We start from the raw sequence: 72,089 nt of genomic DNA, 5'->3' as shown, positions 1-72,089 counted from the left end.
TTGGCACAGAAAGACAACTCCTTCATGATGTTTTTCATGTGAGGATTCCCAGCTTTTAAGTTTTATGTTTGTGTGGTTATGTGGGTGTGAGTGTAGGTGTGGACTACAGAAGTAGAAACAGGACCACGAGAGGGAAAAAGAGGTTTTAAGAAAGGGGTTGGGGTTATCAGAACATATGTGGCATAAAAGTAGAAATGGAGGTATTGTCAGGGACAAAGGAGAACAAACAGAAAGAGGAAATAGCTAGGGAGGAAGAAGATCACCAATGCAGTATATAAGTGTGGGAAGAAAGCCTGCTACTTTGTATCCTAACTAAAAAATAAAACTAAAAAAACCAACCAAAAGAAATGATAAATGAGTGGGTGAATCAATACCATATAGAAGGTGAATGAACACATTATACATGCAATTTCTTCAGTTGAATTTTAGCCACTCAGTGTTGAAAAAAAAATAAAGGCATGTTTTAGAATAATGTGTAGTGTGAGTCTATTAATAACAACTTCATTTTTATTTATACTCTTTCAAATATATAGGCTTTATATTTTAAAAGTTATTATTAATTAAAATTGTTCTCTGACAGTTTCATGTGTATGTGCGATGTATTCTAATTACACTCATCCCAGTTTCTCTTCTCAAACTTTCGCCCTGCCAAACCCCTTCCTTCCTAAAAATCTCTCTGCAGTCGTCTAGACTCAAATCAGCATCACAACCATAGCTGCTGTAATTTCGAATTGCACTTATTACCTAAGATATAAAAAATAAGAAATGTTAATAATCCTGGTAATTTATGCAGAGACGAGATTGATTGTAGAATCTAGAGTAGTTTGTCAAGTAGTTTAATTTAGTTCATAATTTCAAGGCTACTTTTAGAATAGGGTTTTTCAAAACAGCACCATGTTTTGGACATATAACTCTTCTTCTCATGAGGTGCTGTAAAATTCCTATGTGCAAAGGAATAGTAGATCTGGGTTTTTCTTTACAGTGTTTTATATTTTCATATATATGTTTTTAAAATTTATTATTAATTAATCATTTTATTTATTTACATCCTAAATGTTTCCCTCTTATTGGTCCCTCCTCACAGACTCCTCTGCATCACCCCTGAGACAGTGTCCCTCCAGGATATCCTCCCTTCCTGGAGCATCAAGGATTAGATGCATCCTCTCCCACTGAGTCTGGATAAGGTAGCCCTCTGCTACATATGTTCTGGGGGCCTTGGAATAGCCTGTGTATGCTCTTTGGTTGGTGGCTTGGTCTCTGAGAGCTCCTAGGGTCCAGGTTAGTTGAGACTGTTGGTCTTCCTATGGGATTGCCCCTTCAATCCTTTCCCTAACTCTTCCATAGGGGTCACACTCTCAGTCTAATACTTGGCTGTATCTGCATTTGTCTCAGTCAACTGTTGGTAGAGTGTCTCAGAGGACAACCATGCTAGGTTTCTGTCTGCAAGCACAACGTTGTTGTAAAAATATAAATAAAAGAAGTATCATTGTCTTTTACCCTGCTAGGCTAGCACCTCGGTGCCCCAAGATATCTGCTAGATATCTTGGCGGAAACACATCCCAGCCACACACTTTCCTACACTCAAACCCTCACATAAAAGAACACACAACACAATAATCCTAGATCCAATTGCTAAGATATAATTGCCCACTTAAACATACAAAGCCCGGTACCATCCATCCCTTGAGAACATTAATAACAACCTGTAAATACACAGAGCAGAATCTTAACATCACCTGCCATCTTGTCCTGCACGGCTTCTCTGCCCCTCTCTCCCTCCTCTCCTTTCTCTCTCGTCTCTTCCTCTTCCTTCAAACTTATCTCCCGCCCATCCTTCCTTCTCCTCCAATGACAGGCCTCCTTCTATCCTGTACCTGCCTCACCTGTATTTTACAAATTCAATGGGGAGAAGGTTCTGGTGAAGTCACCTGAGTTCTGAGTACATGAGTAGGCAGCTGTCCTTGGGGCAGTGGAATTAGCATCAAAATACAGATAACTCCAGGGCAAACCACAACACAACATAGCATCAGTAATGGTGTCAGGGTTTGATGCCCACCCACAGGTGGATCCCAAGTTGGGTCAGTCACTGGTCCACTATTCATTCAGTGTCTGCTCCATTTTTGTCCATTAAATTTTTTAGACAGAAACAATTTTGAGTCAAAAATTTTGAAGGTGGGTTGGTGTCCCCACTGGGGGTCCTACCTAGCTACTGGGAGTGTGTAGGTTGATGTCATATAGGTGAAGGCAGGTACAAGATACAAGGCCTGTCATTGGACGAGAAGGAAGGATGAGCAGGAGAAAAGTTTGAGGGAAGGGGAGGAGACTGGAATGGAGGAAATGGGAGAGAGGAAGCTGCCGAGAGAACATGGAGGCTGATGTTAAGATTCCACTCTGTACCATTACAGGTTGTTATGAATGTTCTTAAGGGATGGATGTGTATAGGGCTTTGTGTGACTAGGTGGGCAATTTATATCTTATCAACTGGATCAGAGGTTATTGTGTTATGTGTTCTTTTTTTTTTTCTTTTCTTTTTTTTTCGGAGCTGGGGACCGAACCCAGGGCCTTGCGCTTGGTAGGCAAACGCTCTACCACTGAGCTAAATCTCCAACCCTGTGTTGTGTGTTCTTTCATGTAGTGATTTGAGTTCAAGAGAGTAAGTGGTGACTGGTGACACTGGGCTGCCACAGAATTGGGATATATATTTCTGGCTCGGTGGCAACCTGTCTTGGGAACTGGATGGGTAGAGAGATTGTTGCCAGGCTCAGAGAGAGGCCATCAGCAGTGTGATATGGGATGGAGCAAAGCAGGTGAGAGGCTTTGCTGACAGAGATTAAGATATCTATCAGATATCTTGGGACACTACAGTGTTGGATCTAGTGTGGGGTAAAAGGCAGCATTTTATTTTATTTTATTTTTTTAATTTTATAGCAACAGAGGTAGTCTCTTCAAGATTTATCTCCCCACTGTTAGGTGTCCCCCATCCCAGGTCTCTGGGACTTTCTAGATTTCTCCCTATGCTACCCCCAGCAGCTGCATATATCCATTCATTCTCCTGGCCCTCTGGGACTCTTTGCTGTCCCCCCCTCCTATGCCAGATCCTGACCCCCTCTTCCCCTAGCCCTCCCCTCACCCACCCAGGTTACTCCCTCCCTCTGCCTCCCGTGATTATTTTGTTCCCCCTTCTAAGTGGGATTGAAGCATTCTCACCTGGGCCTTCCTCCTTGTTTAACTTCTTTGGGTCTGTAGGGTGTATCATGACTATTCTGTACTTTTTGGCTAATATCCACTAACGTACTCCTTTTGGATATGTATTACCTCAGTCAAGATGATATTTTCTAGCTCTATCTATTTTCCTGCAAAATTCATGATGTCTTCATTTTTAATAGCTGAATACTATTCCACTGTGTGAATGAACCACATTTTTTTTTTAATCCATTCTTTGGTTGAGGGACATCTGGGTTGTTTCCAGTTTCTGGCTACTACAAATAAGGCTGCTATGAACATAGAGGAGTACATGTCCTTGTGGTATGGTGGAGTATCTTTTGGGTATATGCTCAGGAGAAGTACAGCTGGGTCTTCAGGTAGAACTATTTTCAATTTTCTGAGAAAGTGCCAGATTGATTTCCAGAGTGGCTGTACAAGTTTACAATCCCACCAGTAATGGAGGAATATTCCCTTTTCTTCACATCCTTGCCAGCATGTGCTGTTGGCTTGAGTTTTTTTTATCTTAGCTGTTCTGATTGGTATAAGGTGGAATCTCAGGGTCATTTTGATTTGCATTTCCCTGATGATTCAATATATATAAATCCATCAATGTAATCCATTATATAAACAGACTCAAAGAAAAAAAAAGATCATCTAATTCTGAGAAAGCCTTTGATAAAATCCAACATCTTTTTTTTTTTTGTTAAAAGTCTTGGAGAGATCAGGGATTCATTGTATACACCTAAACATAATAAAAGCAATATACAGCAAACCAATAGCCAGCATCAAATTTAATGGAGAGAAACTTGAGCAATTCCATTACAGTCAGGGACAAGACAAGGCTGCCCACTCTCTCCCTATCTATTCAATATAGTACTTGAAGTTGTATCTAGAGCAATAAGACAACAAAAGGAGATTGGAAAGGAAGAAGTCAATGTATCACTATTCTCAGATGACATGATAGAATACATAAGTGGCCCCCAAAATTCGACCAGAAAATGTCAACAGATGATAAATAACTTCGGCAAAGTGTCTGGTTATAAAATTAGCCCAAATAAATCAGTAGCCTTCCTTTATACAAATGATAAACAGGCTGAGAAAGAAATCAGAAAAACAACACCCTTCACAATAGTCACAAATAATATAAAATATCTTGGTGAAACTCTAACTAAGCAAGTGAGAGATCTGTATGACAAGAGCTTCAAATCCTTGAAGAAAGAAATCTAAGAAGACCTCAGAAGATGGAAAGATCTTCCATGCTCATGGATCAGTAGGATTAACATAGTGAAAATGGCCATCTTACCAAAAGTAACCTAGAGGCTCAATGCAATTCCCCTCAAAATTCCAACACAATTCTTCACAGGCATGGAAGGAGCAATTCTCAATTTCATATGGGAAAACAAAAAACCCCAGGATAGCCAAAATAATTTTGAATAATAAAAGATCTTCTGGGGGAATCACCATCCCTGACCTCAAGCTGCACTACAGAGCAATAGTAATAGAAACCACATGGTACAGAAACAGACAGGATAATCAATGAAATAGAATCAAATACTCAGAAATAAGCCCACATACCTGTGGACACTTGATCTTTGACAAAGATGCCAAAACCGCACAGTGGAAAAATGAAAGCATCTTCAACAAATGGTGCTGGTCTAACAGGCAGTCTGCATGTAGAAGACTGCAAAGGCTCAAGTCCAAGTGGATCGAGAACCTCAACATAAAACCAGATACACTGAATCTAATAGAAGAGAAAGTGGGAAATAGCCTGGAACACATTGGCACAGAAGAACATTTTCTGAACAGAACACCAATGGCTCAGGCTCTACGATCAACAGTTGATAAATGGGACCTCTTGAAACTGAACAGCCTCAGTAAGGCAAAGGACACTGTCAATAGGACAAAATGCCAACCTACAGATTAGGAAAAGATCTTTACTAACCCTACATCTGATAGAGGGCTGATATCCAAAATACATAAAGGATTCAAGAAGTTAGACTCCAAAAAAACCAATAATCCAAATAAAAATGGGTATAGAACTAAACAGAGAATTTTCAACAGAGGAATCTCAAATGGCTGACAAGCATTTAAAGAAATCTTCAACATCAGGGAAATGCATCTCTATCTACCCATCCATCCATCCATCCATCCACTCACTCACCCACCACCCATCCATCCATCCATCCACCTACCCACCCACCGATCTATGTATGTATGTATGTATGTATGTATGTATGTATGTATGTATGTATGTACGTACGTACCTATCTATCTATCTATCTATCTATCTATCTATCTATCTATCTATCTATCTATCTATCTATCTCTATAATTTTTTTTGAGATAGAGTCTAGGTGTCTTTGACTATCTTGGAACTCTCTATGTAGACCCGGCTGGCCTTGAACTCACAGAGATTTGCTTCCTTTTGCCTTCTTAATTCTGTTCTTAAAGATGTGCAACATCAGGTTTAAGTAATAATCTCACACAATTTTATCAGATAGCATTTTTTTTGGTTGGCCCTTTTCTTGGCAGAACTTCAAATGTGCCATCCCTTACTCTTGGCCTATAAGTTTTCTGTTGAGAAATACCTACATATCCTTATCACAGTTCTCTTGCATGTAATAAGTTACTTCTTCTTGTTTTCAAGGTTCTTTCTTTTTTTGAGGATTTGAATGTCATGTCTTGGTGAGGATCTCCTTATATGTAATATTTGACATTCTCTCTCCATGAATTTCTATGTTTATTTCCCCCCTCATTAGTTGTCTAAATAACCTTTGTATTTTCTACTTCCTTTGGGTGTCGCGATATAATTTGTGGTTCACTTGATTGGCTTCCTGTAACATCTGCAAGTTCTTTTTAATTTGTTTTCATTTTTTCTATGTTGTTCTGAGCAATCTCAGAATAATCTGTCTTCAAAGCCATCTCTGTGCTCCATAGAATATGTTCCTGAAGCTAAATATGGAACTTTTAATTTGAGTTATTTTATTCTGTCTAGGATTTTAAATTTGGTTCTTTTTAGTGGTTTATATCCCTTTGTCGAGCTTCTCTTATATTCATGTGCTGTTCTCGGATTTCATTAGTTGTCTGTGGGTTCCAGTACTCCTTTGAGGTTTTTAAAAGACTGTTATTTTGTATTGATTGTAGGAAGCTCATAAATTTCTTTCTGGTGACAGTTACTAGTGTTTTGTGTTTACTTCTCCCATTCAATAATGATGTTTTCTTGACATGTGTGCACACATTCCAATGTGCCTGTGTGTGCATATGAATAAGCACATGTACGATCCTCATGGCTCTATGCTCTTCTTTGCATGGTTGAAGAAATATGAATGCTTTCTTTTTTTTTTTTTGGTTCTTTTTTTCGGAGCTGGGGACTGAACCCAGGGCCTTGCGCTTCCTAGGTAAGCGCTCTACCACTGAGCTAAATCCCCAGCCCCATGAATGCTTTCTTTATGTATAGATTGGAGGTCTATATATAGGGAAGGACCTTCAGTAGTAGAACCACATAGAGGCTATGGGCTGGCTGCTAGATGCACTCAGAGAGCTTATGTTGGGAGCCTTTCTGGGAGTTGTCTGGTGTATGAAGGACTAGATGGTAAACTTGGTTCTGGGTCTACAAGGGGATAACCAAATATTTGGATTCATCAGGGCAAGTCTGGAGCTTGTGTCTGTGGGGCTGGGCTTAGAGTCTAGGACTGCGGATGGGGGTGTGGTTGATACTGTGATCTAGGGGATTGATCTGGAGCCTAAGGCTGTACAGGCTCTGGCCTGAACATGGGCAGGTCTGGTGTTGAGGTTTATGACTGAGTACTTGCTTTGACCTCATCTTCATATGCAGGGTTATTTTCTCCTATTCTGTACTGCCCTGGCATAGAGTGGGCAGGGTGGGTACTGTGAAACTGTCCTTCCATCCTTTTCCGTCCATCTTTCCTTGTTTTTGTACTGCACCAGGTGCTCTATACTCTCGAGGTTCTATAGCTGTTTTTAATGCTTGGATGGTAATTTAGATGGGTGTTTCTGCAATGATACAGGAGTCAGAAGCTCCTATCATCCCGTGACTGCACCTCAGTTACAGTAAATTTATATACAATAAATATTTATATACAATAACACTTAGCAGTGCTATTGGTCACAGAGATGCATAGGAAAGGCACAGAAATATTCGTTTATAAACAGCCTCTACTTCTGAGTGGGAAAGTGGAGTAGGATTTGGTTTTTCAGACATGTTGTTTGTACAGTCTTGTTAAATTGTTTTTACTCATTTAGCCAGCATCAAGCAAGTTGATCATCATTACACTTGCAGAAGGAACCCATCAGATAAAATGTATTCATCAGGAAAAGAAAACACAGACATATACAAAGCAAGTAGGAGAATAGTAGTGGAGACAAGAGCAAAATCAGAGAAAGAATACCAGAAACTTGAGAGGCGGTAGAAGATTTGATTAGGTAAAAATAAAGCAAGGGAAAAGTTTTATTCCAGGAAGGGGATAACCACTAGCCAAGGGGGAAAATACTAAGCAAAACACAAGAACGAGCAGTGTTTATGCCTCTGGGAATGTGCACAGAATGTTACAGAAATAGACTCAGAGTCAAGTGGAGAAAGCTGAATAGAAACAACCATTAGAGATCAGAACACGTTGCAAAAGATCGACTTACCTTTTGTTTTTTTGTAGTTCCATTACATTTACAGGTTAATTTTTTCCAGTTTTAAGGAATATCTGACTCCATTTTTTTGTCTAATGTAATAAGGTGGAAATCTACCCTCGTTTTATTTTGATACCTCCCAGAACAGAGCCAAAACTTTACAGGCAGAAAATGAATAGAAACTTTATCATAACTACACTTTTTATGTTTATTTAGACATTATAAACAAATTATTGGCAATGCAATTGGAATTAAGGAATAAAGAACAAAGCAAATTATAACCAAGTAGGCCTTATTTCATGAATTTAATGAAGATTTAAAATTAGAAAATCTTTAGCTTAATCTAGTACATTGGCAAAGTAAATGGGAAAATTTTTGCAAAGATCTCAAAAGGCATAGAAAAAGCATTTAATAAAAACTCAGTAGCTACTGCTACAGAATTATAATGAATCCTCTGATTCCGGAGTCCAAAGTGATGGTATTTATTCGTGGAGCTTTGGGGAGGTAATTAGAGCTGGAAGAGATCATGAAAGTGGGTCCTTATATTAGGTTAGTGACTTTATGAGCCCCCCCTCATATAATGAATATGAAGAACTCACCACCTTGAACCAGGAGGAGAGCTATCAACAGGAATTAAATCATATGATGCCTTGATCTGGGGCTTCCAGATCCAAAACTTTGAGAAAATTAATTTTTATAATTTAAGATGTCTATTGTCTGGTCTTTTGTTGGTGGTGTTGTTATGGAAATCCAAACATGACAAATACACTCATTTACAATAAAAGTTGTAATGTAATTAAGCTACACGTGGTGTTTTATAGCAAAAATCCTTTTACTTCGTTGGAGTCTGAGGAAAAAGTATTACTATGAATTTGATGTCAGCCTGGACTACATAGTGAGTTCCAGGCCAGCCTGGGCAAAGTGAAGTCTATTCTCAGGAAAAAAAAATTAGTATTAAATCAGGAAGACAAAATGATAATATCTGCTAAGAGACTCCTGTAGCTAGAATTGACAGTAAAAGATTTAGAAATATTAGGTAGCAATACTCTCAGAACTCAGAAATTGCGTCATTTACTACCTGGAAAATCAACCACACCGAGATTAAAATTATTACGGTAATAGGTAAATTCTACAAATATTGGTAACTCTAAAACAAACATGCAAAAATTAATTATATTTCTTCTTTTTTTTTTTTCGGAGCTGGGGACCAAACCCAGGGCCTTGCGCTTGCTAGGCAAGCACTCTATCACTGAGCTAAATCCCCAACCCTCATTAATTATATTTCTAAGTACAGTTCTCTTTTTGTTCCTCATGTGGTGGTTTAAATATTCTTGGCCCGTATGGAGTGGCATGGTGGGGAGGTGTGGCCCTGTTGGAGGAAGTGTGTCACTGTGGGGCTGGGCTTTGGAGGTCTCCTATGCTTAGGCTCCATCCAGTGCAGAAGGGAGCTTCCTTCTGGCTGCCTGCAGAATCAGTCTCCTTCTGGATGCCTTTGGATCAAGATGTAGAAATATCGGCCCTTCCAGGACCATGTCTGCCTGGGTGCTGCCATACTTCTTGCCTTGATGATAATGGACTGAACCTCTGAAACTGTAAGCCAGCCCCAATCAAATGTTTACCTTTATAAGAGTTGCCTTGGTCAATATGTCTCTTCACAGCAATGAAACCCTAATACATTCATTATATTCGGTCTAGGCTGGCCTCAAACTCGTGACCACAGGCACTTCTTTGTGTGTACAAAACTTTGATAGCTGCATCTGGTTGTTCTTGAGTTCTGTGGATTGTATCCTGGGTATTCTTTATTTTTCGGGCTAATATCTGCTTATTAGTGAGCACATACCATGCATGTCCTTTTGGGTCTGAGTTACCTCACTTAGGATGATATTTCCTAGTTCCGTCCATTTGCCTGCAAAACTCATGATATCCTCATTTTTAACAGCTGAGTAGTATTCCATTGTGTAAATGAACCACATTTTCTGTATCCATTCTTTCATTGTGGGACATTTGGGTTGTTTCCAGCTTCTGGCTATCACAAATAACTATGAACATAGTGGAATATGTGCCCCTGTGGCATGATGGGGTATCTAGTGGGTATATACCCAAGAGTGGTACAGCAAGATCTTCAGGTAGATCTATTTCCAATTTTCTGAGGAACCACCAGATTAATTTCCAGAGTAGTTGTATCAGTTTGCAATCCCACCAGCAATGGAGGAGTGTTCCTCTTTCTCCACATCCTTGACAACATGTGCTGTCATCTGAGGTTTTGATCTTAGCTATTCTGATTGGTATAAGGTGGAATCTCAGGGTCGAATTACATTTCTCTGATGACTAAGGACTTTGAACATTTCTTTAAGTGCTTCTTGGCCATTGGAGATTGCTCTGTTGTGAATTCTCTGTTTAGTTCTAAACCTAATTTTTTTTGATTGGGTTGCTTGGTTTTTTGGAGGTTAGCTTCTTGAGTTCTTCATATATTTTGGATATTAGCCCTCTATCAGATGTGGGGCTAGTGAAGATTTTTTTCCCCAATCTGTAGGTTGGTGAACCAAATTACCAGTTGATAAATATTGGAGTGTCAGATGGATAGCTTAATTGTCAGCTAGATAGACTCTGAAATCACTGGTCTCAGTGAGGAATTGTCTAGGTAAGGTTAGCCTCGGGGTAGGTTTATGGGGGATCGTTTTGATTGTTAACAGAAGTGGCATGACCCACCCACTGTGGGTGGCATCATTCTCTAGGCAGGGAATTCTGAGCTGCTAAGAGGGAGAAAGAGCAGAACACAAACATTCACGCATTAATCTGGTCCTGCCTGCCTTTTGACTATGGATGCAAGTGACAACTTGTCTCGAACTCCTGCTGCTCACACTTCCCTGCAGTGATGGCCTATACCATGGAGCTATGAAGGAAAAGAATCTTTCTCCCCTAAGTTGATTTTTCCAGGCTATTCCATCACACTAACACCAACGAAACTAACGGTTTGTGGTTATTTAGAGTAGATGTGAAGGTATTTATATTAATTTGTTTGTATGGGGGCACACGCATATCTGGGATCATATGGTGTTATAATGTTTAGTTTCACAAGAAACCATCAGGCTACTTTCGAGAAAGATCCTACCGTCTCGCATCCCTACCGACGTTGTGTGGGAAATCTGGTTGCTTTTCATCCTTGCTGAGCCGTGCTGTCAAGTTAGTTTCAAATAATTTTAGAGCAGTTTTAGGTTCGCAGTCAAATTGAGAAGTGAACACAGAGATTCCCCAAATACATATGTGCTACCTTCTACATTGTACGTATCCCCCACCAGAGTGGTACATTTGCTACTGCTGGTAGGCATACATCAGCAGATTGTTACCATTCAAGAGTAAAGCCGTGTGTTAGAGATTTTCTTGGTGTGTACGTTCTATGGGTTTGAACACATTTCAAATGGAAGACCTGTGCCTGGAGAGTTCAGTAGAATTGGTGTCTAGCTAGCCTGTTTACACCCCACCCCTATCCCTGGCAACCTTTAATGTTTCATTGTTTCCAGTCTTGCCTTTCCAGGATGTCTGTGTGATTGTTAACTGAGAAGACCCTTGCAGTTACCAAGTCCATGTCCCCCATCAGCTTCTGTATCAGTCGGACCTTCCATCACTGTGCCAAGTACCTGACATGAACAAGTTAAGGTGGCAGATTTATTTGGGCTCAAGGTTTCAGAGCCCTCAGTCCTTAGTGTTTAGCTGTTAGTCTGAAACGGAATGTTATGGTGTCAGCAGCACATAACGCAGGCTAGCCACCTCACTGTAGACAAGGGAGAAAGGATATCCCAGAAGACCCTCCTGTAATAGTTTCTATTCTCTACCTCCTAAGGTTTTCCTCACCTACTCCAAATGCATTCATTACTTATGAGATTTCAACTCAGGAACATTCATATCAACACAACAGTTTATTTAATTCACCACTACACATCTGACGTTTTCCTGTGTCTTTCTTAGGCACTTATTATTTTCCTTTTTCCACATTGAATAATATTCCACCCTGAGATTTTAGTTTATTTACACCTTTACCTGTGACAATTTTGAATAGATCTGCTTAAAACATATTTTTTTTTTCGGTACAGGATTTGCTACAGATGATACAAATTTTCAACCTGTTTTGAAGAAAATCCAGGAGTGTGAGTGTGGATCATATGGAAGGAATGTCCAGGAGTGTGAGTGCTGGGTCATGTGGGAGGAGTGTGGAAGTTTAAAGGCAAACTTACCCCTCACAATTCTAGGCTAGTGAGTTCACAGTGAAGTCTTAAGCAGACTCAGTGAGCATGAGTCTCCCCTCCTGATTTAACTCTTTCCTTGTGCAGTGATAAATGTATAGTAGAATTGCTGAGAGGCCTCTTTTGGGCCTTTTAAAAATAAGGACACTAGGGCTGGAGAGATGGCTCAGCGGTTAAGAGCATTGACTGCTCTTCCAGAGGTCCTGAGTTCAATTCCCAGCAACCACATGGTGGCTCACAACCATCTATAATGAGATCTGATGCTCTCTTCTGGTGTGTCTGAAGACAGCTACAGTGTAATCATATATAATAAATAAATAAAATTAAAAAAAATAAGGACACTAATCCAGTTCACAAGAACTCCCTTCCCAAAGGCCACAACCTTCTCTAACATCGCCACGTTGTGGGTTAAGACTTCTTCCAATGTTTGAAGTTTGAGTGGGACATGACTGTTTACACCGAAGCTTTAGGACAGGAAGTGGCTGTGACCTTTAGCTTTCCAGTGAGTGAGCATCCACACCACCTCACGTCCTAACACTATTGTCGAGGTTATTTTATTTTGGGGACCTTCGCTCTTTGAATAGATGCGCAGTGGAAACTTGTCATTTTTCCTCCTCCTATTTGTGTGAGAAAGAGTCTTACTACGCGGTTAGCTAGCTAGGAGGCCTCTTCCAGCCTCCATGCTGGGGTTGCTCATAGGATTCCATGCCTGCCTAGTTGTTCTGGTTTCCATTTTTCGTCATGACCCCTGGTGTGAAGCATTTCAGAGGCGTAACCGACCTCTCCCTACACTCTTTGCTGATGGGTCTTTTCATGTTTCTGTTCTGTTTTCTTATAGCTGAATTTTAGAAGGTTTTTTTTTTCAAACAGATAGATCTCAGTTTAGGACAGTTGGACTAAAAAGGGTTTTTTTTTTAATTTTTTATTTCATACTGATGAGAAAACAATTTAGGATGAATGAAAACTGTACTGCTGGGCTTTGTTTCCCCTGAGCTCATGACGTATCATGCTACTCGGCAACAGTGACTGAAACTTGGTCAGTAACAATCACAGGGCTTAGTGGGCAGATGTGCTCTATGCCGTTGCTTTTTGTAAGGCTGGGTCTTGGTATGTAGCGCTGTCTTCAAACTGTTGTCCTACCCTGGCATTACACATGTGGGCCACACAGCCAGCAGAAATGCATTTTTTCTTTTTTCTTTTTTATTAACTTGAGTATTTCTTATTTACATTTCGAGTGTTATTCCCTTTCCCGGTTTCCGGGCAAACATCCCCCTAATCCCTCCCCTTCCCCTTCTTTATGGGTGTTCCCCTCCCCATCCTCCCCAGAAATGCATTTTTATTTACACTGTCTTCAACTTATAAGACTATAACCCTGTCACAAGTTAGGGGGCATTTATTCAGGGTGACAGTCTGATACCAAATGAGCCTTTTGCAAATGTTTCCTCCCAGTCTGGGTACAGACACAGCCTTTTGAAGAAATGTTTATTTTAACAATTCCCAGTTCATTAATTCTCACTTTTATATGTAGGGGTGTTTTACCCATATATATCCACATCCTACATGTGTACCTGGAGCCCTCAGAGGCCGGAAGATTCCAGATCCTCTGGGACTGGAGTTACCATGTGGTGCTGGGAACTGAACCTGGGTCCTCTGGAAGAGCAGTCAAAGCTCTAACCTGCTGAGCCAGCCCTTCAGCCCCATTGATTCGTTCTTTCAGGAATGTTTTTCTCTCATATGTAAATGTCATTAGTGATGATGGTGGCAGTCTGAACTTGTGTTAGCCTCTGGGCCTTCATACTTTTGTCTGTGGCTCATTTGGTTAACGTGTGTGATGGTACAAGATTGGTGTCTAGACTCACTCTATTTATTCTTGCATGTGTGTTAGAATGACACTTTTGTTCACTGTGTGAAGATGTGCCACTGTCCTTCCTTGCCTACCTAAGGCACCTTCTGATTGGTTAAAATAAAGAGCTAATGGCCTATAGCGAAAGCAGGAAGTAGAAGGTGGAACTTCTGGGAAGGAGTCTGATGTGGGAGATTCGACCAGCCAGACACAGAGGAAGAAGCAAGCCAGGAAGGGAGGCAGAGTAACTAACCAGCTGTGTGCCAGACTTTAGATTAGTATAAATGGAATAATCGAGTTATGAGCTAGTGGGAGACAATACCTAACTAGAAGGCCAAAAGCTCATGATAAATATAGTTTTTGTGTCATTATTTGGTAACTGGAGTGGGCATAACAAGGCCAACAGTTACACATGTGGATGTCTGCTCCAGTAGCATCTGCTCACAAAACTTAATTTCCTTCACTCTGCTGTCCATCAAAGTTCAGTTGTCTGTATCTATGGGGCTCTGTCCCTGGGATCTCTCTATTCTGGTCCACACTTGCCAGTTCTTTTCCAATGCCAGGCCACCTGGAGTAGTGTGGTTTTGTAGCAGGTTTTGAAACTACCCGACTCATTGCTCTGTCTTCAATATTCTGTCTCCCATCCTAGTTTTTTTATTTTTTTATTTTTTGGCTCAGCATATAAACTTTAAAATTAGTTTGTTCATGTCAGCAAAGCAATTCCCTGGGGCCTGACTGGGATCACACTGAGTTTACACATCAAGGTGGGAGAATGACATCTTGAAAATGTGGCGTCTCCCTAGCTATGGCCACCAGGTGACCCTCCGTTTATTTAATTCTTCCTTGATTCCATTTGGTAGAGCCTTGTGTTTGGTATGTGCATATTTTATTGTATTTATACTTACACATTATTTTTTTTGGTAATGACATAGATTGCTTTAATTTCAAAGTCCACACTTACTCTGGTTTTGCATACTAACTTTGTCTCTCATACCTTGTTATAATCATTTATTAGTTCTGGGGCTAAAGAATTGCTTCCTTTGCATTTTCAACGTGTAGGAGAATAGCACTTGCTAACCCTGGCACTTTGTTTCTTCTTTCCTATGCAGTAAGGGTTGAGGTCTCTCATGCTGACCCATGCTCTGCCACTGGGCTCTGTGTCTCATCCTGCAGGACAGTCAACGAGGGTGCAGAGGATACCTGGAGGAGAATGAGAGACAAGAGACGTGAGGAAGGACGCCAAGACAAGAGTCTGATCAAGGCGACAACTTTATTTTTTCCCGAGACTGAATTGATACCATAACAGGGGTAACAGAGGGAGGGGGAAGTGTGAAACATTTACACAGGCCAAGGACACAGTTCTTGTGGTCAGGAAATCAGCTGATGTCAACAGGATGTCAGAAAGGTCACAGGTTTGTCATATCTATTAGTCAGCAGGATGTTGGTTTTTCAGAAAGGTGACAGGTCATATCATTGGGCATCTTGACATCAGGATTTCTTAGCAAGGTCACAACTTTATCATATCATTATTCATCCTGACCACCAGATTTGTACTAGTCTTCTGCAGCTGGCTGGGGATTTTCCATGAACCTGGTCATACTTAACTCTAACCATAATATTAACATCAATAATGGAGGGTTTCAAGGGCATTGCTCCCAACAGTTCTGTCCATTGCTCTCGTCTTACTTTTCATTTTGAGATCATGGAGTTACCCAGGCATCCCTTAAATTTACTTTGTGTTTGAGGCAGGCCTTGAACTTTCAACATTCTGTGCCCCCTCACGCCTGAAGCTGAGATTATAGGTCTGTACTACTTGGCTCAGTTCTTTCTTCTAATCTATCTGACTAAGTGTGTTAACAATGTCGACAAAAAGTGGGCAAAGGGGCCTCCGTGCCCGCTTTTGAGTTTCAGAATAAAGCTTTGAGGACCATAACACAGAGTGGCCTGGCTTTCCTTCTTCACCTGTTAATTCAATGTTATATGTTTTTATTCTTTCACAGTTTATACATACATGCATACTCACACACATGTACACATATGTGCATGCAAACATGAAAATACACAGGCACATGCATTCACAGAAGCACACACATGCACACTCACACACATCACACACACGTACATGAGCACACACACACACACACACACACACACACACACGACTTTGATTATATTGGTCTCATCATCTTCTTTTTCTCTCCTTCCTCCACTAAACCCCTTCTTCATCCCAACATGCTATCCTCTGACATTTGTAGTGTCTTTGTTTGTTTGTGTCTACTGTTTTGAACCCCTGCTTTAATTAGGGATCATAATCTATCTAATTATGTTTAATTGAGGTTGTGGGATGAGCATTGATGAAATGATGTTCGCTTTGGAAAGAACAACTTACCAGTGATTGCACCAACAAGGAGCACTGCTCCCCATCTCCCAGCAACCACTAACTGCCTCAATTCTTCACAGAGGCCGACCCCACGAGCCCTTCCTGTACCGCCATAGATATGGTTATATTCTTAATTTTTTATTGTGTAGACTTTATCATGTTGCATATTTTAAGTATTGGGTTTGCTTCATCCACCTTATCAATATTCCTTTTCAATATTTTTTAACAAAGGGTCTGCTTATGTAGACCAAGTTAGCCTGGAAGTTGCTATAAAGCCTAGGCTAGCCTCAGGCTTGTCATGTGATGTCACCCATAGTGTGGTTGTGTTGTAATTACAAGGGGATTCATCACACCTGTCTCCTTTCCCTTTCATGACTGTGGGGTCAAGGGATGTCTCTTCCTCATTTCTGATATTCATAATTTTTGCCTTACCTTCTTTTTCTTAGGTTATTCATATGAACTTGAGACTAACGTATACTCTGCTGCTATTGGGTGAAGCGGTGTATGACACTTGGTGTGTATATTCCTGCACCCATCCACACATTAAGCTGTTCTGGTGAAAGCATAGCTTACCTTGCTGTGATTTTTTTTTAAAGGATTTATTCATTTATTATATATAAGTACACTGTAGCTGTCTTCAGATACACCAGAAGAAGGCATTGGATCTCTTTACAGATGGTTGTGAGCCACCATGTGGTTGCTGGGAATTGAACTCATGACCTCTGGAAGAACAGTCGGGTGCTCTTAACCGCTGAGCCATCTCTCCAGCCCCATTGCTGTGATTTTAATCTTACTTCCTCCCTGCATCCTTTCGTTTACTTACTTGCTATATATGTGTTCTCTTTGATTACTTCTCATGAGCATGTAGTCCTCATTCATTAAGTGGGATTTAGTGTGGCATTGACACGCATGCTCGCAGCATGTCCTGTTGACATCTTTCCCCCACCCCTGCCTCAAATAGTTGCCACAGTTCTGCGTTCGGCTCCACATTTTCCAGTTTATGCACAGAGAGACATGAGGTACTTGCCTTTTGTGTCTTCCACTTAACACATGCAATCCTGTTTTATTTATTTACAGGGTTTCATTCTTCTTTATGGATGAGTAACACTTCATTGTGTGTTTATATTGCACTTTATTTAGACAGTCATCTGTTGTTGAGCATCTCATCTTTCCCGTATCATATCACGGTGAATGGTCTCACAGTAACCATGCAGCAGCCTCAGCTTACACTGTTTTGATTTCCTTGGCTAGACACAACAGTGGGACGGCTTGGAATCAGATGGCTGACCTACTCTGGAATTCACTATGTAGACCAGGTTAATCTTGAACTCACAGAGACTGCCTGTTTCTGCCTCTTGAGGCCACTGGGATTAAAGCTGTGCACTAACATGTCTATTTTAGAGCAACCTTCTGAGGAAGTTCCATACTGTTGTCCATGATGGTTGAGTTGATGGACATCTACAGACACCACTTATTTCTTTCTCTATATCCTTACCATCTGAAGCCATTGTTCAAATTTCCACCATCTCCTCCTCTTCCTCCTCCTTTTTTATTTGTTTTTCAAAAGATTTAAATCTTTTTTAATTGACTTGCAAGTTTGCTTTTGTACTCTGAATAAATGCCCTTCATACGACACATCCGGCCTTTTCTCTGTGCATGTGGCGTGGGACTACATTTTATTATTAGCGTCTTTTGAGGAACAGAGATTTATATTTTATTGTAATTCAATTTGGCATAGTATTCATGAATTATGGTGCTATACTATAAAATGTCTACCTAGTCCAAGAACCTAGAGACTCTAGTATTTTCTTTTGGAAGTTTAGGTGTTATGTTTCTATCTGTGACCCATTTTGAAAATTTCAAATGCAGTGAAAGATGTGGATTGGTGAGGTTCATTTATTTCTCTTGGTGTCTAGCACCCCTTGTTAAGACAACTTGTTTTCTGCTGATGTATTTTTAGCATCTTTGTCAATTAACTGCATGAAGAACTCTCTGGAACTCTGTTCCACCAGTTGATGTGTTTGTGTGTCCATTTTCACACAAGCCACCTAGAACTGGCAGCTGTACATGCAGTCTTTTTTTTAACCTGCTTAATTACTCTTATTTATTTATTTTTTACATTTTTTCTTTTATTGAATATTTTTTATTTACATTTCAAATGTTATCCCCTTTCCTGATTTCCCCTATCTCATCCTCCCCCCAGTGCTTCTACGAGGATGCTCCTCCCCACTCCCTCCCGTCTTCCCTCCCTGACATTCTCCTACACTGGGACATCGAGCCTGACAGGACCAAGGGCCTCCCCTCCCATTGATGCCCAATAAGGTCGTCCTCTGCTACATATGCAGCTGGAGCCATCCTAGTTAAGAAAGCAGAGGGGTCAGAGAAAGAACTCAGGTTCTAAGTTAGATAGACTTTTAAAAAGTAATTTATTTATTTATTTAATTGTGTGTATGCATGCACACACATACACACTGCACAGGAGGAAATGGGAGGACAACTTGGAAAAATTGGCCTCTCTTTCCATTGTATAGGACCTGGGGATTGAACTCAGGTATTTGGGCTTGGCAGCAAGCGCCTTTAACCACTGAGCCATCTTGATGCTCTGCAGAAGTGATTTCTTATTTCCAAATCTCAACTTCTTTATCTGGAAGGCAGGGGACATTGATAGCTACTCTGGGGATTGTTCCAAGTCATAAATGAAACAAGACATGAAAATTTCTCGGAAGACGGCAGCCACTCCATACTGACACTTGAGCAATATTGATAAGCAGAAATCTGTTTCAGCAGTCTGCCTATGGGATTCTCTGAAATCCATGCCTAAAACTTTCAGAATGTTATGTCAAATTAGTTTTGCACTGTTAAGCTTTCTTGGGTTGCTAAATAGTCTGCCCCACCCCCATCTCCCACCCATAAATAAACCCTGACTAAAACAATCTCATGCATGTGACGGCAACAGGCAACTGCCCAACCTAGACGAAGAGCCTTGGTGGCCTCCCGATCCTGCTGACAACCCCTGAGGAACATCGGGATGGGTCTCTAGGTGCAGCACTCAGTGACTTTCCTTCAGTAAGGTCCATAAACAAGTTTTACACCACTCTTAAATTTTAGTGTCTTTGGTTTTCTGCAGTGCCGGGTGGCACATTTTACTTCATTCTTGGAAGCATTGTCATTAAATGCTGAAGACAGATAGGTGCTGGGCACTTGCATCTGATGTGCCACGTCTGCCCACTTTGCTTATGAGTGTTAAGATTTCTTGGGGGTCAGGAGCTACTGATGGGGAGCATTCAGTTAGGGCAGGGTCAGGGAGAATTAGTGAGCTCTTTGGAATGTATCCTTCCCACTAGAGGGCAAAGGTGGACTCTGGAACATTTAAGACTGTTTTCTGAATTCCTCTTAGCAGTCCTCCGAGGAGGTTTATGAAGAGACATATGTTCTCAGTATTTGACTAAACACACACAGACACTAAAATATGGTGTGCTCACAAGCTGTGCACAGGTATTGAATGTTAAGCAACCGGCACTCTTGGGCATCTGCTCAAGGAGAAATCTCAGCCCTTGGTACCATGATCTTCCTCTTTGCAGCACAGGTGGGCAGGGAGAGCTGAGGGTAGAAAAGGAGGGATGGAGGGAGAGAGGGGAAAGAGGGAGGGAGAGATGAGAGGTAAAGGAGAGATAGAGACACTCCTTCTTTAAAAGGGGAACAAGAATACCCTTGCGAGGGGATAGGGAGGCAAAGTTTAGAACAGAGGCTGAAGGAACACCCATTCAGAGCCTGCCCCACATGTGGCCCATACATATACAGTCACCAAACTAGACAAGATGGATGAAACAAAGAAGTGCAGGCTGACAGGAACCGAATGTAGATCTCTCCTGAGAGACACACCAGAATATGGCAAATACAGAGGCGAATGCCAGCAGCAAACCACTGAACTGAGAACGAGGACTGGAAGAGCTTGAAGGGGCTCAAGACCCTATATGTACAGCAATGCCAAGCAACCAGAGCTTCCAGGGGCTAAGCCACTACCCAAAGACTATACATGGACTGACCCTGGACTCTGACCTCATAGGTAGCAATGAATATCCTAGTAAGAGCACCAGTGGAAGGGGAAGCCCTTGGTCCTGCCAAGACTGAACCTCCAGTAAACGGGATTGTTGTGGGGAGGGTGGTAATGGGGGAGGGTATGGGGAGGGGAACACCCATAGAGAAGGGAAGGGAAGGGGAAGGGCGAGGGGTTAGGAGGATGTTTGCCTGGAAACCGGGAAAGGGAATAACAATTGAAATGTAAATAAGAAATACCCAATTTAATAAAGATGGAGAGGAAAAAAAAAGAAGAGACAGAGACAGGGGTGAGAGAGAAAGGAGAAGAGAGAAAAGGAGATAGCACAGTAGAAGCTGGTTACAATATCAGAGTGCTTTAGAGAAAAAACACAAGAAAATGACAAAAGCCTGGGGACCCGGACATGTTCTCCCAAACTGGTCTAGTTCTTCCTCCTGACGGATGTGTATACCTCATCTTCTTTTGAGGGGGTGCACCACTGACCTGGGCTCTCCCACAGTCTTGTTGCTACTGATCTGTCCTGACCTTAACTGTCTTGGAACTCCGTGCTTGTGACTCCTGTGAGGCATAGCCTCAGGTTTTCTGTCTGGTTCACAATTGCTTGGCCAGGAGGCACAATTTGTGCTCCAGGCTCATTTCTTCCTTGTATGAGTGTTGCTACACAGTAAACCCAGATGGACTGCACTGAGCTCCACAACTGGGAATAGGCCACCGAGGACATCTGAGGCACAGTTTTGTAGTAGATTTTTTATTGCTTATTTGTTTGAGGAAGTTGCAAATTGTCTTAGTCATAAAACCCAATATGGTAAATTCAACACCCAGGCTGAACAGAATCAAGGAATCACCCTATCTACTTCATTGATGTCTAAGTATTGAATTATATGATATCTAGGAATAAATCTGCGCACCGCTTATCAGTGAGGTGCTCTTGTGCATAGGCCGTGTTTTTCCTCCACACAAACGCTTACTACTTATGGAACTAATATTCACTGGGATTTCTAATTTATTGGGCATCTGCTTCCCTCCCCTGTCCCCAATTTTCAGCCATGCAGTCATGATGGAGCCATTCTTTGCAGATGTCTCCACACAAGCATCCCAGCACAGATGCTTTGGTGAGAAAGCTTAAATGGAAGTGAGACAAGCTTGTAGGCTTAGATTTTTCAAAACCTACTTTAATTAGGGTTCTTAACCACTTCAACTTCCCTTCTAGCCCACCGACCAAAGGTAGGGGAGAAGAAAGGTTAATAGGACATGGGGATGTGGACCTGTTTAGAAGTAGTTCTTTGGGCCGATTCCAAACAAGAGTCACTAGTGGTTGTTCAGTTCAAGAAGCAAACACCAAACACAAATCAGCAACAGTCGCTTGATCCAGAAGAAACCAGGAGGCTCTCCCAAATCAACACGAGTCTGTGGATATGGCAAGAAGCAGCTGGAATACCATGAGAAATTCTTTGGTGCTTTTCTCTCTATGAAGTCACAACAAGTGAAGATCAGCAAAGACCAGCAGAGTGTTGCAAGGCGAACCAATGGAAGAGTTCACTGTCTCTTGAGTTATACGTATACTCCTGTTTAACACCAGGAGTCCTCTCACATATCTGCTTCAGCAAAAGATCCTCTCACATATCTGCTTCAGTAAAACATCCTCTCATTAGACAGCATTCAGAAAAATATCACATGACACAGTTGATTTTCCAAAGAAACTAGAAATTTCCCCTTTACAAGTTCTTCTTTCTTTGACTGCAAAGCCGGGGAGATGAGAGTTCCATGATTTTACTACAGGTCAATAGAGAAAACATGCAGAGGGTAAGCTAGGTAGACAAGCAGGTGGGTCATGAGCAGAGCAAACAGTCCAGTTCATTGATTGGCATAGATGTGAGGAGAGGCAGAGGCCAGCTGTGTTACTTGCTTATTACTGTCATGACAAATTAAGAGAAGTAGTGGTTTAGATCACAGTCTTCTCTCTGGCTTTCCCATCTCTGGCGCTTACAATCTTCCCATCCTCTTCTTTGATGATCTTTGAGCTTTGAGGAAGGAGGGAGATACAGATGTCTCATTTGTAGGTGAGCACCCCATTGACACTTAACTCTGCACCATGTTTGAGTTTCCTCCTGGGTCAGGTAAACTTTAACACAGAGGAAAACCGCTATCTATGGAGGAGGGGATGGCCACAAGAGCACTTAATCATGTCATCAGCACTCTGAAATCAATGAATTAGTTAAAACCAACCTTTGATTCTGTTCAGCCCAATCGTTGAATTTGCCATAACAGGTTTTGTTTTATTTATTTATTATGGAGTGTGTGTGTGTGCATGCATGTGTGCATGTGCTCATGTGCATGCGTATGTATGTACGTACGTACGTACGTACGTACGTATGTATGTATGTATGTATGTATGTATAAGAGTGGGCATGTATGTGCCAAGATAAGCATATGCCAAGTGAGATAGGGTGAGACAAAAAAGCCCTTCCAGTAATTTGTGTGCAAGGGACCATCTTGTCATGTGTCAAGGCAGTCAGAGGACAACTGCTGGGAGGAAGAATCTTACCTTTCACTTTAAACTCAACTAGAAATCAGCTGGTACTCCCACAATATTCGAGACACAGCACTGCACACATGAGCGTGTTTTGGCAGTCCAGTCATTCTGTAGCTTACAGGGCTTACGAGCAGGGTAAGACGATTGATGACTTTCCCCACTAGAAGCTTACAAAGCACCTGGTACTACAAAAACTACCAGCAGGAAAGAAGCTTCCTGGTCAGTACCATTTTTGTGTCTTCATGTCCTGTCACCAAAATGGTATCTTCAGCAATGACAGGTCTTACCATTGAGTTCTGGTAAGCAACTAGCAGCAAAGGCACTAGCCTGTATCATTTGAGGGAAATCTGCCTCCTTGTCTTTTCTGGCTTTTACAGGATGGGTTCTTTCTCTGGCCCATGACCTCTTTGATCTTCAAGATGTATCATTCCAAGTTTTGCTTCTTTCACTCCATCACTCTGAAATCCCTCCTCTCCTCCCCTTGTGATTGCTGCCCAAATGATATCTGACCATCTTTCTGCACCAAGGCCATATCACAGTTGATTAATAATCTAACTTCCATCACTTTCATCCTCCTCGATGTGTAACACATTTTCAAATCCCAGGGATAATACTATGGCCATCATGGGATCATTATTCTGTCTATCCCATCAGTGGATAGTGAAATAGCCTGCATTAATATTCCCCAGATTGCAGAGGTACAGAGATATGGAGGTTAAAGTGGGTTTAACCAAAAGGATCCCAGTGTTGAAGGCACAGTTGACTCAAAGTCTACTTATGCTGGCTGGAGAATGTACTGTGTATACTCTACAATGTTCAAGTCCTTGTCATTCCATTGCCCCAACTTCAGAGCCTTTTCTCACACTTACACGCATTCTAATGGTTAAGACACTTCTGTGTCTTCTGTCTTGGCTCTCCAAACCTTCATGAATCCTCCATGAAGGTTTGGCAGCCAGGACTGATTGTTCTGCTATCCCAGATGTCTTTGGGGCTGGTACTCATTCACCTTTCCTGTGGCCATTTAGGCCTCACCTCCCTCCAACAGTGCTTGTTTTCTGTGCTCTAAGCAGCCAGGTTGGACTAGACCAGGCTCCCATACCTGCTTGTGTTCCTCCTGTTCTGTGCTGGCAGGGCAGTGTCATCCCTGTCTACTCTGTGCTCTTCACAGGTTTGTCCTGATCCAGATGAATTTAAAAATCTTCTGTTCTCTCTTCACATGCTCTCTTCACACACATTTCCATCTTAAGAAGAGCTCTCGGTGACAGTGTTTTTATTTGTTCCTTGTTATCCATTCTTCCTCTTACATCTTGTGTGAGTCCTTTTGTAGCGATGTTTTCTTCCTAAGTACCTGGATGAGCAGGGTGGGAGTGGGGAGCTCAACTCAGCTCTCCCAGTGCACCCACAGACTAGCAAGCATTCAGAACAGCATTCGGGAGGAAGGAGAGACCCACTTCCTGGGTGTATAGTGTGCTCTGCTTGCAATAACTGCCATTTGTATGTTTATACCAGACTTCACACTTAGTGCTGAACGTATTATTATTATTAGAACTTCCAGCAACAGGAAGCAGCATTGGTTTCATGATACAGGCCAGTAAACTGAGGCACAACAATGTTCAGTAATTTATCCAATGTCAGAGTATAAAGTGACACAATTCAGCCAGCTTCTCATACATGTATACAATCCCCTTTTCTTTTTTTTTCTCTTTTTTTTTTCTCTTTTTCGGAGCTGGGGACCAAACTCAGGGCCTTGCGCTTGCTAGGCAAGTGCTCTACCACTGAGCTAAATCCCCAACCCCACAATCTCCTTTTCTTAATTACCTTTATATTGCTGTGATAAGACACTATGACTAAGGCAACTTATAGTAAAAGGGTTTTCTTTGGGAATTAATGTTTTGGAGGATTAGAATCCATGACCCTCAGGGCATGAAGCAAGGCAACAATCAGGCAGGTGGACATGGCTCTGGAGAAGGAGCGGTGAGGTTACATCTTAAGATGTAACCATGAGGCAGAAAGCTTACTGGAATGTCATAGAAACCTCAAGGCCCGCCACTAGTGACACATCTTTTATAATAAAGCCACACCTCCTAATCCTTTTCAAACAGTTCCACCCACCGAATACCAAGGAATCAAACATTAGACTGTGGAGGCCATTTCCATTCAAACCACCACAGCCTTCTTCTGTCCTGAAAGGACAAAATGTGTATGTTCTCTCTCTCTCTTTTTTTACATATTTATGTAGTTTATGTACATGAGTACTTTGTCTGCGTGTGCATCGGCATACCAGAAGATGGTATCAGGAAGGCGTGAGCTGCCATGTGGGTGCTCGGAATTGAACTCACACCTTCAGAAGATCAGAGAGTACTCTTAACCACTGAGCCATCTCTCCAGTCCCCCAATATCTATGTTCTGGCATTCAGATGCTTTTCCTGGGAGCAAGTTTAACACTTTGTTTCAGAGGGCGGGGCATAGAGAAGCTCCATAAGTAGTTCAGGCTTCTCTGGAACTCATGGTCCTCCTGTCTCTGCCTCCCAAGTTCTGGGGTGGTAGGGTGTGCCCTCACATCTGGGTTCATATTGAGGTGTTTACAGTCTCATTGACTCTCCCTGGCCTACGGTCTGGTTGTGCTAGATCCTTCCAGAGCTACTTATTTAGGAGAAAGGAAAAGGGTAGAGCAGATCCTGAGCACTGTCTTTACACAGAGACAGGACAGAGCATAAAGAAAGTTATAGCTGCAGCTGTTCCCTTTCTGCTGAAATTGGGGGAAGTGGGCAGTTCTGCAGTCCAGCCTTCCACCAAGGCAGAGGCAGGGTGGGATTTTCCATCCCCTCACCTGCCCTTACTTATTTGTTCATAGACTTATTTGATTATCGTATCTTATTTGTTTAAAGACCCACTTAGTAGAAACATAGAAGCCACTTCCCTTCCATTTTTTAATCTTGTTTAGGAGCCAAAATTTATTAACATTTGTATTTGTTTCCTAAAGCTACCGTGAAAACCACAAACTGAGCTATATAAACAACAGAATCTCTTTATCTCTGGACTTTCAGAGCATGGGCAGTGCTGTTCCTTTTGAAGGCCCTAGAGGATAATCCAGCCCCTGGCTCTCCTTTATATCATAGTTATTGGTATCCCTGGGCTTGTAGATGCTCCCCTACAATCTCTCCTTCCTTGTCACACAGCCATCCCACTAAGCTCTCTTGTCCTCTAGGGTCACCCTTGTCACACAGGTTGCCCTTGAACTTTCTATATAAAGAGGGTTAGCCTAAAATCACTTTGAGTGCTGGGATTACCAAGAATGTAGCCACCATCCTTGTCTTTCATGTTTTTCTTATAAAGATAAAATTAATTGGACTTAGGGTCCACTCAATCTACCATGACCCCATTTTAACTAATTATACCCACGAAGGCCTACTTTTAAACAATATTGTTGTTATAAAAACATAAAAAATAAAAAAGTATGGTTGTCTTTTATCCTGCTAGGTCCACACTGTGGTGCCCCAAGATATCTGCTAGATATCTTGGTGGAATCACATCCCAACTCCGCCACGGCCCATTGTCTCTTGTTGCTGCACACTTTCCTACACTCAAACCGTCACCTAAAAGAACACACAAAACAGTAATCTTAGATCTAATTGATAAGATATAATTGCCCACTTAAACATACAAAGCCCGGTACCATCCATCCCTTAGGAACATTAGTAACAACCTGTAAATACACAGAGCAGAATCTTAACATCACCTGCCATGGCTTCTCTCCCTCCCCTCTCTCCCTTTCTTTCTGTCCTAGTCTCCTCCTCTTCCTTCAAACTTCTCTTCTGCCCATCCTTCCTTCTTATCCAATGACAGGCCTCCTTCTATCTTGTGCCTGCCTCACCTGTGACATCACCCTACACAATACCACATTTTGAGGCCTCCATTTGGTTTGGGCTGCATTGATATCTCTCTTCTAATAATGCTTTTGTAAGTTTCCTCACCAGTAAAATGAGCACCTTCTTTGAGGATTAAAGACAACTGTTCGTGTAAGGTGATGAGAACAGTGCTTTTCTCATATCGAGCCCTCGCAGATGCCAGCCCTCGCAGGGCTTTGTTGTTCCCTCAAGACGCCCCAGTTCTCTCTGTCTCTGCAGTCTCCGAAGACTGAGAATGGCATGGCTGCTATCAGGGCATGTGTAATCTGAAGCGAGGGGCTAACTATCTGTGTAAGGTGGAGTGACTGGGGACTTGCTGGTGCCACCAGAGTGTCACAGACACCTATAGTCACCAGCAAAGAACTATGATGAGGAAGGTGGAGGAGGGGATGTTTGGAAATTTGTAAGTGTATTATAAGGATCCTTATCTGTGCACACTATGTGCATACACCTCTGAACAACAGCAGCCTATTTGCAAACTAAGACCCCATCTGTCTCAAGGTGCACTCACAGCCCTCTCTGAATTATAGAATATCTTCTCCCCTTAAAGACCTGATGGACTTTAAACTCATGAAACTTAGACAGATTCTATTACTAATATATCTGCATAGAAGGTCAGGAGGGCCAGCCCAGCCTAAATTGATTTTTGGGAACATGTAAGGCAAAGCATGTCTTCTGAGTGAACTTTTAGGGAAAAATCCCTCTTTATCATCTTATGCTTATATGTAATTGGGTATGCACATGATTTAAATCAGATGAGTTATGGGAAAGGACATACACAGTGAGCAAAGACCTACATAATTCAAGCTTATCAATCAAAATAGAGAAATGCCATGGTAGCAGGGAGGTTGGTCTTCCAGAGACAGGAAGGAGGCCCTGGCGTTGTCTTTGTGCCTGATTAATAAAGGCGACAAGGTGCAGCCCTCCCTCCAAGAGTCGAGAGTAGACTGTACTGGGTGAACTGTATTTTATCAGAAGGGTGTGCCCAGTAGGTGGATTTTCTGGGAACCAAATGTGACATAGACAGGTAGCCTGATAATGTTCTAAAAATGAGGGATATAGAGACCCTAGAAGAAGGGTGGGGTAGTCATGTCCAATGGCTACTGTAACAAATAGCCCCCCCTGTACTCATTTCTTGCACTTTGCAAGAGTTCTGGTTAGGTTTGTTTGTTTGTTTTTTGTCAATTTGTCACAAGCCTGGAATATCCAGGAATAGATAACTTTAGTTGGGAAAGTGTCTCTATCAGATTGGCTTGTAGAGAAGTCTGTGGTGCATTTCTGGACTGATGACTGATATGGGAGAGCCCAGATCATTGTGGGTAGTGCCACCCCTGGGTTGTATAAGAAAGAAGACTGGGCAAGTCATGAGGCACAGGTCAGTAAGCAGCATTCCCCTATGACTTCTGTTGGAGCTGCTGCCTTGGCTTCCTTCGATGGTAGGCTGTGATTGGGATGTGCAAGCCAAATAAACCTTTCCTCTCCAAGTTGCTTTTAGGCATGGTCTTTATCGGAAATGGGCCCACAGGGCTGGGTTACTTCTGGAAGTTTCAAAGGAGAGTTCTTTGTTTCTTTCATGTCCTAGAGGCTACCTGGCTTTTGGCCATAGGGCTTTGACCTCCTTCCAAGCCAGCTAAGCAGCATCTTCCCACGTTCCTTCGAGCGTTCCTTCGAGAATCGCATCTTTTCTTTGTCTCTTTTGACAACATTGGGCCCCACAAGACAATCCAGGCTCACCCTCTCAGGGTCCTTCATCACCTCACCTGAGTCCCTGTTGCACTGTAAGAGAACACATTGATGGTGTAGGATGTTGGGAGGGGAACGTATTTATAGTGGACTACAGGGGACTGCTGGAGACCAAACTAAGGCTGGAGTGTAAGGCTATAGGGAGGTCCTACTGTCTAGACCAAGGGAGGGGACTATGTACTATTCTCCCAAAAAGTGGGCAGCAGGTTGATGAGAAAACACTTGGTTGTTGGTCCATTTGGAGAGTAGCAATTATGTGACCACACACAAACAATACTCATTTTCCTTCATTTTTCTCTACTTTTTGACATAACTCCAGAAGAGCTGGAAATTTTATCTAGCAAATACCAAAGGTGCGCTGGGTGATGGCTTTTATTACGTGACTGAAAAATACAAGCTGTCTAAAGCACCTGCTTGATTATCCTGAGACAGAAGAAAATGAATCAGAGTCCACAAGAGACTTGGAAGTCACAGAGGGAGAGAAAAGGAAACTGGCCTTTGCTTCTGTGTTCTCAACTCCAGCATGATGGATAAACAGGCTGCATCTGGAGTTTAGGGCTTCTGGCATCATCACTGGGCCCAAAACCCCCAAAGGTGAAAAAAGACCTCATCTCTCTTTTTCCCTTTAGTTAATGCCTGGCTCACTTGACCTAAGGAGTGCCTTTTTGGAGATGAAAGCCGTGTGCCTTTGGGAGTTAGAATGCAAGTCTATTTTAAGTTCCCTCCTCTGGCAATGTCAAGGCTGCCTAGTTTTTGTACCTGGAAGCCACCAGTAGCAAACAATGCAGATGGATATGACCTACAGCGCACAGTAACTGAAGGAGGAGAGGTCACTGTGTACGAAGGTTATGTGGGCCTCAGAACCCAGTGAATGTGACCCCTGCTGATGACCTTCTATTGGTCTGCCTTTGCCAGAAGTAGGCACGAGTGGCTGAGCCATCCTGACTTGTCACTAGTGGGCACAGTAATGAAGCCTGGAATTAATCTGTATGATGAACTAAGAGTCCCAGGTATTCACACTTCTATACTTCTTCTCTGTTATCCCCACTGGGGAGCGTGCTGCCAGGAGCCCTGCAAGCTGGAACATTAATGGTGAAGATTGTGGTCAGAAGTCAGACCCACCCTGGTTTGACTTTTCATTAGCCAACTAATACTTCTGTGACCTTGGGCAACATAATGTCCGTTAGAGCCTCAGTTCTCTCTCCTGTTAAATAAAGGTGACGAGGGAGCCTGTAGCAGCAACTGATACAGTGCCACCAATCAGTAGGTCCCAAATATGTAACTGCTGCTGCTCTCATCAGAACATGTCCTAAACTAGAGAGGACAACTTAGGGGATGTCTACAAAAGGTGTAAGCATGCACAGCAAGAATACAGAAGGAGGGGTTGGGGATTTAGCTCAGTGGTAGAGCGCTTGCCTAGCAAGCACAAGGCCCTGGGTTCGGTCCCCAGCTCCGAAAAAAAGAAAAGAAAAAAAAAAGAATACAGAAGGAGACAGAAGATAGTTTAGCAGCAGGGGTCACATTCACTGGGTTCTGAGGCCCACATAACCTTGGTACACAGTGACCTCTCCTCCTTCAGTTGCTGTGCGCTGTAGGTCATATCCATCTGCATTGTTTGCTACTGGTGGCTTCCAGGTACAAAAACTAGGTAGCCTTGACATTGCCAGAGGAGAGAACTAAACAAAAGAAACATTTGAAACAATACTGATGGAATTCTCACAAATTAACATCTCCATTAATGACTCCAGGATGCCCAGAGAACATCAAGTCAGATGAACTGTTCACAAATGCTACTCTGTGGCATATCACTTTCAAACTGTACAAGAAACATAACTTTAAAAATCTTGGTTCTGTGTGTGTCTGTGTGTCAGTAGATATAGCCTTTATATGCACCTCTGAAATGGCCCCCAGGCTATCTGGCATAAACAACCTTGCATGTACTGATCTGGGTTTGGATCTGAAGGCCCATGTTCCTCACTCTGATGGTACTTTTGAGTCCTGGGAGAAGGACCTTTTCTGCCTAGGCAAGCCTGTGAAGTTTGGAAGCAGAGACTGAAGAAAACAAGGCATAGCTGCAAGAAGCATCGAAAACCAGAGAAACACAGAACCAGGGAACACAGGCTCTGTGGTAACTGAGCAGAGAGAAGCAGTGGTCTACAAACTGCTGGACGAACGCTAAACATAATTAATTCAGAGGAGCTCAATGACCTAGGAGAGAATACAGACAGTCAAGCAAACAGTCAAGAAAGACATAACAATAAAACCGAAATATCAACAGAGAAGAAAAATAAAATACCAAATAAGCACAAATTCCAGAACTGAATAGGACCAGAATATCATAATTATTGAAAATTAAAACACCAAACAGACAAGCAAAAAGCCCAGAGAATGTCAATAGAGTCAATCTGGCAGAAGACCATAAATTCAAAGGCAGAATGGGTCAAATGATGCAGATAAAAAAGAATCAGAAGAGTAATGAAGATAGAGTGGATAAGCTATGCATTATAGGAATTTAAGAAGAGAGCAAAGGACAGAAACAGTGAGTGAGAAGACTTCAGTTTAGGTGGGAACTTAGCACACAGAACCACAAAGCTCGAATATCTCCATTAGGACCACATATAACCAGTAGAACCACCATAGGACCAGTAGGAGTCCCATAGGACCAGCATGACCACCATAGGACCAGGAGTCCCACCATAGGACTAGCAGTCCCACCATAGGACTAGCATGACCACCATAGGACCAGGAGTCCCATCATAGGACTAGCAGAACCACCATAGGACCAGTAGAACCACAATAGGACCAGTAGAACCACCATAGGACCAGTAGGAGTCCCATAGGACCAGGATGACCACCATAGGACCAGCATGACCACCATAGGACCAGGAGTCCCACCATAGGACTAGCAGTCCCACCATAGGACTAGCATGACCACCATAGGACCAGGAGTCCCACCATAGGACTAGCAGAACCACCATAGGACCAGTAGAACCACAATAGGACCAGTAGAACCACCATAGGACCAGTAGGAGTCCCATAGGACCAGGATGACCACCATAGGACCAGCATGACCACCATAGGACCAGCAGTCCCACCATAGGACTAGCATGACCACCATAGGACCAGTAGGACCACCATAGGAAACCATGTTGCCATTAAATTGGCAGAAGTAAAAAACACAAGAAAATCTGAAAGCAGTAAGAGAAAGTGACATGGAAGGGGCAGCCTACACGAGACCATCAGTGTTTTGCTCATGCCCAGCCGGGGCAGATGGTATATTCAAAATGCTGAAAGGAGCTGAATATGGTGGTACACATCTGTAATCTAGCATCCAGGAGGTTGAGGCAGGAGGAGGGTGAGTTCGAGGCCACTGTGGGCCACATAAAGAGACCTTGTCTCAAAACCAATGCTTCACCAAATGCAGTCAAATAGGCATTCTGTGGTGGACAAAGATCGGCTTTTAAAAAAGAAATTTAGATTTCTTCTAAAAAAAGAAATAATGACTTCTGTCCCAGAGAACAGCTGAGGTTGGCTACCATGAGCCCTGCCTTCTGAGAAATGCTTCAGAGAAGTTCCCGAGAACTGCAACATGAGTGCAAGTGTAAATCATGTGGGCGAAGGTTAGAGTTTCGCTGCCTCACAGCAGTGTGACACTCAAGGCGACTATTCACAAAACAATCAGCTTTAACAAGTGTTGGTGTGAGTGCCGACAAAAGCTAACTTTCAACTTCATCATTGAAAGCATAAATTGGTAGAGCCATTATGGGAAGCAATATGGAATTTCTACAGAGAGTTATGAATAGTGTCACACCAGACGAAGACAAGGGAGAACATGCCGTGAGTAAAGTACTTGCCATGCAAGTGTCAAGACCTGAGCTTGGATCTCCATATGTCTAATATTCCTGCACTTCTATGATGAGTCGTGGAGACAGGAGAATTCCTGTAAGCTAGCATGCTAGCTAGCCTGGCATAGACAGTGGACAACATTAAGGACTTTATCTCAGACAAAGGGGAAAGAAATCCGAGTGTGTCCTTTGGCTTCCACATGCGTATATGTTGTGGCTCATGCCTGTCCACCTTCACACATGTGAATGCACACACACACATTATACACACTATTCATATACACAAAGATTATTAAAAATTACCATAAGGTCTAGCAAACCTCACACTGCATATGTCCCCCCAAAGAAATGTACTCAGTATTCCAAAGAGGGGTGGACGGCCCATGCACAGTGCAGCATTGGTGACAGCAGTCAAGATGAGAAATAACCTAAATTCCCACTAACAGATAAGAAGTGTGTCATGTGTTCAGTAGAATATTATCCAGCCCTTAAAAAGAAGGATAGCTTTCTATTTTAGTCAGCTTTCCAACTCTGTGGAAACACCAAGAGTGAATTATAAAGAGAGAAACCCATGGCTCCAGAAGTTCCTGTCCATGGTCTCCTACTTCTTGCCTTTCAGCCTGTCATGAGGCTCAGAGCATGACAGAAAATACAAAGGCAGATATGATCATGGAGAACACTGTGCTAAGTCGACAGAGCTAGAACCAGAGGACAAACATCACGTGATTTCACGTACTGATGTGCAGTATCTGAACAAGTCAACAGAATACAAGCAGAGAGTGGAATGGCAGCTGCTAGCACTGGGAGGGGAGGGAGGAAGGAGCTGCTGGTCAGAGTGTGCAGGCTTTGCTTTGTAGAATGAGTAAACTCGTCTTTTCCTATATGGCATGGTGCCTAGATGCTGTTGGCTTGAATGACTTTCGAAGGTTCACAGTGATAAGGTCTTTAAGGGTGATACCTAGTTAGATGTGGCCTGGGACCCCAGCCCTGTCTCTTTCTTTGCTTTCTCAATGCCATGAAGTGAGCATATTTCTGGTTTATACTCCCTGCCATGCTTAGATTTATCGCAGGCCTAAAAGCAAGAGGTGGGAGGTTCATGAGGTAAAACATCTCATCTTTATAATGATCTATTCCATGTATCGTCACAGTGGTGAAAAACTGACTAAAGAAGTTAAGAACACTGCATTGTCCATCGTGTACTTGGAACACACTGAGGATGGATATGTATTCTGACTCCACAAACCCAAAAGGTAATCGTTCAGTGTCATCATGTGTGTAAGGATAATGGATATACTTATTATTTCTCATCATGTGAATATCAAAATATCATACTATGTATTTATATGATTTTTGTGTTAAAAATTTTCCAAAGAAGATGTAAGAAAAAAGTTACGTTTTCTATTCAAAGAAAGTCCTACTTCTCAGAATCCATGGGTACAAAAAAAGAAAAAAAGAAAAAGAATTCTGCACTTGGTGCAATTACCTTTCAGAAGCAAAGGGGAAATGAAGAGTATTTTTATTTCCAGAAAAAAAGTTTCAGGAAATGTGTGGCTGGTAGATACGCCTTTCAAGAAATGTAAAAAAAAAAAAAGTTCTTCAGAGAAAAGGGAAGGGATATGACGTAGGTCATGAACTGAGCTCACAGGAGGAAAGGCAGGTAAGCAAAGATTAGGTCAGAGGAGGACAGAGGAAAGTAAATTAAGACAATTTCATTTTCTTTTAAACGTTTGTATTACATTTACTCATGGGGTGTGTGTGTTGGGTGGGGGAGGGTCGTGGTAGAAGTTGAAAGTTTTCTTCTATGTGGTTTTCAGGGACCAACTCAGGTCATCAGACTTGGTGGCGAGTGCTTTCATCCACTGAGGATTATTCTGTCTTGTCAGTTCTCACTTGATTTTCTTACTCGTAATTGATGCTGTAATTTGTTTGAATCAATAATAATGACTCACAGTTATTTATGCATGTATATTTCGACATGTCTTCACATTTATGGGTGTATATATAATTATTTATACTGTCATTCAAGGGAGATAAGTAAGCAGTGAATTTAGGGGTGAGAGGAGGAGTTAGGGTTACTTTGTCACTACCCCATGTTCTTATGCAACCCAGGAGGTGGTATAGGGTTGTCTCAAAGCTGCCGTGTACCCTGAAAACTGTAGGACAAAGGAAAAGTATAAAAGAACACATACATAAACCTAAGTATGTATTTGCTAAGAAAGGAGAAAATTGAACTACGTGAATGCAGAAAACTAGCAGAAGACAGAAACAAGAGAGAGGTAGGGACTCAGTAGAAAACAGGATAGAACACGTGCTGGATAGAACCAACTGTGCTCAAATCACTCTCAAGATTGATGTAAATATGGCCACTGACAGACAGACTTAGTGAGAAACCAGAATCCAAGACTCAGCTATGAATTGAACACAAGAAAAGCTAAATGTGCCTTACATCTATGTAAGCATTTGACCATAGATCTAAAGTAAATAGATGGACGAAGTGATACTAACACTAGTCAGCTGAAAGTGGGGCTAGGGATGCAGTTGGTGGAGTGCTTGCCTAGTGTGTACCCAGAGCCCTTGGGTTCAGTCCCCAGTATTTCATAGAACCACATGTGAGGGTACACACTTTGTAACCCAGCACTCAGAGATAGTCACAGAACCAACAATCAAAGTAATCCTCAGCTACGTAGTTTGGAGTAGCCTGGGCTTCACAAGACCCCACTTAAAAATATACATAAATAGGTCAATTAAATTTGGAATTTCAGAACAAAGAAAGTTGCAAGAACAAAGAAGGTTATGATGTAACATTAAAAGGAAACTTCCCCAACAAAATGTAATATGCTTGTATATGCACAAAACAGCAGAGCATCAAAGTATATGAGGCAGACGCTGGTTGAGTTTCAAGGAGAAAAGAAGGAATATGTTTAAGCAATTGGCAACTCCATCATCTCCATCAGAAATGCACCAACCTAGTAGGCGAAAGTCAATAAGGACATACTGGAGTTAACAGAAGCACTAGTCAAGTGGACACAATGGTCATCTCATAGAACAATTAATTCATGAAAAGCAGAATAGCCATTCTTGTCCAGCTCACATAGATCATTCTCAGCCATGTTAGCGTATCTAAGAGACAGAAGTCATGTGATGCCTATTCTCAGTTCATAACTAAATTACCTAGAAATCAGTTACAGAACGATAGCTGGGGATTTCCTATGTTGTTGGAGATTTAATAACATACATTTACCTTCCAGTTTCCATCTTTGCCCAGAGCTGACCCTGTTCCACAGCCTTCTGTGCTCTGATTCTGCTGAAAGAGAGCTGGTCTCCCAGGAATGCTGACACACCTGAGAGTGCAGGAGGGTCAAGTCACTGTCAAAGACAGCAAGACCAGCTAACACCAGAGATAAGCAGATAGCGAGAGGCAAGTGCAAGAACATAACCAACAGAAACCCAGGCTACTTGGCATCTTCAGAACTCAGTTCTCCCACCACAGCAAGTCCAGGATACCCCAACATACTGGAAAAGCAAGATTCTGATTTAAAATCACATCTCATGATGATTTAGACAACATTAAAAAGGACATAAATAACTCCCTTAAAGAAATACAAGAGAACACAGGTAAACAGGTGAAGGAATTGAACAAAACTATCCAGAATATAAAAATAGAAATAGAAACAATAAAGATATCACAAAGGGGGACAATCCTGGAGATAGAAAACCTAGGAAAGAGATCAGGAGTCATAGACACAAGCATCACCAACAGAATACAACAGATAGAAGAGAGAGTCACAGGGGCAGAAGGTACCATAAAAAACATTGACACAACAATCAACAATCAAATACATCTCTCTCTCTCTCTCTCTCTCTCTATATATATATATATATATATATACACACATATATATATATATATATATATATATATATATATATATATATATATGAAACGCAAAAAGCTCCTCACCCAAAATATCCAGGAAATCCAGGACACAATGAGAAGATCAAACCTAAGGATAATAGGTATAGAAGAGAGTGAAGACTCCCAACTTAAAGGGCCAGTAAATATCCCACAAAATTATAGAAGAAAATGTACCTAACCTAAAGAAAGAGATGCCCATAAGCACTCAAGAAGCCTACAGAACCCCACATAGATTGGACCAGAAAAGAAATTCCTCGCATCGCATAATAGTCAAAACACCAAATACACTAAACAAAGAAAGAATATTAAACCAGTAAGAGAAAAAGATCAAGTAACATATAAAGGCAGACCTATCAGAATTACACTAGACTTCTGAACAGAGACTGAAAGCTAGAAGATCTTGGAAAAATATCATACACACCCTAAGAGAACATAAATGCCAGCCCAGGCTACTATACCCAGCAAAACTCTCAAGTACCATGGATGGAGAAACCAAGATATTCTATGACAAAACCAAATTTACACAATATCTTTCCACAAATCCAGCCCTACAAAGGATAATAGATAGAAAACTCCAACACTAGGAGGGAAGCTACACCCTAGAAAAAGCAAGAAAATAATCTTCTTTCAACTAACCCAGAATAAAATAGCCACACAAACATAATTGCACCTCTAACAATAAAAATAATAAGAAACAACAATCATTGGTCCCTAATATCTCTCAACATCAATGGACTTAATTCCCCCAATAAAAAGACATAGACTAACAGACTGGATATGTAAACAGGACCCAGCATTTTGCTGCATTCAGGAAGTGAACCTCAATGACAAAGACAGACACTTCCTCAGAGTAAAAGGCTGGGAAGAAAGTTTCCAAGCAAATGGTCCCAAGAAACAAGCAGGAGTAGCCATTTTAATATCAAATAAAATTGACTTTCAATCAAAAGTTATCAAAAAAGATAAGGCAGGACACTACATACTCGTCAAAGGAAAACATTCATCAAGGTGAGCTCTCAATTCTGAATATCTATGCTCCAAATACAAGGGCACCCACATTCATAAAAGAAACTTTACTAAACCTCAAAGCACACATTGCACCTCACTCAATAATAGTGGAAAACTTTAACACCCCACTCTCCTCAATGGACATATCATGGAAACAGAAACTAAACAGAGACATAATGAAACTGAAAGAAGTTATGAACTAAATGGATTTAACAGATATCTATAGAACATTTCATCTTAAAACAAAAGAATATACCCTCTTCTCAGCACCTCATGGTACCTTCTCCAAAATTGACCATATAATCAGTCACAAAACAGGCGTCAACAGATACAAGATGATAGAAATAACCCCATGCATCCTATCAGATCACTATGGATTAAGACTGGTCTTCAATAACAACAAAAACAACAGAAAGCCCACATACACATGGAAGCCGAACAACGCTCTACTCAATGATAACTTTGTCGAGGAAGAAATAAAGAAAGAAATTAAAGCCTTTTTAGAATTTAATGACAAGGGGTTGGGGATTTAGCTCAGTGGTAGAGCACTTGCCTAGAAAGCGCAAGGCCCTGGGTTCGGTCCTCAGCTCCGGAAAACAAAGAAAGAAAAAAAATAGAATTTAATGACAATGAAGGCACAACAAACCCAAACTTATGGGGTACAATGAAAGCTGTGCTAAGAAGAAAACTCATAGCTCTGAGGGCCTCCAAAAAAGAAACTGGAGAGAGCATATACTAGCAGCTTGACAGCACACGTAAGAGCTCCAGAACAAAAAGAAGCAAATACACCCAAGAGGAGTAGGTGACAGGAAATAATCAAACTCAGGGCTGAAATCAACCAAGTACAAACAGGAAGAACTATGTAAAGAATCAACAAAACCAGGAGCTGGTTCTTTGAGAAAATCAACAACATAGATAAACCCTTAGCCAGACTAACTAGAGGGCAGAGAGATATTATCCAAATTAACAAAATCAGTAATGAAAAGGGAGACATAACAACACAAACTGAGGAAATAAAAAAAATCATTAAATCCTACTGCAAGAGCCTATACTCAACAAAACTGGGAAATCTGGATGAACTGGGCAGTTTTCTAGACAAATACCAGGTACCAAAGTTAAATCAGGATCAGATAAACCATCCAAACAGTTCCATAATTCCTAAAGAAATAGAAGTAGTCATTAAAAGTCTCTGAAGCAAAAAAAGTCCAGAACCAGATGGGCTTAGTGCTGAATTCTATCAGACCTTCATAGAAGACCTAATACCAATACTGTCCAAACTATTCCACAAAATAGAAACAGAAGGAACACTACCCAATTCCTTCTATGAGGCCACAATTACACTTATACCTAAGCCACATAAAGACTCAACAAAAAAAGAGAACTTCAGATCAAATGTTGATGCCAAAATACTCAATAAGTTTCTTGCAAACTGAATCCAAGAACACATCAAAGCAAACATCTGTCATGATCAAGGAGGCTTCATCCTAGGGATGCAGGGATGGTTCAACATACAGAAATCCATCAATGTAATCCACTATATAAACAAACTCAAAAGAAAAAAAACCACATGATTATCTCATTAGATGCTGAGAAAGCATTTGACAAAATTCAACACCCCTTCATGATAAAAGTCTTGGAAAAATCAGGAATTCAAGGCCCATAACTAAACATAGTAAAAGTAATATACAGCAAACCAGTAGCCAACATTAAACTAAATGGGAAGAAACTTGAATCAATCCCACTAAAATCAGGGACTAGACAAGGCTACCCACTCTCTCCCTACCTAATCAATATAGTACTCAAAGTCCTAGCTAGAGCAATCAGACAATAAAATGAAAGGAGGTCAAAGGGATACAAATCGGAAAGGAAGAAGTCAAACTATCACTATTTGCAGATGATATGATAGTGTACTTAAGTGACCCCAAAAATTCCATCAGAAAACTCCTACAGCTAATAAACAACTTCAGAAAAGTGGCTGGGGGGTGGGTTGGGGATTTAGCTCAGTGGTAGAGCGCTTGCCTAGCAAGCACAAGGCCCTGGGTTCGGTCCTCAGCTCCGAAAAACAAAAAAACAAAAACACACACATACACAAAAATTAACTCAAACAAATCATTAGCCTTCCTCTACTCAAAGGATAAACAGGTTGAGAAAGAAATTAGGAAAGTGAAACCCTTCACAATAGTCACAAATAATATAAAATACCTTGGTGTAACTCTAACCAAGCAAGTGAAAGATCTGTATGGTAAGAACTTCAAGTCTCTGAAGAATGAAATTGAAAATGATCTCAGAAGATGGAAAGATCTTCCATGCTCATGGATTGGCAGGATTAATATTATAAAAATGGCCATCTTGCCAAAAGTAATCTACAGATTCAATGCAATACCCATCAAAATTCCAACTCAATTCTTCACAGAGTTAGAAAGAGCAATTCTCAAATTCATTTGGAATAACAAAAAACCCAGGATAGCAAAAAACTATCCTCAACAACAAAAGAACTTCAGGGGGAATCACCATCCCTGACCACAAGCTGTATTACAGAACAATAGTGATTAAAAACTGTGTGCTATTGGTATAGAGATAGGCAGGTAGATCAATGGAATAGATTTGAAGACCTAGAAATGAAACCACACACCTATGGTCACTTGACCTTTGCAAAGAAGCTAAAACCATCCAGTGGAAAAAGACTGCTTTTTCAAGAAATGGTGTTGGTTCACCTGGATGCCAGCATGTATAAGAATGCAAATAAATTTATTCTTATGGCTTCTTACAAAGCTCAAGTCCAAGTGGATCTTGGACCTCCACATAAAACCAGATACACTGAAAGCAATAGAAGAGAAAGTGGGTAAGAGCCTCAAACATGTGGGCACAGGGGAAAATTTCCTGAACAGAACACCAATGGTTTATGCTCTAAGATCAAGAATTGATAAATGGGACCTCATAAAATTGCAAAGCTTCTGTAAGGCAAAGGACATAAAATGGCAACCAACAGATTGGGAAAAGATCTTTACCAATCCTATATCCGTAGAGGGCTAATATCCAATATATACAAAGAACTCAAGAAGTTATACTCCAGAAAATCAAATAACCCTTTTAAAAAATGGGCTTCAGAGCTAAACAAAGAATGCTCAACTGAGGAATATCGAATGTCTGAGAAGAACCTAAAGAAATGTTCAACATCTTTAGTCATCAGGGAAATGCAAATCAAAAGAACTCCGAGATTCCACCTCACACAAGTTAGAATGGCTAAGTTAAAAAACTCAAGTGATAGCAGATGTTGGTGAGGATGTGGAGAAAGAGGAATACTCCTCCATTGTTGGTGGGATTGCAAGCTGGTACAACCATTCTGGAAATCAGTCTGGCGGTTCCTCAGAAAATTGGACATAGTAGTACCTGAGGACACAGCAATACCACTCCTGGGCATATAGCCAAAAGATGCTCCAACGTATAACAAGGACACATGCTCCTCTATGTTCATAGCAGCCTTATTTATAATAGCTAGAAGCTGGAAAGAACCCAGATATCCTTCAATAGAGGAATGGATACATTTACACAATGGAATACTACTCAGCTATTAAAAACAACGACTTCATGAAATTCTTAGGCAAATGGACGGAACTTGAAAATATCATCCTGAGTAAGGTAACCCAATCATAAAAGAATGCACATGGTATGTACTCACTGATAAGCAGATATTAGCCCAAAAGCTTGGAATACCAAAGATACAATTCACAGACCACATGAAGCTCAAGAAGGAAGGCCAAAATGTGGATGCTTCAGACCTTCTTAGAAGGGGGAACAAAAATACTCATAGGAGGAAACATGGAGACAAAGTATGGAGCAGAGACTGAAAGGCCATCCTGAGACTGCCCCACATGGGGATGCATCCTATATGTAGTCAACATTTGCGGATACCAAGAAGTGCATGCTGACAGGAGCCTGATATTTTGGTCTGGCGAGAAGCTCTGCCACAAACTTACAAATACAGAGGCAAATGCTCACAGCCAACCATTGAACTGAGAACAGAGTCTCCAATAGAATAGTTAGAGAAAAGGACTAAAGTAGCTGAACAGGTTTGCCTCTTAAAAAGAACACAATATCAAACAACCAGACCCCTCAGAGCTCCAAGGGAGGAAACCACCAACCCAAGAGAACATAGGAATGGACCTATGGCTCTATCTGCATATGTAGCAGAGGATGGCCTTGTCTGGCATCAATGGGAAGTGAGGTCCTTGGTCCTGTCAAGGCTCGATGTCCCAGTTTAGGAGAATGTCACGGTAGGGAGGTGGGAGGGAGTGGATGGGTGCATGAGGGAGCACCCTAAGAGAAGTAGGGAGGGGTGGGAAAGCCCATTTATGGAGGGGAAACCAGGAAATGGGATAACATTTAAAATGTAAATAAAAATGCAATTAAAGAGCAAAAAAATTAGAAAATAAAAATTTTATACAATAAACTAAAAATAACACACATTTAAATAACATGTGAATTAGAAAGCATATATCAAGAGTAATTTAAAAATATTTTGGGTTGGGGATTTAGCTCAGAGGTAGAGCGCTTGCCTAGCAAGCCCAAGGCCCTGGGTTCGGTCCACAGCTCCGGAAAATAAAAAAGTTACAAAAATAAAATAAAAAAAATATTTTGAACTCAATGAAAAGACAGAAAGCATAATTGGAAAAAGAGGAATAACTTCTCTACAAAATTTTTCACAAGATAGAAACAAGAACTATTCTGTAATTCATCCTACAAGACCCGCATTACCTAATGCCAAAGAGACAATGAGAAAGAAATGAGATAGACAGAGATACAATGAAAAAGAAAAGACACGTGCAATATTTCTCATCAAGTCCACACAAAAACCTGCAGCAAACAGTTGACAAATTGAACACACTGTTGTTTACAAAGATTTCTCCATTGAAGAGAAGAGGAATTTATTCCAGACACGCAGGATTGATCTAACATTTTAATATTAGCTGGTGTAATCGACATCTTGTGCAGACTAAGTAGAAACGCCATATTAGTGTATAATAGATGAAGAAAAGTTACTTGACCGGATCCAACCAACAGTCATTCGGGATTTTAAGGACTGTAGAGGTTAAGAGCACTGACTGCTCTTCCAGAGGTTCTGAGTTCAATTCCCAGCAACCTCATGGTGGCTCACAACCATCTTAATAGGATCCAATGCTCTCTTCCAATGAGCATGTCATCTACTTCATAAGGAATAGTGACAATGACGCTATTCCTTATGTTCAGCCCAGTGATGCCAACAAACCAATTCTCCTGCTCACAACAGAACAAAACAGGGATTTCTGGTCTTGCTCACTCCTTCTCAAAATTATACCAATAGACCTAACTCAGTATTTGTCATAGGTAAAATAAGAGATTGAAGAAATTAGACTGTCACTGTTCACAGATTACTAGATTACCTATCAAAGATCCAAAAGAATAGAGAAAAGTCTTCCAAGAAAGCAGCAATGACCTACCTCAGGGCTTTGGGGTATAAATTTAATGTGTTAAATAAATTGTTATATACTACATATTACTAGCAAACAAATGACTTTGACACTTAAAAACATATTAACATAGGCATGAAATACTTGAGCATATATCTAGGAAAATATAAATTTAGCTGTCAGAACTCTGTGGATTGGAGACCAGATTGGTCTATGTAGTGAATTCCAGCAAGACCCTGTCTCAAAAATATTATATGAAGTGGCAAAAGGTTCAGTAAAATCAACTCAATATCAAAGGCAAAAAAAAGTCAGAGGACTGGCGCTATGGTGATTTCAAAATGAATTATTAAACAACACTGGTCACAAGACAGGGAGGTATTGTCGAATAAAGAGACAGACAAATAGAAAGGAGCAGAGAGCTTTTAATAGCTACACAGAGATAGCACTTCATCTTTGACAAAGAGCAAAAGGTTTTTGTCAGTGGAGAAAATATTCTTTTTTCAACAAATAGCACCAAATGATTGGATATCCATGTGTAAAACACACATCTGGGCACAAGTCTTGCATCTGTCATCTAAGTTAAATCCAGTGGGTCATGAACATAAATGTAAAACCACAAAATTTGTAGGACATGATTTAGGAGGTTATTCATATGATGTTGGGTTTGGCAACAACTTTTTATAAACTATAGACTCTTATATAGCTGCAGCTGGCCTTAGGGTTACTATTAACCAAGACTGGCCTTGAACCCCTGAGCCTCTTGCCTCAGTCTCTCAAGTACTGGGGTTAAAAGCATGTGTCACCATGCTCAGCCGTGGATAGCAAAGGTATCCACTTTTGAAAGGTAATACAAAAGGCATGGCTTATGAATGAAAGAACTGATGAGCAGGTCTTCATTACAAACAAAATTTTCTGCTCCGTGGACAAAAGAGAAGGAAAAGACAAGCCATCATCTGGAAGAAAGTATTGTCATAAGATGTATCTAATGAAGGACTGTTATCTAAAATATAAAAATAATTCTTACAAAGCTGATCAACTAGAATAGAAACAACCCTGTTAGGACCAGTTAAGAAGATACACAGATAGCAATAATTATATAAACAGATATTGCATGTCATATATTCCTAGGGCAATGTAAATGAATATAGCCACTACTATTGGAATGCCCAGGTCTAGAACAGAGATCATGTCAGATGCTGATGAGAACACAGTCAACAGGAATGCTAGCTTGTTTATTGAGTGGCTTCTGTAAGAAGCAGGCATGTGTTTACTGTATGTGACAGGCAATGTCAACAGAGTGACGAGAACTAGAATCACCTAGGACACCTGTGATCACACCTGAGGCCACACCTGTGAGGGAATTGTTTTTATATTAAGGTTAAAGTCAGTGAAGGGATTATCTTGATTAGGTTAGTTGATGTGGAAAGACTATTTTGGGTGTATGTGTGCATCTTGGTGAATCTGTGTGCATATAGTGCCTGAACGCCTAGAACTAGATGTGAGTCACCTAATACGGGTATTAAGAGCTGAAGTTAAGCTTCCTGTCCGGCCGCCATCGGAGAGCTGCAGCCATGACCCTGCGCAACCCCATGGCCGTGGGCCTCAACAAAGGCCACAAAGTGACGAAAAACATCAGCAAGCAGAGACAGCCACCACCGCGGGCGCCTCACCAAGCACGCCAAGTTCGTGCAAGATATGATCTGGGAGGTGTGCGGCTTCGCGCCCTACGAGCGGCGCGCCAGGGAGCTGCTCAAGGTGTCCAAGAACAAGCGAGCACTCAAGTTTATCAAGAAGCGGGTGGGCACGCACATCCGCGCCAAGAGAAAGAGGGAGGAGCTGAGCAACCTGCTGGCAGCCATGCGGAAGGCGGCAGCCAAGAAGGATTGATGACTCCTCCCCCAATAAAAGATGGTTCTTAAAAAAAAAAAAAAGAAGAGCTGAAGTTAAGCCTTCTGAGAGGAGCAGCAAGTCCTCTTGACAATTGAGCAACCTTTCTAGCCTCAGAAGGCCCATCTTAACTGTGGTCCAGACTCGGGACTGCATACAGTAGAGAACATAAGCTGGGCCCCAGTATCCACTGCCTTGTTCTTTCCGAGGGCAGAGGGAACGTGGTTAGCGGCATCAAGCTCTTACTGCCCCAGCTTCCTCCCCGTGATGGGCTGTGAGCCAAACAAAGCCTTCTTCCCTTCAGTTGCCCCTGATACACCCACTAAGGTATATAATATAACTCGGTAATCAATGTTGGTGTTCCTCCGAAAGAGCTCACTTGTAATTGGCAAGATTTAGATGGAATCAATGTACCCTTCAGGAATCAGCTGTGGTACACCTAGATGCTGGACTATCACTCAGCAAAAGAGAGAAATGAGATACTGAGCAATGCAAGGATATAAAGGACTCTCCACATATCCAAAAGTAAAGGAAGACAATCTGAGAGCGCCAATTATCACCATTATTAATTAATACTAATGAATTGCTTATTCATTTTAATTAAATTATTAATTATTAATTAATCAGTACTCTATTACACCAATCATATGATATTCTGGAAAAGGCAAAACAGTGCTAACAGTGAAAATACTGGTGGTGTCTGTGAGTTAGAGGGGCGGGGCCTGGAAGATTTGGAGGGCTGCGAACCTGCTCTGTGTGACACGGTCATGGTGGATACATATTGTTCGTTTATTCAGGCCCAGGGAATGCAGAGTAAACCTGACATTGTAGCCGACAGGCTTTGAGCGACAAGCGGTGTGTCAATTCAGCCTCACTTCCTGAGACTATTCAGGCAATTGCTTGCTGGGCCGACAATAGAAATGTATTGTTCCGCAGCCTGGAAAGTCCAAGAGGGACACCCCAGAAGATCCATTGTCTACAAGTGCACGTTCCTCACAGCTGGCATCTTCTGTGTGCCGACCGTCACGTGGCGGAGGAGGCAAACATAGATTCCCCCTACCTCTTTTATGAGAGCACCATGAAAGCCAGGAAGCAGAGCCCTCGTGACCTTGATCTTTCAAGGTCTCTCTTATATTGTAGATTACTCTCCAGCATAATGAATTTAGGAGAGGGCCTCGAACATTAAGACCTCAGAAACTGTGGCACTGCTGTGGTAGGTGTTGGGTATGGGGAGGGGGGCTATGCATATGTGCAAAAACTGCTCTAAAAACAAGAAAACCTATTTTAGAGGAAAAAGAAAAAGGAGGGAGAGAGAGAAAGGCCAAAACAGTATACTTGAAAATGTCTATGCCTTTAAGCTAGGAAGTGAATTCCTATTGAATCTGTAACTGAAATAAACAATTCCAGAAGATAATAAAATAAAAAAAAATCCTCTCAGCCCATGTCACTCTCCAGGAGAACATGGGTGAGAAGGAAAGAGAGAAGAAGGAGGCACCAGAGCTTTAGTCTCCTCTTTCTACAGGATTAGGGCCGTTCTCCAAAGTGCTAGATAGAGGTGTTTAACCTTGGCTCTGGCTCTGGCTCCCTTCAGGTGTCAGGCATTCGATGGCCATGCATACAAGATGGTGATGGCCTCCTGCCACTCTGTTCCTGTCACACAACCCCAACTTTCCGGGTCTCCGTTTCCCCATCTGAGAAGTGAGATGGTTGTATTATAGATGATCCTTGACCTGCTGCGATGTGACTTAAAACTTTCCCAGATTTCTGATGTTAGCACAGTGATTCACATTCAGAAGAAATTCTCTGACAATTTGAAGTCTGGCCTTTTCTAGGCCAGGGTAGAGAATGAGAGAATGAAGGCAAATACCCAATATTCTGAAGTGCACCCTGCGGTCTGTCAGTGGGTTTTGGATGCCTGGTTTCCTTTTTGCATAGCTTGTCTATGAACCACCCATCTCTGCATACTAAGGAGACCATCGACTGCTCGGAAGCCTGCCTTGCATTACTTGATTTTGCCCAGGTGGAGGTTAACGTGAGCCCCTTGGGCACGTCAAAGCCAGGCTAGGCTATGATATTTGGTAGGAAGCTACAGTAAATGGATCTCAGATTGTGTTTTCAATTTACCCTGGCTATACCCAGGTAAACTCCTCTGCAGCTACAACCTGCCTTTTGTCTCCTCTGCCTTAACCCATTCCAGATTCTGCTCCCAAGTCGCATCAACAGCTGGTGGCTTTTTGTCTGTGTGGCCCCTCTGCTCTTCGGCTCTTATCAAGGTTCTGGCCCCCCATTGTGCTCACCCAGTTGTCTGATCAGAGTTCCCTCAACTGAGGACGTTCTCACAGGGGCAAGCAGACAAATTTACACGCTCCCCTCAAAGGAGTATCGAGCCAGTGGACGAAAGATTTATGCAGCGGGAAGTCTGAGTTTCCCACAATAATCATTCTCTAGCCGAGGTACTTGATAGACAGAATACTTCGTTTCCTTCTGGATCTGGTGAAAAACTGAGTGTGGTGTCAGGAGCTGGAGATGCTGACGTCAGAGGTCCGGCCCAAGCCCTGGCTCCTCACTATTAGTGTGCAAAAATGTTTCCTCTGTGAAATAAACATAACACCACCAGCTTGAGACGTGCTATGCGCGTGTCCATAAACAAAAACGGGTTAGCATCGTTATTGGCTTCTATTCAGTCACTTGCGTGTGGACGGAGAAAGACAGCATTGAACTTCAGGGGTCAGGCTCCTATCTCAGCTAGAGCACAATTCTGATGACTCTCTGCTACAACAGACACAAGGTCCCTGTGCTTCGAGGAGCAAGCTGGCAGAATTTACTGCCCTGGAATTTCTGGGACAGAAAAAACTCAGAAGGCACAGTGACCAGCCAGTGGCACAGAGGCGGAATCCTTTGGCCTGGGAAGGGAAAGGGTGGGCACAGGGAACAGGATGGGGGTGTGACAGCCTAGGCAGGGAGAGGCCGAAGCCAGGCGCAGTGCTTGGCCTCCCGGGGACGGCGGATGGCTGTGGGGTTGGCGGGCAGGAAGCCGGGACATGCTCCGCCGCGGGCCCGGCCGATTTAGACACTCAGCTCTAATTGCGCCGAGCTGAGCCCCGGCACCCGCGCCGAGAGGATGTGCTTCTCTGTCGCCAGGCCCAATTGCTCTCACTTATCGGGTTTCGCCAGCCCGGTGGGGAAGCACACAACCGCGCAGGCCATCGATCTGACGCCAGGGATCGAAGAGACCGCGGAGACCTCAGCCCCACGGGACGCGGTCGATGTGTCTCCAGACTCCTGGAGCCAAGGGACACCTGTCTGTCAGGTCGCCACGCCTCCGGGACCCTGGATGACCCAAATGATGAGATGATCGGATGATCCTGGGGATGGGGACCCTGGACTTGGTCCCCACAGTCGCTTATTTTTCTTCCCTCTGGTGTCAGTCATCTTCCTCTCCTCCCACGGCTCTTTCGCCTCCCTTCCTCCCCATCTTCACCTCTCCAGGTCCCTCTTCCCTCACTCTGACAGTCATTCTCCAACTGCTTGGATTTCAAGACTCCAGCAGTGCACGTTGTAGGCGCTTTCCTTCCTTCCCCAGAGCCTGATTCTGAGACCTGTTGCTGCCAGGTTGGGGGATTGCTGGAAGATGGCACACCTCTCCCATCCTCTTCTCAAAGAACCAGAGTAAGACCACAGCTTTAAACTGTCAGAACACGGGCTCCCTCCCTCCGCAGTCATGGTCCCAAAATCCTTCAGCAAATCCCTTCTCGCTTATTTACTCCCCCTCCTCCTATTCTTCTTTCCCCTTCACCCCATGTCCTTGTGCAAAACACAGGGCTGTTCGGAACACCCAGCTCTTGGCAGCCTCCACCTGAGAACGCCTCTTCTCCCCAGGACCCCACCCTTAGAGCCCAGGGCCCAAAGCCTCTGTCTAATTTCTTCAGGGGAAAGAGGTCTGTACCCGAGTGTTTCTCCTAGCAATTAAAGCTGGAGGCTCAGCTCTCTGCTTCCTAATGTGTCCCCATTAGGAGCCTTAAAGCACATCGTTGAAGCTGTTCTCTTCTTTTTGGAGCTGGAGCAGCCTTGGGCTCTCCCTGTGTTAGATCAATCTGTTTCATTATCTGCAAACCTTGTGGCTTCACTAGCTGGGAAGGCTGTCTCTGTCAACCCTCAGGGTCACCACTGTGTTCCGCCAAACACTACGGCCTTTTCCCTCATCTTGCCCTAGCTTATTTCTGACCTTTAAAGAAAAGAAAAGAAGTAAGAGAAAAAACAAAAAAACCACACCGTAGGTGGCTAACATAACATTTGACCAATAAGACCACCGAGGACGAGCACAGTCCTCCCTGCCCCCCCCAACTTCCCACCCCCTCATCCCCACCCCCCACCCCCACCCCCACCCCCGGTCCCCAATTACCAGCTGAGGTTTCTGCTATCTCCCTGTTTGCCGAGAAGAGGGAGAGTCTCACTTTTACAGGAGAACCTCAAAGCTGTGGTGGTGGGGTTTACCTGTGCCTTGCATACTCTGAGGGTTGAGTCAGGATCACAGCTTCCTGGCCAATGTGGATTACACAGTGATATCCTGGTTTTTTGGTTTTTTGTTTTGTTTTTGTTTTCCTTTTTGTTTCGTTTTGTTTTAAACAAAAGAAGAAAGGAGAGAGACACAATTACACATTTTTGAAGAGGTTGGGTGAGAAGGGATTCCGTGTCCATGTGTGGTCCTTTGAGACACTAGCCTAGAACTCATGATCCTTCTGCCCTCACCTCCAAAGTGCTTGGCTTACGTGTACTACCACTCTGACTCTGAAGTCACACCTAATTTTCATTGGGTATATCGGCGTTTTGCAGTAGTGTACGTCTGTGTGTCAAGTATGTGCAGAGCCTTTGGAGGCCAGAAGAGGGCACTGCATCCCCCAGGAGCAGATTTATTGTTGTGAGCTACCAAATGGGAGCTAAGAATTGAATCTTAGTCTTTTAACCACTGAGCCATCACTCCAGCCCCCAAGCTGTGCTGTTCTTGGAGCCTCGTGAGATTATAGACACACGGCTACACACTCACAGAACAGCTTTGTGTGCTCATGAAAAGGACTTGCTTTCGCATGACAACTTACATTCAGCAGTAGGGTTTGGGGATTTAGCTCAGTGGTAGAGCGCTTGCTAGCAAGCGCAAGGCCCTGGGTTCGGTCCTCAGCTCCGGAAAAAAAAGTTACATACAACAGTCAGAGAGATGTCAGTATGGTGTGGCTCCTACTTGTAATCCCAACACTCAAGAGGCTGAGCCGGGAGGATAGCGGCAGCTTCAGTGCCAGCCTAGGTTACATAGCTAGCCATGGTAGCATAGGTTAGGCAGGCTAACCCAGGCTACTGTGTGAGACCCTGTTTTAAAACAAAGAAAGAAAATTGTCACAAACACCAGCTGTCTTCACAAGAGCTTCTGACAGCATTGCCCTACAGCTTGGCTGCAGGCAGGGATTTACCCACACCATGGGGAAATATGCTCCTCCCTCAAGTATGAGTGAAATGTGAAGTTTGTAGAGCTGTGCAAATTCTTGTTTCTGGTCAATTCTGCATTTAGTCTGTGGTTAGCAACATTATATCGTGTTGGTGTCTCGCTTGGCAATCATCCCTTCATTGAGAGTCTCCATCAAGAATTTACTGAATAATATTTGATTTGGAGGGTCAACTGAGGAGTCTAATGGCAGAGGGATGGATAAAGAAAGTATAACACATACCACACAGATACATACATACACATATACAAATACATACATACATGCATACACATATTCATATACACTTACATACATACAAACACACAATACACATATTCATACACACACATACATAAATATACATATACACACATGTACACATATACACACATACACATAGTCATACACACATACATACACATATACACACATACAAACACACATATACATACTCATACATACTTACATATATGCACACATATATAGACATGTATACAATACACATACACACATATAAACACATAAACACACATATGCACATACATACACAGGGTTTTTAGCTAGGAAGAAGAATGAAGCTTTATTGTTTGCAGGAAAATAGATACAGCTGGGGATAACCATAGGAAGTAAGCTAGCCTCCAGGAAACATGTGTTCCCACTCATTTGCAGATCCTAGATTTTATAGTTACATAAAATCATGTGTGCACATTTGACATAAGCATAATTGCTAAATTGTCCAGGAGAAGAAAGGGCACAAGTGGGATGGGAGAGGGAAAGCTAGAGGAACACGAGGATACTCAATATAAAATATATACCTGTCTGAGAATGTTCTCATACAATAGCAGGTACAATGAACCTACCCAATGAAGACAATTTAAAAATAATTTTCTAAATGGAAAAGAAATATGTCATCGCTATCGTGGTTTGTGCCTACAATCCCAATACTCAGAAGGCTGAAGCAGAACTGCTTAAGTTTGAGGCTAATCTAGAGACCTCCCTGGTGACAGAGTGAAACTCTATGCCAAAAACCAAATGTGAAACAAAGCAACAACAGAACCCTCATACCTTTTGTAGCTACCTTCTGGTATTGTCCGTGTATTTTAATACAATAGAACTCCCACAGCACCACTTTACCCGATGCCTCTAACTCTCAGCATCCTGGGATTTATTTCATAGTTTCAGGAAATCCAGTTTCCATCCATTCCAGATCTGTACTAGAGAACTTCCTTTCTTCCCTCCATATTGTCTTCCTTTTGGGGTGTGTGTGGTTGAGACAATGTTATACTCTGTAGCCAAGGCTGGCCTAAACTTCTGGAAACACTCCTGCTCCAGCCCTTGAGCATTGGAATTACAGTGAGACCATGCCCAGATTTCACTTCTGTTTGATATGGAGCCGAATATAGCCAAGGCTAGCCTCAGACCTCTGGCAATTTTCTTGGCTTAGCCCCCCCTGGGTCCCAGGGTTACAGATATGAACCACCACACCTACCCTGGAGAACCATTTACTTCCCAACTTTCAGCCTATGAGGCTATGGTATGGGTGGGTCTTGCAATGGCTGGACAATCTGGACGTTTATTTCTCCTTAGCATGTGACTTCATTTTCTCTCAAAATGTGTTGACTCAGATGTATCAGTGACAGCTTCAGCACACCCAAAATGTGTTGGTGTCACATTGAGGAAAGAAAACAGTGCCTGTCCTCTTGAGGGCATTTGGCTGGGAGTGAATCCAGACGTGAATTCTTGCCTTCTCTTCATCTCTGAAGCTTATAGCTTCTGGCCTGTCCATAATCTGTCTTGTTGTATGGGTCTGATTCTGTGTCCCTATGCCTTGCTAAAAACTGTCTGTCTCCTCTTTCTGTACCTAACAAAGGGCTGTCCTATGGGGAAGGAGGAGTGAGGGACACTTTACAGAAATGTTTAACAGGTTTAGTTGCTGTTTTACAAAGGATTGAATTTTCCTGATTCCGACTGACCCCAACAATAACAGTATTGCAAACACTGCAGCAACACAGACTTATCAATCTGTATCCATGATGTCTCTTCCAACACTTATGCTGGGTATTTGCTTTGTAAGGTTTCTTTTCAACCTATTTGTTGTTCTTAGCATTTATATGACCACAGTGCATGTGAATGTGCATGTGCACACACATACACACACTCACACACAAAACCACACACATGCATGCCTTATTCACGGGTCAGAGGAATGGAAGAGCCCATACCACAAGGTTACAGCTATGTATTAGCTTAGGGTTGTAAAAGTTGATTACACGGAAAATCCAATGCAAGTAAAATTGGCTGTTATGTTCTCTTAAAGGCAGGTTAAACAAACAGGCTGGGCACACAGTAGGATAATAGTCTTTTTTTAAAGATTTATTTTATTTTATTTATATGAGTACACTGTAGCTGTCAGACACACCGGAAGAGGGCGTTGGATCCCATTACAGATGTTTGGGAGCCACCGTGCAGTAGCTGGGAACTGAACCCAGGACCTCTGAAAGAGCAGTCAGTGCTCTTAACCACTGAGCCATCTCTCCAGCCCCAGGACAGCAGTCTTCAGTCTTAAAGTGCTATTAACTCTGGCAGTGAGGTCCAGCAAAATTTCCAGTGTTTTAGAATGTAAGATATTTTCACAATAATTTACTGCTACAGCCTTTATTCAAACCTACCTTGGAGAACCATTGCTTTCCGACTCTCAGCCTATGGGGCTGGGTTATGGGTGGGTCTTGCTCTTGCTGGCCAATCGGAATGTTGGATTCCCTAAGCACATGACTAAATATGCACGTAGAGACTGCATCTGGTGCTTGGCTTTATGCAGGGCTATAAGTAGCATCCTGCCACCAGGAAGTGAATTCTGAGATGGATCCAGCAGCAAAAGGGACAGAGAGGAAGCAGTCTCTGGCATCTTTCTCTGGGCACTGTGTGGGTCTCAGTCTGAGGGGCTTGTCTTCTTAGCCTGAATGGCTTGGCTGGTAGAGCTTTTAGAGGTCAAAGTGCAGTAGTTCCTGTGGCTTTCGGAGCTTCTGGCAGAGCTGAGATGCTCCTTCATATCCCTCTTCTCATCTATGGGGGTGACAGCCGTGTTGAAGGCTAAGTATGTGCTGTGCCCAGGCAGTGTGTGTGCTATAATAAGAGAAAATAGACTCAAATGGAAGAGGTCCCGGGCTGTGAAAACAGCTGTTTAAATTGCTCACTGCTCGACTCAGGGAGGATCCACAGGCTCTGGTGTAAATGGCTCACCCTGGCATTGTGCGATGTAGAACAGTACACGGCTCCAAGGGATCAGGCCAAGATTCTTTTGTTCCCCAAACCTGGCTCGATGGGTAGCAATGCAGAAGACACAGAGACTGCCTGAGCCCCAGGGACGTTTGCTCTAACTCATGTGTGCCTCTGTGGTCCACTTGCAGGGTCTGCCGTCAGAAGGCTGAGTTCCCTGCCTTTAGGGGCACCAAGGGTAGTGCCAGGGGCACACGAAGTAAGCTTTGTTGTGTTCTGTTTAATGCCAAGCGTTCTTAATAATCTCCAGTCAGTGGAAATGGGGGTGGTGGTGCGAGGAGGAGCCGGAAGGGGCTGTGGAAGAGCTGTGCTCAGCCAGTCAGCAGAAACATTAGTCAGTGGCCAGCTCGAGGAGCTCATTAAACCTCCATGGTCCCTGACAAGGTCCCTTTGCTTTCCATGTGTGGATAGCCTCGTGCCTCTAAGCATGTAGGTCTGCCTGTTTCTGGCCCCTGCATCCTCCCTGCTTGCCCCCTGGTGGGGGTCCGCTTCCCTGAAGTCTTTTCCAAATGCCAAGTGATTTCCTGCATGCATGGATTGCATTTTTCCCCCTTGCAAGTTTAATCGCAATGCTCAATGTTCAGTTGCCGAGGGCTGTGAACTAATTTCTCTTGTCATTGCCACTTGGTGAAAATGTCATCATTAGTGAAGTAGATATGCTAAAGAAGGGATAGTAGAGGAGAGGGGTATGAAGGGGCATCTCAGCTCTCCCAGAGGTGCCCAAAGCCACAGGGACTAACAGACCCCAAGACGGCCAAGGGAGTGGTCTGTCAGGGGTACCGGTGTGAGCGTCACTGAAGAATACAGCTGGGGACCTGTCATCAACCTGCGCTCCTGAGTAGATCAGGGCTTACTCCATTGGTCATTGTGCCCTGGGGACAGGCTGCGACAGCCCTGAGTGACCCTTGTAATGAGAAAAGTTCCTGGAAGATGTTTCTGCATTTTGCTAACTCACAGTTCACTCTGTGACCTGGCTTATGTAAGGGTCCTTGCAGCTAGTCGCCTGCAGAGACTGTGGACAGGCGGCCTTGTGGCTTGTTACTGGACAGTGAGAACTCTTCTGTTTGCCAGGGTAGACTTCAAGCTTACTTCCACCTTCAAACACACTTCCTGTCTCGCAGCTGCCAACCCTGCCATTTCCCTAGCCTCTTTAATTGCCTGTGCACACTGCCTTTCATTTCATGTGATTTTTTTCCTTTTAAATTATGACAATTTAATAAAACCAGAGCGGTGGGAACAGAGCCAGTGGCACCTTCCTCCATTCGCCTCTGTCCTTGTCATGGGTGGACTTGGAATATGCTGCTAGGCTTCACAGTCTGCTTCATATTTGCTTTGGGGAAAAATGGATTACCAAACACAGAGAGATGCAACTCTCCTATAGAAATGTGCTTGATACCCCCATAGCCATTCTTGTCAGGCCTTGCATATGCTAGCCAGGGTCCTAGCACTGAGCCACAGCCATAATGGCCACAGCCACAGTCCACAGACAGCCCTGTGAGGTGGGGGTCTGTGGTCCTCACTTTCACGCGAGGGTCAGAAATGGTCTGTGATTTGTCTCAGGGTCTGTAGTTTAGTAAATGGCTGAGCCGGAATTTGAACCTAACACGAAGTGACTATGTTGTAAATGTTATTTATACAAGGCTTTCTGCTAGCAGTTATAATGAGATCTGGCTTCTTCCCAAAACTTGGGACATACTGCTAGGATGGGAGACTCTTTGGACCTCAGTTCCCGAATCTGTGCAATGGGTCCTGGTGTTCTTACTGCCTTCTGGGCAGACCAAATTGGAGCATATATGAGGATGTGTGCTCTTGGGACATCAGGAGTGCAATGTTGCCTCTCCCTCATTAATTTTGGAACAGAAAAGCTCAATGGCAGCGACAAGGATCTCATCCTTCGTCTTTTCTTCTATGTCAGCTCTACAAAACACATTTGATTCCATTACTGCATTAAACCCTCTTAACAACACTGTGAGCAAACAGGGATGAGATTTCTCCCCATCTGAGGTTACGGCAGCCTGGCAAGACCAAGCGACTTCTGCAAGGTGACAACCACTTTGGGACTCAAAGCCAAGGCTTTAATGTGTTTGAATGTATTTGTCTATCTCCAAGTTTACTAGGGGTCTGCCTCTAAGAATCAATTTTGCATTGGAGTATTTTAGAAGTGCTCGAAGGAGGGAGAGAGGGAAGGAAGGTGGGGAGGAAAGCAAGGAGGGATATCAGCGACACAGAAATGGAGGAACAGAGAGAGGGGTGGTACAGGCAGTTCAGAAAATCTTCTTGAAGGAGATACCGAGTATGGGCCTTGGACAAATAAGAGAAACAGGCAGGCAGGGACACTCGACCTCTCAAGGTCATTCTCTGCCCAAGGTCTCTCTGATTTTCAGGATCCAGATGCCATCCTTAATTCTCTTTCCACCTCTCTCATCAGGGACCGAAGGCTCAAAATTAAAAAGTCATCATTTGCCGGAACAAGGCAGCTTTGGGCCCTAGGGCTTGGTGAATGAGGACCACACTTGACGCTGCCTGTTCACAGCCTGCCTGGGCTGTGGGGAAGGAAGAATCTTTGCCATCTGGCTGCTAAGCCACACTGGTGGGGGAGGACACAGCACTTGGCTGGGGTCCTTGATGGTGGGGCTTAGGCTGTAACTTGTGCCTGGGTTTATCTACCCACTCACCACTTCTTTTTATTTATTTTTACAGATTGTAAAAGATCTTCAATTGTGTGCACATGTGTTGTGTGTGTGTGTGTGTGTGTGTGTGTGTGTGTGTGTACACGCGCACGTGCATGCACATGTGCTTATGTTCATGCGAGTGAAGGTGCCCTTGGAAGCTAGAGTCTTTGAATGTTCCTGGAGCTAGAGTTATAGGGGGATATGTGCTCCTCAACATGGGTATTGGGAATATTGCAATATGCAAGGTCAGGGCATATTGTCGAACCATTTCTGAAGTCATTTATTTGTCCATATTTACCTTTCTGTTGTGTATGTATATGGTGTGTGTCAGGGGGACACACGTGCACATTGTATGAGGTCAGAGGATAACTTTGTGGGGTTGGTTATTTCTTTCCACCTTTATGTGGGAGGGCGATAAGCTTCAACCCACAGAGCCATCTCAAGAGCCCTTGCTCTCTTTTTAATTGCTATCGAACTCACTTTCTAGTTCAGGCCTGAAAAGAGTCAGTGAATCTCTCTACAGAAGGGAGCAGGACGGTGCACGGGGATGGGGGTGGCGTTGCATAGATTAAAAGAGCTGGAAATGTGTTTTTAGTCACAGTAGGCTGTTTGTTTTGTTTTGTTTATTTTTCTGGCATCATGGTTACCTGAATGAGCCATGCACATTGTGCAGTTGAGGGATTCAGAGTGAAGTAAGAAGTCATGTCTGGGGCTTAGCCTTGCCTGAGATGTTTTTTTTTTTTTTTTTTTTTTTTTTTTTTTTTTTTTTTTTTTTGGCTTGCTAAAACCTGAGTTTAAGATCTCAGACACAAAACAGGAGTGATGGGCAGGAGATACACCGGCATATCTGTTCACAAAGTCCAAGCAGGGAAGATGTGAGGTGAAGTGTGCCAAGCAGAACCATGGGGAGTGGCAAACAAGACCCATCCCAAAGAGGACACTAACCTCTCTTACCTGATATCATGACAGGAAGAGACCACAGATCAACATATTTTCTGATTTTTCAGGGGAAGCTAGGAATCTGGATTTTCAAAACACATAAATCTCCTAAGCAGTCGACTGCCAATTCAAATGAGTATTTCAAAAACACAGGGAGAGAGACACACATGTGACTTTTTGCACTGAATTGGCCTGGCCATCTCTAGAGTAGGGGAAATTTAGTGCAAAGGAGAGGGTAAGAAACACAGCTGGGTCAACAAAGGAAAGGTTCGAAAATGCCAGAGCTGTAGAGAGAGGAAACAGCCCGTCAACTCTGAAGAGGAAGACATGGTGACTTATCAGAAGGCATCTTGCAACAAGAGTTAGGCACAATTGATGTTTGAAATGGGGGTGTCTTAGTTACTTTTCTATTTCTGTGAGAAAACACCAGGGCTGAAGCAAGTTGTGAAAGAGTTCATTGGGGTTCATAGTTTCAGAGGGTGAGTCCATGACATGGTAGGGAGTGAGGTGGTAGGCAGGCAGGCAAGCATGACATTGTAGTAGTAGTTGGGGACTTATGTATTGATCCATAAACATGACGATTAGAAACAGTATGGGTTTCTGAAATCTCAAAAATGTACCCCCTTTAAAATGCCTTTTCTAAGAAGACCACACCTTCTAATCCTTCCCAAACAGTTCTACCAACTAAGAACTAAGTATTCAAACATATAAGCCTATGGGGCTGTTCTCATACAAACTATCACAAAAGGCAAGGGGATTCTGGTCAATCTTAGCTTGATGTTATAAGTTCCATTACTTCTAATATATGGCCCAGCTCAAGTAGTTTCAAGGGGGAACAATTTTAGCAACTAGGCTAGAGACGAGATAATGTGATATTTTGGCAAAGAATGTGGATGCTTTCTGCCCTTGTCCTAAAAGTCTGCCTGAGGCTAAATTGAAAGTTTTGGACTGATTTTGTTGGCAGAAGAGATTTCAAGATGATCTAATATTGGCTTTGTCACGTGGTTATTAGTAATCTTATGCAATTCTGAAAGGCAAAGGGCAATCAGGGCAAAAAGAAAGACAAATCGTACAGTTTGGGGAGAAAGGGGGCACCAGAAAATTTAATGTTGGAGCCAAGGCTTGTGCTGAAAGAGGTTAAGGAGAAGCAGCAAAATGGAGGGGTGCCCTCAGGGCAAGGCACTACTAGGCTAACTTGCAACTTGTGAAAAGAAAAGGCCTGAGAAAACTTCTGCCCCTAAAAAGCAATATTAAATCACAGCTGTGGCAGCTGTGACTTAAGAAGAGGCAAAGGCATCCCAAGTGAGCAGCTGAGCTTGGCAGCATTAGCTATGTAGGTCTGGCTTTAGAGTCATGAAGGATAAACAAAGAAAGGGGTTGTAGACTCTTCCTCTACAGTTAAGTACACTTCTGAGACTAGGCTTGTGGCAGGAAAGTCCTGCCCAGAGGTCCTGAGAGACCATTGCGAGAGGCTGTGAAAGTGAAGCCTGGATGTGTCAGAGTCGTGGGATGCCTGCCAAGGAGAGATGCTAACAGGGTGTGGAACCAGCCCAAGAGAGAGAAATGTGTTGTAGCCAGCAAAGCCAGAAGTGTGGAACTGTCTTAGCCCTTTGACATCAGATGTGGAGCCACGGGATTTGGAGTTTGCTCTGTTGTGATTTGGTCTTGCTTTAGCCTAGTATTTCCTATAATGTCCCTTTCTCTCTTTTGGAATGGTAGTGTATATTCTGTGCCATTGTATGTTGAAAGTATAGAATTTGCATTTTTATTTTACAGGGGGTTACAATTAAGATGTTACCTTCAGTCTCAGAGAGACTTTGAATCTTTAAACTTCTGAGGTAGTAAGAGACTACAGGGACTTTTGAAGTTTAACTCAGTGCATTTCGCATTATGATATGGACACGAATCTGTGGAGGCCAGAGAATGGATGTGCTCAGTACTCAGTTGGTGAAACTGCTTGGGAAGGCTGAGGAGATGTGTCCTTCTTGGAGAAGGTGTGCCACTAGGGGTAGACTTTGAGGTTTCAAAAGTTTGCAGCATTCCTAGTTAGCTTTCTGCCTTATGCTTGTGGATCAAGGTATAAGCTGACGGCTACTACTACAGAGCCATGCTTGCCTGCTTCGTACCATGCTCGCCATGATGATGGTCATTACTCTAGCCCTCTGAAACTTAGCTCAAAAGATGATGATGGTGGTGGTGGTGGTGGTGGTGGTGGTAGTGATGATAGTCATCATCATCGTCATCGTCATCATCGTCATCATCATCATCATCTCCTTCTTCCTTGTCTTCTTCTTCAGTATAATTTGTATATTTGTGTGAAGACATCATTAAATAAACACTTATTTGATATTCACAAGATAGAAGTAAGAAGGGAAACTCTAAAATATCTTATTTCTTGGTTTCTTACCACTCTGTCAATCTTCTGGATGCATTAGCGTGCATTCCAAGTAACCACAGAAGGACACTTGTCAGCCAAACCATCAACAGTGTGAACAAGCAGCTGAATATCTGCTTTGGCCTTCAGCCTGTAGTTGCTGGTGTTTCTGGAGAACAACGCCTACATCTGGTCTGACTACTCAGTCAGTAATCTTCAGGGACACTTGCCAAGGAACTATATTGTCCTTTATTCCATGGAGCAACCACAGAGGGGTTGGTCAAAGGAATGGAGCTATGTAATAAGCAGTGGGACTCTGCTTCTTCCATGGAACTGTACAGAATGTGGTAAAATCCTTGCTGTATTTAGATGGCAAGGGCCACCCATCTTTCATTTCTATCTTCCTTTGTGGCTCAACAGGAAGTGAATGAAACTGTCACCAGGCCATCTGCAACAGTAGGCATACCAATAAGTGCATGACCTTTATTGGCCATGCAATTGCAGGATGCATATGAGCCATCCACCAAGGCTTGATCCAACCAGTATCTCCGGTCCTCCAGCTCTGTCATCAAGTATGGGAAGTATGTTCTTTCTCCATTTCCATTCTGTCCATTCTGCAAAGTTACTATCTACATTTCCAGCTCCTGAGTAGTTAAACCTCAGGACTTAGAGATTTGCAAAACTCCTTAACTGCCAGTGTCTTTTTTATCATTCATATTAGAAAGATAGCCAGGAATGAAGATCACTCCTGGGCTTTTGTCTTTTAGTTTCTTATAAACCAGGAGTGGAAGGTCTGGTCAGTTAAGGAAAGGGAGTGTTATCTTTTGTCTCCAAACTGGGAGCCACCATCCTCATGGGGGCTTTCTAGCTATTGCTGTGCTTGGGCCTTGATGTTGGCTTAAGGAAACAGCTTCCCAGCTCCACCCTAGACAAGGTACCCAAGCCACCGTCTTCCCAGATGCCCCTGGGCAAAAAAAACTCTTATAAGTTGTCTTGGTCATGGTGTCTTATCACAATGGGGTTGTTTGAATATGCTTGGCCCAGGGAGTGAGCTATTTGGAGGTGTGATCTTGTTACAGTAGGTGTGGCCTTGTTGAAGGAAGTGTGTCACTGTGAGGGTGGGCTTTGAGAGTTTCCTCCTAGATGCCTGAGGATGGCAGTCTTCTGGTTCCCTTTGGAACAAGTTGTAAAACTCTCAGCTCCTCCAGCACTATGTCTGCCTGGATGCTGCCATGCTCCCACCTTGATGATAATGGACTGAACCTCTGAAGCTCTAAGCCAGCCCCAATTAAATGCTGTTCTTATAAGAATACCGTGGTCACGGTGTCTGTTCACAGCAGTAAAACCATAACTAACACATACAGCAATAGGAAAGTAACTAAGCTTATATGCCAGGAGAAGACATTATTCGGAGGGAATTTCTATTTCGTTCCAGCCTCTGGTTGTTTAAGATTTTTGTTTTTTCACAGTCCACAGAGACTTTTTATTTATGCTTTACATTTAAAAAAAGAATCCCGGGATTTTCCCTCCTGTATGTCTTCGTCTTGCCTCTTTGTGGTCCATGATGCCAGCCAAGGTCATCAGCACATTAAAACCAAACTGCCATGATGGGAACAGATTGTTCTGCCATTTCTCTAGGTCTTTGAGTTGAACATCAAATCTAGGGCTTATAACTCCACACTTGTTCAACCTTTCTGTGAGATTCACAACAATCTTCCCAGCTCTGTGGTCATCAATGATCTCGAATTCACCAATGTATCCGTGTTTCATCATCACAGTTAGGAACTGAACGATGACTTTGGAACACGGCCTGATGAGGACCTGGCGTTTGCCTCTCTTCTCAGCGTTGTTGATGCTCTTGATAGCATCTGCCAGAACATTCATTCACACCATGGTGACGGTGAGAGAAGATGGCAGAAAGAGGGTGGGAGGGGCAAACAGACGGAGTTATGGGTGCAAGTTTTTAAATAATATTTATCTACTTAGTGTATGTATGTGTGGGCGTGGCTGCCATGGTGCAGAAGACAACTTTCGGAAGTTATTTCTTTCTAATGTGTGGGTCCGGGGGACTCAAGTCAGGTCATCAGGCTTGAATTCAAGCCCTTTACCCATGAGCCATCTCTCTAGACTGTTTTTTGCTTTAATGTAAATTCTGACAAGCCTAGATTACCCAGAATCCTAGCTTCCATTTAGGTTGAAGTAACATGCGTTATCTATCAGGAGTTATTTCTACAGATTCACTGTCATGTTTGGTGAGGTAGGTGAGCCCTGGAGATTGATTTAGTTGGTGAGGATGGTTTTGCTAACCTTTCTATCCTACAGCTCTAGGGGAACATGAGGTAGGGGGCTGAGTTTTGGTCCACCATTTGTCTGTCTCGGCTCTCCTATGCCTCTCTGCAGTGGACGCAGTTTCAGGTATGTGTGTGGATTATGAGGTAGAGATCCTGAGCATGGGCCAACTATTTTTATCTGGCGCCCGCCCAAGTAAAAAGTGATCTGCTCTAAAAGTGGAGGAAAAGATGATTATTGAATGAAGTAGGAAACACACCTTTCTGAGGCATTACATGCTCGTGTGAGCATGCATGTGCATGTGTATGTGCCAACGAGTGAAAGGTACAAGCGTGTGAGTTTATGTGCATGGGGAGGCAGGAGGCCAGAGGATAATGGATTAGGTTGATTTTCTACCTTATGGTTTTGAAGCAGGATCTTCCACAGAACTCAGAGCTCACTCCTTGGCTAGACCTGGCTGCCAGCCTCCCAGGGATCTTCAAATTTCTACTTTCTTAGTGTGGTCTCACTGCTCCTGGCTGCTTATGCACATGCTAAAAGCAGAACCCAGGACCTCATGTTTGCACAGCAAACATTTTTACCAACTGAGCCATCTCCACAGCACCTTCTGAGGCACTTTTCAGGGGGGATTTTTACCCTGGGTGAGTTTTGCTTTTTTTTTTTTTCCAACATTGCTCTTAACCCTGCACATGCTATGCAGTGGGATGCTAGAAAACGCTAAGAAAAATGATATGACAGGATTGAGGGAGTACTGAGCTCTATGGAGTTGAGGAAGACTCAAGAGGAACTGAACTCCTAGAGACACCGTAGAGGGCACAAGGGTTTTGTGCTCACAGAAACCAGGAATGTTAAACACACAGTATTGTGTCATCACCAGAAGAGATGTATAACCTGTTTTCCTCCCAGAAGGCAGGGAATGGGTGCAGTTGACAGCCTGGTGATCTGTGTGGTCTGGAGGGCAAGCCCACGCTGGAATCTTTCAGACTATTGCATTTATCCCACACTCCTAGTCTCTAAGACCTTTATGTTGAGCACTGTTTCTCAGCGAAAAGAACCAATCTTTATGGGAGATGTCACATGTGATTTATAGCTTGGTGACCTCTGCAAGACCATACCAGATCCTCTCTTAGGCCCTTAGGCTATAGAACAGACTTTTATAGAAGAGGTCACATGTGCTTTATGAAGATTTCAATGTAATCATGCCTTAAAGTTCATTGTGTACACAGGATTGAGTTGATTGTTATGAGGAAACTTTTTTCCAAATTTACTGAACTCAAATATATCTAAAATAAAGTGGTGTCAGACTCCAGAAGCTTGAACCAACATCAGCTGGTTGGTTTCCCTTTTTATATCCTCTGGGTCCACACTCTGTTGGTTTCTGGTTTGCAGAGATCCTTATAAGACAGTAAGTAGAAGTTTCCGAGAAGCTGAGGATGGAACTGATTATGTAGGTGTAAAGTCCACTGAAGGTTTGACCTGTGCTGTTCCCATACAGCTGACCTTACACAGTGACCTTACAAACTGGAGCCGGACAAGAGTAATTTTCACTCTCACACAGCAGAGTGTGGGCAGTCACTGATGCCAACCACCATAATGCTTGTGGGCCGTTTCTTTTCCTGTCTGTGAGTACTGATGCTGGGTGGGATGCTGCCTGACTCATGAGTCCTTTACTCTGTGAGTCCTCAGATCGACTCCACTAAACGTAATTTGTCTGAGGTGTCATAATTAGTAGTAGTTATTAGTAATTTTCATACAGGGAGAGTCATCCCGGGCAGAGGGAACACTGTATAGCTGGGATAAACACTAATCCGGCTCTGTCTGGGAAATGCCACGTCATTTCCTGTGGGCGGTGGTGACAAGTGTTGTGATTACCTACTGTCATATGCTCTACCCAGGAGTCTGAGCTTTAATCTCACAAATCTTGTTTTGGAGCAAAACAGGAGCACCATGCTCTTCCGAACCAAGTTTAGAGTTCAGCTCAAGAAACTGGACATGTGGACAAGATGATTTTAACTAGAGTTTCTTTCTTGGCACATCCATTGCACGTGCTGTTGGGTTTCAGTGTGACAGATCCATGCGTGTCCACGTGTGGGTGTGGCACACACCTTTCTCGACACTCCCGACTCTCTGGTAATTCTCATTCTATTTCAGGCCATTTGGCTTTAGTTTCCATTTGTATAAAAGAACACACAGCACCCAAGTAGATGACGTGGAAGGTTCCGTGCTTCTCCAGGTTCCTCCTTCTTCTAAGAAGCCCGGGAATGAGTGGAAGTGCTTTCCCACTGGCAGAACTGTAGAGACAGGTTTCTTATCTGTCTGCCTGTGGAATCTCCCAAGTGCCTTCCTTGCATATCCAGCATGCGTTTACTTGATTTACTTACTCGCTTGGAAAATATTTATCCAATATGTTCTCTGTGATGTACAATGTTAGAGTTTGTGAGTAAAAAAGACAAACAGGAGGTGGTCATGGTGGTTCACCTGTGTGATCCCAGATCCCAGAACAACTTTGGAGGTAGTGGCTGGTGGAGGTTTGCTTGGTCCACACGGCAGGACCCAGCTTCAAAACCAACCAAAGAAAAACTGCAAGCAAGCAAACAAGAAGGTGAATCCAATGGGCATAACACCTTTTTCATGGGTTTACTCGGATAATAATCCAGGGACAAATGTATTGGGAGGAGACTTATACACACTAGGTATGGGTGACTTGACGACTTTTGCAGAGGTGACTTTCTTCTGGTGCAGTTTTCCAGTTGAAATTAAAAAAAAAAAAAGCAGGGGTCAGCAGTAGAGGGTGGACGGCACCAAGTGCCTAGAGGAGTGAGGGCCAACCATTGAGAAGGGCCTGTTCGGGTGGAAACTGGAAAGGGCAGTCTAGCTGGAGGGAGAGAGAGGAGGGAGAAGGTAGAGAGATGCAGGCTGAAGGGAGTTAGATGGCACCGCCACATAGGTCCCAGGGGGAGGTAGGGCTTGTCCTGGGGACAGCAGGAAGTCTTTGAAAAATTAGGAAATGGCACCATTCAGTGGGAGGTTAGCAGGTGTGCTTAGGAAAGCCATTCTTGGAGTTGGGAGTGAAGTAGATATAAGTAACGAGGTTTCGTTGTGGGGAAAGAGGTGGTGAAAATGGAGAAATACTTGCTTCCTTGTCTATAGCACAGAAGGGAGAGGGAAGGGTCAAGGTGCACTTTTGATTTGCATGTTGATGCACTAACCCACCAAGGGACCCACAGAAGCTCTCTTATCAGTGTAATAACTAGTTTCATGGATTTCCAGTTCTGAGAAAAACAACACCCCAGATTTACTTGAATATCATTTCTATACTACACAATTCTACTCTTTAATTAGCTCATATGCAGTACCCTGTTCCCCAGGAGCAGGCATTGAACTCAGGGTCTTACATAGGCTAAGCACGTGTTCTGCCATGAGCTACACTCCAGACCTATAGCAGTTCTGTAGACATTGTAGACACAAGCTCTTTATCACATATGTGAGTTGGGATATTTCCTCAGCTCTGTACCTTTAAAGAAACAAAAGCCTTTATTTTGATGGAGCCCAAGTTGTCTATTCATGCTTTTTCTATCATATCTAAAAAACGACTGGCTCATCCAAGGCCACTGAGATTTACACCAATTCATTCCTAGGTATTTTGCACCTTGACGTTTCGTATTTACACTTTTGAGTAGGTTTCTATGGGCTATGACAAAGGGAGTTTATCTCATTCTTTTGTGTGTGACTATCCACTGATCCTAGCCCCATTGAAGTCTATTCTTGTGTCATGAATAGCTTTGCTACACTGCGTAGGCTTATTTCTGGAGCCTCAATTCTATTTCTTACCATGCGTAGATGTGTGTGCATGTATCCATGTGTGTATCCCATTAGATAATAAAACGTATGTCTTCTTTATACTTGTAAATGATATGGGTCAAAAAGGCTGTTTTGTTTACCAGGTTTTTGTAGTAAAGTTAAAGTCAGAGAGGATGAGTCAGTCCTTCAACTCTGTTTCTTTCTTTCTTTTTAAAGACCAATGTGTTATTTGGAGCCTCTTGTAATTCCTTACAAATTCGAGCAATAGTTTTTCTAAATTCTCTAAAAATGACCTTTGGAATCGTGACAGGATTTCACTGTGTTCACCCCATAGGGAATAACAATACCTTCTTTACTACTGTGGTCTCCTGAGCCATGAGCTTACTTTTTTTTCCTATTTACTTAGGTTTTGATTTACCCTCAGCATTTTGTGGTGGATAGAATATGAATCTTAAACTTCTTTTATTAAGTTTATTCCAAAGAGTTTTGTTCTTTTAGTGTTATTATAAGCGAAGTTCTTGCTTTAATTTGTTCAGATTGCTCATCATAAGTACACAGCAATCCAATCAGCTTTTGTGTATTGATCATTTATTCTGTGACCTTGGCGACCTCTTCCTTGGCTCTAGTAGGTTGCAATGAGTTCCTTAAGGTTTTCTGAATGCAACGTTTTGCACAGACAGATGTCATTATGTTTCTTTCTTTATAATTTAGATACCTTTATTTCATTCTACCGCCTGCCTTCCCCGACTTTAACCTTTATTATAATACGGAATAATAAATAATAATTAATAATACATATAATTAATAAATAGTATGGAATAATAGGAATGATAAGAACTCACATGCCTGTTTCACTTGTAACACATGTTTTGTTGAGGAAAATGAATCATTGGTGACAAGTTTCTTGATGACACCTTAAGTAGAAAAATAAACAAAACCCAATAATTAACAATAATTAAATAATAACCAAACCTGCCACATTCCCTCTATTCTGGAAAATGCTTTCATCCTGAGGTCTCTCCGTTATGGCGTGTGAACATTCAGTGCTTCAGTCACTGTTCTACTGCTATGAAAATCACTGTGATCAAGGCAGCTCTTATTTAAAAACACAAAACAAAACAAACAATTAAACTGGAGGCTTGCCTACAGTTTCAGAGGTTTCGTCCATTATCATCATGGCGGAGCATGGCACTGGAGAAGCAGCTGACAGCACCTTGGTCAGCAGGCAGACAGGGAGATATTGGGCCTGGTGTGGGCTTTTGCAATTTCAAAGCCCATCCCCAGTGACACTGTTCCTGCCACAAGCCACACCTCTTAATCCTTCTAGTCCCATCAAGGAGTTCTACTTCCTAGTGACTAGGCATTTGACTACAGGAGCCCATCAGGGCCTTTCTTATTCAAACCACCACATTCGGGGATGCCATAGAATACATTCTCTAAAAGACAGAGGAGACTGTGATGCAAGGCCAGGCCACTCTTCAAGGACGAATTCATTCTGTCTAACTTTGGGAAATTCATCATTAATTAGACCCTACTGCTGGCCTCATTGGGGACTGTCTCACCTCAGACAGCTGAATTGCCTGTTGTCACACCTTTCCCTGGGTGGACTACACCAGTGATCACCTTGGCCCATGCTAGTCCCAGAGCTCCTGTGGCCAGCACTGCTGTTAACAGTTATTGACACCATCTAGATCTTTCCTCTGTCTTGCTTGCTTCCTCCTTTCCTTCTCCTTCTGTTGGTTCCCAGTGGCTTTTCAAAACATTGTACAGGCCAAACCCCACTTCCGCGCTCACCTCCAGAAAACTCCCATATGCATCACACACGCCTGCTGGCTCCTATTCCAATAGAACCCCAAACTCATAGCCCTCATAAGAAATATGACATCAGAAAAAACATGACAACATCTTGTGGACCACTTAAACACTTTCTTTTACCACATGTGGCCCTGGGTCATCTCTCCTTCATGAACACTTGTTACTGAACAGCAGTTGGCATGGTCTTGTAGTGACTTTCTAGTCAGCAGTTGGCATTTGGGGGATAGACTAGCACTAGCTCTCCCCAGATATTGACCTGAGAGTAATTATCCCAGGAAGGTAGATTGTAGTTCATGTAAGGTCCTGTTGCTAATTTTATCCTGATCAACATTTTAAAATTGATTCTAAGTGTGAAAGGCTGAAAAACAGCCAACCAGAAAATGGTAGAGCCCAAGTCCCCCAGAAGCTGAAAATATGATCTTACAAGGAAGAGTTCTATAAACAAAATTAAGGGGTTTTGTCTTATTGGGATTATCTTGCATTTTCTAGATGGGTCCTAACCCCAAACATGAGCACCTTTACAAAAGAGACAGACAGAGGCCTGGTACCCAGAGGAAATGATAAAATGACTATTGAGGCAGAGATTGGAGTCATGTGGCCACAAGCCAAGGCAAGACAGAAGAAGATAGAAGAGGCAGGGAGCATCTTGATTTGAACTCAGTGTGGACTTTCATTCTGAACTATAAGAAAACAAATGTCTGCTAGCTCAGGACATGCAGTCTGGGGTAATTCGCTATAACAGCCTTGAGTAGCTAATATCCTGGTTTTTACTCACTGTGAGGACATCGGCCACATCTTCAAAGATGTTACCTCAGAGGAAAAAGGCCCACCATCTCCCAAGTCAGTCTCCTTCTGGGAAACTTGCTGGAAGATACAGATGTCCGATTGGTGTAGAGACAGGAAGCAGCTCAGACCATCATGGAGGCAAGAGTTGTGCAGGCTCAGCAGGAAGGCAGTTCATGTCACCTCTAGTGAATGTAACTTAAATGTTTGTCTTTATGTGTAGGAATTGAGTTCATACCAAATTCACTAGGCTGAGCTGTACAGCTTGAATCCCCTCCTTAGCATACATAATAAATCTGTCTCACCACTGTGAGACAGTGCTGGGACTCTGTCTCCTGAATGATTGCGAGATCTTAACTTTACTAGACAAAGCTAGCAGTGATCTCAACATCTTGAGTACCCTTGTTGGTGGCCATATCCAAGCACTGGACTTTCTCCCTTGTGATGGTTTGAATAAAAATGGCTCCCATGGGCTCATATATTTGAATGCTTAGTCATAAGGGAGTGGCACTACTTGAAAAGGATTAGGAGGTGTGGTCTTGTTGGAAGAAGTATATCACTGGGGTAGGCTTTGAGGTTTGAAAGCCCAAGCCATGCCCAGTGTCTCTTTCTTCCTGCTGCCTGCGTATCTAGATGTTGAACTCTTAGCTACTCCTCCAGCACCGTGTCTGCCTGCATGCTGCCGTGCTTCCTGCTATGATGATAATTGACTAAGCCTCTGAAAGTGCAAGACAGCTCCAAATAAATGCTTTCTTTTATAAGAGTTGCTGTTGTCAAGATGTCTCTTCACAACAACAGAATACTGATACACCCCTTTTTGTCTACCTTCACCTATACGGTCTGTGGAATTAATAACTTTTCTCATTGCAAGGGTTCACAATCTGAGGGTATGTAATCATCATGCCAGGGAATTCTTGGTGGCAAGTGGTTCCATGGAAGCAGACAGAGCTCTGTGGCAGTGGAAGGAGAAGGTAATTTGGGCTTTTCATCTCCTCATATATCAGCAGATCAGGAAGCAAAGAACAGGCAGAGGAAGAAAAGGCTGGGCTTAGGATAGTTAAATGAGAATGATCCCCATAGGATCATAGTTTGAATACTTGGTCTCCAGTTAGTAGAACTGTTTGGGAAGGATTAGGAGGTTTGACCTTGTTGGAGGAGGTGTGTCACTGGGAGCCAGTTTTGGGGTTTCAAAAGTCTATGTCATCTTCAGTTAGCTTTCTTTGCCTCGTGTCTGTGGATCAGATATAAATTCTCAGTGCTCCAGCACCATGCCTGACTGCCTGCTGCCAGGCTCAGTGTCATGATAATCATGAACTTTAACCTTTGGAAGTATAAAGCCCCAAATACCAAATAGTCATGGTACCTTATCCCAGATTACAAAAATAACAAATAACACTATTAACTCATGTCTCCTAGCTATCCATTTCCCCCAGGTAAGCTCCATTTCCCAAAGATTCTACAACCCCTCAAAGCAATGTCATTAGCTGGGAACTAAGCATTCAGACATATAAACCGTATCAACACTTTCCTTCAGCTTAAAAACTAATTTTATTACCTTGGTATCTTTCATTGCTTGGATACAATAGATTTTTAAAAATAGGTCAATGTTGTCAGCCCAAGACAGTGAAGGTTTGGTTAATAACTCATGGATCCTACAAAGCTGTAAGGCTGAGCTTCCCAAACCTAGGGTGGTGTGACAGACTTGGGGTTTATAAAGATTTTTCACTCACGCTCTTGCCTTCCTGTCTTCACTCTATCCCTATTACCTCCCCCCAACCCCTGACGTGCTCATGGCCAGCATCTACTTCTCTACTTCTCTTCTCTGCTCTCTCTCTATGCCTTCCTCTGCCTCTATTACCCTCTTGATCCCCTCCCCATGCCCTGAATAAACTCCATTCATGGCTAGAAAAGAAAGTTTCAAAATGACATACTGAACAAGACAAAAGTATAATCTCACATATTTGCTTTCAAAACAATCAATTGTCCCATGTATAGAAATGGAGACCCTTCTAATTTTTCAAATGAAAGCCCTTTTTTTTTTTTTAAATGAGAAAGGTCCTGTAACATGTCAGATCAACCTTGTGCAGGGCCACATATCAGATATCCTGCACATCAAATATTTATATTACAACTCATAACAGTTACGGAGTAGCGACAAAAATAATTTTATGGTTGGGGGGCCATCACAACATGAGGAACTGTATTAAAGGGTTAAAGCATTTAGAAGACTGAGAACCATTGGTCTATAAGATTTAGTTGGGCATAAGCTCAATATCAGACAACTGAGTTCTGGGTCCTCTGAATAGTTTGCAGAGTCATGGCCTGTGTTGATGCGAGCTCAGTGATCTGACTGAGGGACACTATGAATTTTTGTCTGCACTGTGGTCTGGGCAGCATGCATATGGAATTGTGTTCTCCTCTGGTGCCAGATGGATCTGTCTGCCCTCCAAACAGGGAAAGTCCGGGGAAAAAGAAAGAAGCAGAAACATGAAGAAAGTCTGGGGGGCTGGAGGTCACTGTCCTGGAGGCATGGAGCAGACCAAAACTGAGCAGAGCACCGTGTTCCGTTTCCTACAGAGCCGTTGTGTGGATAAGACGCAACCCAGAACCTAGGCCGCACAGAAGCTGGCTCACATAAGAAGGCAGAGATAGAGCTGGCACCTCAAAGGAGTCTCTGGGATTTCTTTATGAAGAGGAAGGATGAGCATTCTATCAGGAATGCTCTGAAAGGTTTCCTGCATCTGGAAAGAAGTTGGGGCAGATAAGCATTGCCTGGCTCTGCTGGTCCTGGGTTCTTTGAAGTCCACTCAGGCCTCACAGGAAATGAGAGGCAGGCAATGGAATTTCCACTACAAAGATGAGAGCCACGGTGGTTTGTCCCGAGTTGCAGAGGACTGGCCAGGCAGAGTTCCCTGACATGGGCCCAAGAAGAACTGCGTGGAAACCTGAATTTCAGATTATACCTGTTAGGGAAGTCTTGAAGAAGACTGAAGAGGGCCTTTGGGATCTTTTGCTGGAAAGATCTACCACTCCATTGCTTGGTTTTACTAGAGGTTGGCTTCTTACCTATGTTTGCCTACTTACATTTGTCTAGATGAGCCATAAGAACAGACTAGCCTTGCTCATTTCTCCTGGGGAGAGTTCTGAGGGAGTTTGCTCAGGTTTATCAGACCGCACCATGGGGAGTAATAATTCGCCTTTTAATTAGGATCGCTTTTGAGTGGCCTTCCCAGACTGTCTGTCCCTCTGCCTTTGGGAGGCAGCCAATTGGGAACCTCAGAAAACCTTTTAAGTGTGCTTGGCTCTCAGCAAGACTGAGAGACTCTGACAGGTTGTAGAGATGGCTGTTTTGGTGGGTAAGAGGTCATGGCATGAGAAGGGAGAAAGAGGATTCAACTTATACTGATGACTTATTATATATTTTCAGCTATCTTCCTAGTAACTCAAATATCTAAGGGTTTAATGTATTTTCAAAGCACTAGGGAGGTTGAGGTAGAAGGATTGTGAGTTCAAGGCCAGTCTGGGCTATGTAGCAAGCCCTTCTTCCAACATAAAACAAAACAAAACAAAACAAAACAAAACAAAGCAAAACAAAACAAATGAAGTCTAAATCAAACCTAACCTAACCAGATAGAACCAACCAAACCAAACCCAAGAAAACGACCATTCAAAGGGGGGCTATCAGAGATCATTGGACCATCTGATGGTGGCTGTGTTTCTGACTTGGCAACCCTTGCTCTGCCCTCAGTTTCTCCTCAGTAGATGGGCATCTTTCACGGGGAAAGCATTTGTGACATCCTTCTGTCAGAGCCAGAGGGCTGAGAGTCAGCCTCTGTGTTGAGTGCAGGTAAGTTAACCCAGGCCTGGGCAGACCTGTCTCTTTCAACTTTCGGAGACTGAGGTGACATCGGAGAGTCCCTTCATTCCACTCTCTTCTCTGCCCCTGTTACTTTTTTTTTTTCCTAAGCAAATATCTCACATTTGACTTCTAGCCCAGGCAGAACCCATCTACC

The 72,089-nt window shown here is 42.8% G+C and overlaps 3 pseudogenes; 1 reads left to right on the top strand and 2 right to left on the bottom strand.

Annotated features, from left to right (window-relative positions):
* Positions 1-44,334: 44,334 nt before the first annotated feature.
* Positions 44,335-44,697, top strand: Rpl36-ps5 (ribosomal protein L36, pseudogene; annotated as a pseudogene).
* A 14,748-nt stretch (positions 44,698-59,445) lies between these two features.
* Abhd10-ps1 (abhydrolase domain containing 10, depalmitoylase, pseudogene 1) lies at positions 59,446-60,389 on the bottom strand (annotated as a pseudogene).
* A 499-nt stretch (positions 60,390-60,888) lies between these two features.
* Rps15a-ps3 (ribosomal protein S15a, pseudogene 3) lies at positions 60,889-61,281 on the bottom strand (annotated as a pseudogene).
* Positions 61,282-72,089: the final 10,808 nt, after the last annotated feature.

Source organism: Rattus norvegicus, chromosome 19, assembly GCF_036323735.1.
Source record: "Rattus norvegicus strain BN/NHsdMcwi chromosome 19, GRCr8, whole genome shotgun sequence".
NCBI lineage: Eukaryota > Metazoa > Chordata > Mammalia > Rodentia > Muridae > Rattus > Rattus norvegicus.
Note: the sequence above shows the minus strand (reverse complement) of the source record. Positions and strands in the feature narration are given on the sequence as shown.